The 68,898-nt window shown below is 50.9% G+C and overlaps 4 protein-coding genes across 5 annotated transcripts; 3 read left to right on the forward strand and 1 right to left on the reverse strand.

Annotated features, from left to right (window-relative positions):
* The first annotated feature begins 8,969 nt into the window (after positions 1–8,969).
* Positions 8,970–9,974, forward strand: IER3 (immediate early response 3). Its single transcript, XM_070419472.1, has 2 exons — positions 8,970–9,271; positions 9,358–9,974. Exons 1-2 carry the CDS (start codon positions 9,047–9,049, stop codon positions 9,601–9,603), a joined length of 471 nt encoding a protein of 156 aa, XP_070275573.1. The 5' UTR covers positions 8,970–9,046; the 3' UTR covers positions 9,604–9,974.
* Positions 9,975–10,203: 229 nt separating this feature from the next.
* On the forward strand, positions 10,204–19,639 carry FLOT1 (flotillin 1). Its single transcript, XM_070418998.1, has 13 exons — positions 10,204–10,266; positions 10,497–10,552; positions 10,756–10,831; positions 10,904–10,994; positions 11,123–11,266; positions 11,373–11,492; positions 11,576–11,671; positions 11,881–12,033; positions 16,960–17,141; positions 17,319–17,364; positions 17,450–17,587; positions 17,991–18,155; positions 19,342–19,639. Exons 2-13 carry the CDS (start codon positions 10,510–10,512, stop codon positions 19,369–19,371), a joined length of 1,284 nt encoding a protein of 427 aa, XP_070275099.1. The 5' UTR covers positions 10,204–10,266; positions 10,497–10,509; the 3' UTR covers positions 19,372–19,639.
* A 2,960-nt stretch (positions 19,640–22,599) lies between these two features.
* Positions 22,600–26,105, reverse strand: TUBB (tubulin beta class I). The gene is made up of 4 exons (XM_070418995.1): positions 25,890–26,105; positions 24,491–24,599; positions 24,115–24,225; positions 22,600–23,823 (listed from the first exon to the last, which is right to left on the reverse strand). Exons 1-4 carry the CDS (start codon positions 25,944–25,946, stop codon positions 22,766–22,768), a joined length of 1,335 nt encoding a protein of 444 aa, XP_070275096.1. The 5' UTR covers positions 25,947–26,105; the 3' UTR covers positions 22,600–22,765.
* A 2,283-nt stretch (positions 26,106–28,388) lies between these two features.
* MDC1 (mediator of DNA damage checkpoint 1) lies at positions 28,389–42,126 on the forward strand. Of its 2 annotated transcripts, XM_070418997.1 has the most exons (16): positions 28,389–28,708; positions 30,324–30,462; positions 31,379–31,759; positions 31,842–31,917; positions 32,212–33,659; positions 35,036–35,101; positions 35,252–35,344; positions 35,792–36,013; positions 36,673–36,716; positions 37,136–38,060; positions 38,184–39,025; positions 39,105–39,224; positions 39,349–39,531; positions 39,690–39,815; positions 39,925–40,035; positions 41,427–42,126. In XM_070418997.1, exons 1-16 carry the CDS (start codon positions 28,670–28,672, stop codon positions 41,592–41,594), a joined length of 4,983 nt encoding a protein of 1,660 aa, XP_070275098.1. In that variant the 5' UTR covers positions 28,389–28,669; the 3' UTR covers positions 41,595–42,126. The 2 variants fall into 2 exon arrangements, with proteins under 2 accessions (XP_070275098.1, XP_070275097.1); XM_070418996.1 differs by having other exon boundaries at positions 28,390–28,708; positions 37,136–39,025.
* Positions 42,127–68,898: the final 26,772 nt, after the last annotated feature.

Below are 68,898 nucleotides of genomic sequence, written 5' to 3' on the forward strand. Positions count from 1 at the left end.
CAATGCCCCATCTTGGGGAGGAGGAGGTTGAGGGGGGCGGGAAACAAGGGGTCGGCAGAGAGGGGGGCCGAGAGAGAGGGGGTCGGGAGAGAGGGGGTTGGGAGAGAGGGGGGCCGAGAGAGAGGGGGGCGGGAGAGAGGGGGGCGGGAGAGAGGGGGTCAGGAGAGAGGGGGCCGGGAGAGAGGGGGACCGGGAGAGAGGGGGGCAGGAGAGAGGGGGGCGGGAGAGAGGGGGCCGGGAGAGAGGGGGGCCGGGAGAGAGGGGGTCGGAGAGAGGGGGTTGGGAGAGAGGGGGGCCGAGAGAGAGGGGGGCCGAGAGAGAGGGGGTCGGGAGAGAGGGGGTTGGGAGAGAGGGGGGCCGAGAGAGAGGGGGGCGGGAGAGAGGGGGTTGGGAGAGAGGGGGTCGGGAGAGAGGGGGGGGACCGGGAGAGAGGGGGGCCGAGAGAGAGGGGGTCAGGAGAGAGGGGGGTCAGGAGAGAGGGGGGCCAGGAGAGAGGCGGGACGGGAGAGAGGGGGGTGGGAGAGAGGGGGGGACCGGGAGAGAGGGGGGCCGAGAGAGAGGGGGGCGGGAGAGAGGCCAGGAAGCTGCCCAGTTGGGAGGCCAGTGCAGGCCCCGCTCAGAGCTCGGAGGCACTGAGGGGCCAAGTCCGGTTTCAACAGGACGGCGCTGGGGAAGGCCTGCTGCGAGGCCTGCTCTGCAGCCCAGTGTCAGCTCAGTCTCAGCCAGGGTCCCGTCCCTGGGGGGCCAGGCTGCCCAGTCCCTCGGGACCCTCTGTCTCTTTCCTGAACTGGGGAACCCCGGCTTCCAAACAGCCCCTTCCTTCAGGCTCTGGGTTAGCACCACTGGCCTTCAGAGATGCGGGGTTCGGTGCCAGGGCCGGGGCCGCCCTAGGAGCAACCCCTTCTGTGCTGCATGGGGTTTCCAACGGGAAACCACTGGCCAGCATCTAGGGAGGGAGTGTGTCATGAAAGCGCCGGGGCCCTGAGCCGCATGCCAGACCGGAGGCCCAGACACCCAGGAGCATGAGGCCATGGAAAGCAGCGAGGGAGCGCCAGCTGCCCGCCCAGCTTCCTCTTTCATGAGCTCATGGTCAAAGCCAGGCTGGCGGAGGGGCCGGCGAGCGAGCGCGAGTGAGCTTGTTTTTTCCTAACTTGTTCTGAGTCACACAGGGCATCTTCCTTCCCAGAAAACCACGGCAGGTCACCCCCTGGCAGCTGGTCAAACCCCGTCCTACCATGGGATCCCCACTCAGCAGCGGGAGCCCCCGCCAGCTCCCACAGGCCTCCGGGGGCGGGGGGGGGGGGGCGGGGGGGGCTGGGCCCTGGCAGCTGCTGTGGAAGCAGGGAGGGAGGCACGTCTGATGTTGAGCACCGTGGAGAGGCGGCAGCACCCTGGCTCGCATGGGCCCCTTAGGGAGCCTCTAGCCCAGGCCTTGCTTTACGGACCAGCTCTCCCAGGAGGCACGGGGCGTTGGGAACGGTGCGACCAAAAGGGAAACACTCCATTTGTTGTACTTCCCCCCAGGATTAGACTCTGACTCAGTCACTCCCCAGTGCTGACATTGGAGCGATCTTCAGGGTATGCCGGCTGCTTCCTGCGGACGACTGAGCCTCCATGTCTAGCCTCCGGCAGCCTCGGGGCCGCCTGCGCTGAGACGCTCAGTTCGAGGCACCAAACGGAGGAGCACACGGGCAGGACGTATGGACGGAAGGACGGACAGTCCTGCTCTCACGGAGTTGGGGACAGGCCAGAGGGAGGAGCCAGTGTCGGCACAAAACAGGATGCTGGGTCCTCTTCCCAGCTGCCAACTCTCAGCAGCCCCCAGGGAATCGGGGCTGAGTTGGGCCGAGCTGCATCCGGGCAGGGGCGGTTCTGTGACCTTGGGACATGTGCTCTGTGACCTTGCCCTGGCGCCCCAAGGCACTCCTGCCATTCTCTGCGTCAGGAAACTCCCATAGCCTGATCCGGCTCCCCTGAGGCTAAAGCAAGCCTTTAGGGGGTCATTTATTAACTCGCTGCCAGGAACTCACCAGCCCACCGCCTCCTGAACGGTCCTGGCCAGCAGGTGTGCGTGCGAGGGCCCGGCGGGTGTTTAAAAGCCAGGCGTGGCCTGAACGAGAACCAAGAATGCAGGAGAGTCCCTGCTTCTGAGAGAAAGAAAACCGCAAATCGGCCGAGACGGAGGAGGCAGGGCCGAGAGAGGAGAGCCCCAAGCAGGGGCTGGCTGCAGCTCGTGCACATCAGCTCCCAAGCAGCCCTCTTGCCAGGATCACGGCCACGGCCACCGCAGAGGAAGCCCCAAGGTGCCGAGAAGCAGTGCCTTCCCACCCTTCACCCTCACGACGACCTTCAGGCCAAGCTGCACACTTTTCTGTGGAGGAAACGCCCGCAGAGAGTGAACTGGCTGGTGCCATCGCGAGCTAATGAGCAGCAGGGCTAGAATTCAAACCCAGTTCCCTCTGCCTCCCAGAGGCCATGTGCTCCTTCTGCTACCCCGTGTCTCCTTTCTACCGTGTTAACGTAAAAAAAACCATTGAAACCTGTAAAGAAATTTTTGTGAGTTTATTTGAGCCAAACTGTCGCCATATGCCGGGAAGCAGAACCTCAAGGAATTGAGATAGTGCTCCGGAGAATGGCAGGGTTACATCCGTATTTATACATGAAATTCATTGGTGACAGATTTAAGGAGGTGGATTAAGTGAAGCGGGGAAACCTCTGCGATAGGATAAAAGTAAAATGATGGACACACACTTAGGTGGGTGCAGGAACAATTAACATGATAATGAAGGAATTTGTGGCATCTGTCCTGGGCCCAGCACACCTGGCTGTGCCCCAGGGGCTCCAGATACAGGGAAATCACAAGTTACCCAGACATTTCAAGGGCATGTTATCATAGATGCAAAAAGACAGACAGGCTCAATTATGGTAAAAGTTGACCTTATCAGTGAAGATATCGGCTTAGGACGTAACTGCCCACCATCACTGCTTTTAGTTAAGGTTTAATTTCAGACCATCCTTTGTGGTTTCTTTAGGTCTCCGAGTCTGCAAAACTGCCATGCAGGCCTCTCCTGAGCTTGTCAGGTCAGCATGTGGCCCCTTTCGTCCATAACCGCAAACCCGCCTCCATCACAAACAGGCTCCCAGCCACCACGCCCGCCGCCAGCGTCAGCTGGGTGCGGTCAGTGTTCACTAGTGACCTCAGGACCCTGCTCCATCCCGAGTCCCTGCTTCCCTCTCTCAGAAGCTCTAGCTTCCAAAGACCAGCCTCCCCTACCCCAGGCCTCTGCCCATCCCCCCCCTCCGTCCCACCCCGCTTCCCACCCCCCCACCCCACCCACCCCCCACCCCCCACCCCACCCCCCCCACCCACCCCCCACCCCCCCCCCCCCCCCCCCACCCCCCCCCCCCCCGAGCTGGCAGCCAGCAGGCACAGTGCCCTTATGTCAGGGACTTGGGAGGGCGAGGGCCAGGGTTTGCTTCCCTTGCCTGCACGGTTCTTCCCAGTCACATATCACCCCGAGCCTCGGTTGAGCACCCCACAACCTCATCTTTGAAAAGGAAGCGTGGAGGTTTCTGAAGGGACACGGCTGTGCAAACAGCCGCCCTTGGGGGGAGCTCCTGGGAGGAGGAGAGGGTGATGGTGAGAGCCCAGTGCTGGAGCCACCACAGGGGAATGCTGACGAGAGGCAGGCGTGGGCCTGGCGCTGCCGCGACCCCATTCCAGGGGACACACAGCAGCCAGAAGCATAGGAGCAGGAAAGGACCTGTGGTGGCGAGTGTGAGGAAAGCCAACAGGCTGAGCAGCAGTTGAGTGGGAGGTCGAGGGAACAGGTCAGAGCAGGGACTGGAGGACACGGTGGCCCTGGGAGCAGGAGGAACAGGACGCTGGCCAGGCCAGGGCCCCGGGGCTGCTTTCCCAGGTTAGGGCGGGGAGAACCGGTTCAGCTGCTGGTCTCGGCCCCTGGCCCTTTCCAGCCTTAACTCAGCCCTCAGCTCTCAGCCTCACCTCCGAACCCTCTCGTTGGCTTAATGATTCACTCCCCACCTTTCCCTAGCTTCCCTCGTGGAGGGGTGCAGGGCGGGGGTGGGGGGAGCAGAGCCCTGAGTCTCTGAGGGTAGCGGGACTGGGGAGGACATTGGTTAAGAGGGAATGGGGTTCTTCGCTTCTTCTCTTTGTTCCATTCTGGTCTTAAAGGTCTGTCTGTGCCAGAAGGACAAGGACAATAACTAGGTCCAGCTGGTTCCAGACGTGGGAGGCAGCGGCTAGAAAAGAGCCTGACATCCTCCCTTCACATCCCCGCCCGCCCCCCCCCCCCGCCCCCCTGGCTAGTGGCCTGGAGAAACTTTCCATCATAAACAAGGGTGCACTCCTGATCTGGAATGACACCCCCCTCTCTGCCACCCCCAGTTTACATCTGTGAGCATGTGGGCCGGTCCACACGTCGGTAGCCATGCATGGAGCTGGGTGTGAGGCGGTGGGCAGGCTGCCTGGAATGAGGGTTTAGGGGGTGTGCAGGCTCACTGTGCTTGGGTACATGTCAAGATGATGGCAGGGGGACGGCAGGTGTGGGGAAGGCTGTGTCTTTACAGAGGTGTCCCGCGTGTTCAGACAGGAGTAGTGGGCATAAAGCGTGTCACTATAGCCCCAGGAAGCCACTGTGTGCACAGCCATGGTGCATCGGTTCCTGGCCCAGCTGTGCGGCTGTCCCCTCGTTTGTATCCCACACACAGTCCTGGTTGAGAAATGCCCTCAGGTGTTCCTGGTTTGGTGTCAGTGTAAGAATTATCCCAGCTTGTGGGAAGCCACCCATGTGGGAAGTTACCCATTGTCTTCACTAGCAGAGAGGTGTGGACAAGGATCCCGGAAGGCTGGTGACCCTTGAGCTCTGGCAATGGTCAGGGCTGTGCACCCACTGTTAGTCCAGACCAGTGATGGCGAACCTTTTGAGCTCGGCGTGTCAGCATTTTGAAAAACCCTAACTTAACTCTGGTGCTGTGTCACATATAGAATTTTTTTGATATTTGCAACCATAGTAAAACAAAGACTTATATTTATGATACTTATTTTATATATTTAAATGCCATTTAACAAAGAAAAATCAACCAAAAAAATGAGTTCGCCATCACTGGTCCAGACAACGGTAGCTGAAGCAACTTCCCCGTTTACTATTATGTAAATCCTTGCTGATGGGCCAGTCTGCCTGTTCCTGGAAATTGCCTGCCTAAGGGCCATGGGTGGATCCCAAACCAATAAAAGGTTGGCGAGGCCTGAGCACCCGTGGAGGTCCTTCCCCTTGAGTTGGACTTGCCAGCCTGGCCCCCCAGTGCCGGGAGCCGGTCCATCCTTGCTGCTTGACACAGTCGCTGCAGGAAAGAAACATCTGCTCAGCATATGTTTCAAGGGACCTGGCGTATATGGCATACTGTTCTTAATATGTTTGCTCCCCTTAGCGCTAGGTGTTTTAACCAAGGTCACCTCTCCGAGAAAGGTTGTTTCCCCAGGTAGGGATTTTCCCCTGAAGTTAGGGAGGGGATAAAACCCCTGAACTAAGTGCCAGGTGGGTAATCACTTTAACTACAAACAATCACGCTTAAGCTACATAATCTTTACTCCCTGGAATGGAGATAAGAAACGCCCTAACCTTTGCAATAGAAATTGACAGGATTAAAATCGACTGGTATAAATACAGATGTAACAAGACAATAATCATCAGATCCCAACCAGAACTTTGGCTGGAGATCCTGGCTAGAGGTCCTGGCTAGGCTGCTGATCAACTGAAGGCTGTCTCCGTGTCATTCCTTCTTCGCCGACTCCATCCACACCTTTGGGGACCCCTGGACCTGCTGGGGATGGACCCCAGCACCCCAGTATTTCTAAATTATTATTTCTTGTCTTGTCTCTTTCATTTGCGTGCAGCCCTCTTCCAGGTCCTGAACCCTGAACCACGCGGACGTGGGGGAAACTTTACACACCAGCTTTCCTAAAAATGCTATCAATTTTGTATATGGAGCTTGAAGGAAGGTATCCATGTCTCAAAAGCTTGGGGTGGCCCAGCCAGTGTGCGCATTTACAGTTCTGCATTTTCATGTTTCATTTATGAAGATTATTGAGCAACTACTATGTGCAAGGCACTGGGGTGCTGGGTTCTACGGCAGAAGCAAAGACATGTGTGACACGTGTCCAATGGGAGGGCCAGGCGTGTGCTCCCCAGTGTTAACGTAAAAAACCATTGAAACCTGTAAAGAATTTTTGTGAGTTTATTTGAGCCTAACTGTTGACATATGCCGGGAAGCAGAACCTCAAGGAATTGAGATAGTGCTCCGGAGAATGGCAGGGTTACATCCGTATTTATACATGAAATTCATTGGTGACAGATTTAAGGAGGTGGGATTAAGTGAAGCGGGGAAACCTCTGCGATAGGATAAAAAGTAAAATGATGGACACACACTTAGGTGGGTGCAGGAACAATTAACATGATAATGAAGGAATTTGTGGCATCTGTCCTGGGCCCAGCACACCTGGCTGTGCCCCAGGGGCTCCAGATACAGGGAAATCACAAGTTACCCAGACATTTCAAGGGCATGTTATCATAGATGCAAAAAGACAGATAGGCTCAGTTTACGGTAAAGTTGACCTTATCAGTGAAGATATCGGCTTAGGACGTAACTGCCCACCATAACTGCTTTTAGTTAAGGTTTAATTTCAGACCATCCTTTGTGGTTTCTTTAGGTCTCCGAGTCTGCAAAACTGCCATGCAGGCCTCTCCTGAGCTTGTCAGGTCAGCACGTGGCCCCTTTCGTCCACACCGGGCACCAGCACCCTGGGATCCGCCGGAAAGACCTGAGCCCATGCACCTCAGCTCCCTGGGGTCAGCTCTGCTCCCTTCCTTCTTTGCTGGCAGCACCCCCACTGTCCGTGCTCCCTGACACCAGTGAGACCATCTGCCTGTTAATGTCCCTTGCAGCCACCCCTCCTCTTGGTCCCTCTGCCATGGCCCCTTTCAAGTCCTTGTTACCCGCTCTCTGCACCCCTTCACCAGCTCCTGCCCCTGCCTCAGTGTCTCCCCATTGAGGGCCTGCTCCTCACCCGCTCCGTTCCCAGCCTGAACTGTCCTCCTGTTCTATCACCCCTGCCTCACAAGCACCACAGGTGGCCACACCCAGGTTCCTGGCGACTAAGCTGTCCCTCTGCCCAGCTCCTTCCCAGCCCTGAGACTCCCACTACTCCTTTTCGGGACTTCTTCCGGGATTGCTTTCTTTGCGGTTCCCCAAACACATCCTGTACTCTTCCAGCTCAGGGCTGACTCCATTCTCGTCCTCACAGCCCTCTTCCACCCACGGTTCCAGGCCACCTCACCTGCCACTCTCCAGGAGGCCTCGCCTGACTGATGCCTGGACACCAGCTTTTTGGGGCCCCCTTACACTGTCTTCCATATTCTCAGGAGCCTCGGAGTGCTGGCCAGGTCACAGCAGCGCCCGCTGCCCCAGGCTTACCTCCCTCTGCAGCAGGCGCCCTGACACCAGCTCAGCACTCTCAGTGGCACCTTTAACAGGGTGCCTGGCACCGTCAGTGCCCAGAGGTATTTGCTCTTGCCCATGAGCAGCTGTCTCTAAGGCAGTTATGAGAACATGCTGATTCGTCATGAGGTACCACATTACCACAAGCTTTGCATGATGCCTCGCAGTTTACAATGTTCACGTGAATTTTGTCATTAGATTCACACAAGGGGCAAATCTGGGAGCCGGCTAACCGCCCAGTTTTGCATTCGGTGATCCCTGCCCCAGCGTTGTGTGAACACCCAGCAGGTAGGTGCCGGCTGTCCCTGTGCTCTGCACAGCATGTGTGTGTGTGATGTGCATGTCGAAGGGCCTGGCTGGCGTGTGGTGGCCCCGCTGACGCCATGGAGACGCAGGGTACTCGGGGCTCTGCCTCTGCTTAACCGCCTGAGCGCCAGGCAGGGGCCGTCCCAGGGCGGCCTTTCCTCCGAGAGACTTGCCTGCTTGGTGAGGGCGCATCTGACAACCCAGGGCCTGCTCTCCCCGCCCCCCCCCCCCCCCCACACACACACACACACACTCCTCAGGAGGCACAGGACCCAGGCCCTCCCACCTGTGAGTCTCAGGCGTCCTGGGCCCTTTCTGTACGAACGAAATTCAATGTGTTCTCCCTGTTAACGTCTTACGTCCATTTAGTGAGCAGAGCGCCAGGAACCCAGAAGGAACGAAGGGGAAATGTTTCCACCCCCAACTGGCGTGCGTGTGTCCCGCGCTCCGCCGCAGGGCGGGGTCTGTGTGTGCTGAGCGCTTTTCTTCCTGCGCTTTGCTATTTCTGTAAGGACCTCCGTTTGGCGTGTTTTCTATGTGTAGCTAAGGGCTGTGAGTGCACCTGTGTGCTGGGTCCCTGACTTCGCTGGGTGTGGCCAGACCTCCTCACTGTGTCCTGCTGCCTCCCGGGGGGGACTGCGGCCGGGCCTCCTCTTGACACTGCCCACAGGCATCCTCAGCACCACGTCCAGACTCGTGCCTGAGTGCAGGATCCCACCCCCACACGCACAGCTCACACTCACAGCTCACACAACACACAGCTCACATACGCACAGCTCACATATGCACAGCTCACACATGCACAGCTCACACACTCACAGCACACATGCACAGCTCACACACTCACAGCACACACATGCACAGCTCACACAACGCACAGCTCACACATGCACAGCTCACACACTCACAGCACACATATGCACAGCTCACACATGCACAGCTCACATGCACAGCTCACACATGCACAGCTCACATGCACAGCTCACACACTCACAGCACACACACTCACAGCATACACACAGCTCACACTCACAGCTTACACACCGGCGCAGCTGTGTCACAGGCCAAGTCTCCACCCCCTCCCTTTGCTGAACTGCTGGAATTTCCGCGCGGGCCTCGAGGGGGCGGAGTGAGGGGGCGGAGTGAGGGCCGCCCGGCGGGGCCGTACTTAACTCGCCCGGGAGGCCGGGGCCCCACTCATCTTTCCCACCGCTCAGCTGCCATGTGTCGCTCCCGCTGCTCCCTCCCCACCATGACCGTCCTGCGGGCCCCGACCCCGGCGCCCTCCGCCAGCCCGGGCCCGCGGCGGGGCTCTGGGCCCGAGGTCTTCACCTTCGACCCTCTCCCGGAGCCGGCGGCGGCCCCCGCCTCGCGCCCCAGCGCCTCGCGCCCCTGCGCCTCCCGCGGGCACAGAAAGCGCAGCCGGAGGGTCCTCTACCCCCGAGTGGTGAGTGTCGCCCAAGGGGGGGCCGGGGTGGCGGGCACGGCCGCCGTCGGGCCCGGCTGACCTGTTCCCTCGCCGTCTCCGCGCAGGTCCGGCGCCAGCTGCCCGCCGAGGACGCCAGCCCCGCCAGGAGGCTCCTCTTCCTCCTGCTCGCCGTGGTCTTCTGCCAGGTCCTGACGGCGGAAGAAGGGGTGCCGGAGCCCCGGACCGCGGAGGACGCCCCCGAGCCCGCCCCCGCGCCCCCCGCGCGCGAGCCCCGGAATGTGACGGCGGAGCCCGCGGACCGCGCTCTGGACCTCCGCGCCTTCCTGCCGCGCCCCCCGGCCGCCCTCTGACCGCCGCCGGCCGGACGCGCGGACACGCCGGCGGGTGGGAGGGCGCCAACGCCTCCTGCTGCAGCTCCTATTTATTTATGTGTGTGTATTTATCTGTCCCCCGGCGACCGGGGTGTCTGTAATATTTATTTAACTTATGCGAGGGCGCGGGGCGTGCCCGCGGCCGCCCCTCCCGGCCCCTGGGCGCTGGAAGCGCTGGGACCGGGCCGGGGCCAGGGCCCCCCGTCCTCCAGCACCGAGCCCGGCGGCCGGGGGCAGCGAGGCTCGGCCCGGTCTCCCGAGGCGGCCCGGGCTGGCTGCGGGCGGGGTGGCGGCGGGCCCCGGCAGCGGTATGTTCTGTGAACACAAATAAACCGGTTATTGTGGCGGCATCCGAGTGAGTCTCTGACTGCGGCGAGTCCCCTCCGGGCGCAGGGACCCCGGGACCCGGCGCCCACGTCCGCGGCTCGGTCTGCGGCTCCCGGCCCGCGGCACCCCCGTGACCAGGCCGCGTCACGCGCCGGGGCGGGGCGGGGGCTGCCGGGCAGCGGGGCGGGGCGCGGGGGCTGCCGGGAACGGGGCGGGCGGGGCGGGGCGGGGCTGCGGCGGCCCCGGGTGCGGGCGCGGAGGCGCGGGCTGCGCTTGCAGGAAGGTGGTGCGCGGCGGCCGTGGCTCGGCTCCCAGGTCCGGGGGGTGAGCGGGCGGGGGCCCGGGGGGCGGCGGGAGGTCGGATCCCGGAGAACCGCCGTCGCCGCGGGCGGAGGCGGGTGGGCGGGCGTCGCTGGAGTCTGCGGGGGGGGGGGGGGGGGGGGGGCGGGGGGGGCCGCAGCCGGCCCCGGGTGCGAGGGGACTGGGCGGAGGTGGTGGGAAACAGCCGCTCCGGCCTCCGCGACGCCTTCTCTGCTCCCCGCCAGCTCCCTCGGAGCCATGTTCTTCACCTGCGGCCCCAACGAGGCCATGGTGGTCTCTGGTAAGCGCCGCGCCCGGCCCCGGCCCCGGGAGCCTGGCCCCGCCCTCCCCTCCCGCCAGCGCCCCTGCGCCCGGGCTCCGGCCCCCCCACCTCGCTCCCATCCCCCCCTCCCTGCCCCCCCCCCCGCCCCCCCCCCCGCCAGCTCCCTAGTCCCCGCATCCCCGCATCCCAGCGCGACGCCCGCCCCTGCCCCCGCCTTGCAGGTTTCTGCCGGAGCCCTCCGGTCATGGTGGCCGGCGGCCGCGTCTTCGTGCTGCCCTGCATCCAGCAGATCCAGAGGTGGGTAGGGCGAGCCCGAGGGCCGTCTCCGCTCTCCTCCTTTTCTCACTGCCGCCTTCTCTTTCCCTCTAGGATCTCTCTCAACACATTGACCCTCAATGTCAAGAGTGAGAAGGTTTACACGCGCCATGGGGTCCCCATCTCCGTCACCGGCATCGCCCAGGTGCGGCTTTCAGAGCTCTCCCGGGGTCCTCGCCCCCGCCCCCTCTGTAGTCGCGTCTTCTCCAAGCCCTTGGCTCATCCTCTCTGCTCCGGACGCACCTCACCCTCCCACCCCTCCTCTGCCTGCAGGTGAAAATCCAGGGGCAGAACAAAGAGATGCTGGCGGCCGCCTGCCAGATGTTCCTGGGGAAGACGGAGGCTGAGATCGCCCACATCGCCCTGGAGACGCTGGAGGGCCACCAGAGGGCCATCATGGCCCACATGACTGTGGAGGTGGGCCTGCCGGCCGGGGGCGGGGGGCCGGGGCTGAGCCAGCTGTGGGAGCCGGAGCCAGAGGACCCAGAGCTTAAGTTCCTCCTCCCACCGTCCTTCGTCCTAGGAAATCTATAAGGACCGGCAGAAGTTCTCAGAGCAGGTTTTCAAAGTGGCCTCCTCAGACCTGGTGAACATGGGCATCAGTGTGGTCAGCTACACCCTGAAGGACATTCATGACGACCAGGTAATCCTGCACAGGTGCCCTCTCTGCCCCTGCTCCTCTCTTACACCCTCTTCAGGACTCCAGTTTCCGCATCTCTCCCGCAGGACTACTTGCACTCCTTGGGGAAGGCTCGGACCGCTCAAGTCCAAAAAGATGCTCGGATTGGAGAAGCGGAGGCCAAGCGAGATGCTGGGATCCGGGTGAGAGAGAGAGGTGGGGGGTGGTCTGTGGTCCCCATGGCACTTGAGCACTTGGGGGGAGTGCACAATGGGGGCTGATGGAACTGGGCTGGAGAGGAAATAGATGAGGCCAGGGCTGGGGCCGAGGCAGGGGAGCTGGTAGGAAGCAGGCCCTCCCCCGGGGCCTGCCCACCCTGCTCTGACGCCACACCTGGTCTCTGTGTGGACAGGAGGCCAAAGCCAAGCAGGAGAAAGTGTCTGCTCAGTACCTGAGCGAGATCGAGATGGCCAAGGCCCAGAGGGACTATGAGCTGAAGAAGGCCACCTATGACATCGAGGTCAACACGCGCCGCGCGCAGGCTGACCTGGCCTACCAGCTTCAGGTCAGAGCCCGCCACGGCCGCCCCGCACCACTTCTCTCCGGCTCCCTCTCTCATATTCTGACTCCGACCCCATTTCTGACCCAACTCTTCCATATGAGGGAAATTTAAAAGACCTACACATTTCAGCTAAAAAGCAAAGAAAAGGTCAAGAGGTATATGATCTGCAGGGCTGGTCATGTGTTTAGAGCAGGTTGTGCCCTGTGCAATGGCACCTGGTTGGGGGGTGAACCAGAGCTGAGGTCCAGCCCACGCCCCTCACCAGGCGGTGCATTCTGCACCCCCCAGAGGAAGAGGCGCCGTTTCTCATTTGCACAGGGCAGCCCTGGTGACCAAAGGGTGTGAGGAAGGAAGCCCCGAAGTGGGGCTGTGCCCTTGCCGAGGGAGGCCGGCCGCCCCGGGCATTGCAGATTCTGTACGGAGAGTGCCTGCTCGCGAAGGGTATTGGTAACTCCAGAGTCAGCCCCCTCAGCGCCTTTGCGTTTGCTGCAGACATGCAGGGAGAGGCAGCCACCGAGGGCCTGGCGCACAGCTCCCAGTTGAGGTTGAGCAAGATGTTCTGCTTCTTGAAATGCTTAGACTACAAGCAGTGTTGTCTCCATAGAGTATTTACCTCAGTATATTCACCGCCACAGTCTTCACCTTCCTGTGTTCTTTGTTGGTGATTTCACCGTGTACACGGCCCGGAGCACAGTGCTGAGGTGCTGTCCAGTTTTCCTACGTGTGGGGAGGTGGTGCCGTGAATATGCATTTCCTCCTTCGTTCAGGCACTTGTGTCGTTGGCTGAAAGTTCGTTGGTAATGAACCAACATTTATTACATAAGATGGATTTAAACCAGGGTGGGGAGCCTTTTTTCTGCCAAGGGCCATCCGGATATTTATAACATCATTCGTGGGCCTTACAAAATTATCAACTTAAAAACTAGCCTGCTGTATTTGGCCAGACATTTATTTTTTTGGTTAATACCCCAGGATATTTTTCCATTGAGATATATGTATATATATATATATATATATTTTAGAGCAAGTACAAAGGAGGGGGGGAGAGAGAGAGAAACATCGATGTGAGAGAGCCACATCAATTGGTACCTCCCACACTCACCCCCACCAGGATTGGGGCCGGGAACCTGCAACACAGGTACATGCCCTTGATCAGGAATTGAACCCACAACCCTTTGGTTCGCAGGCCAGTGCTCTAACCACTGGGAAACTCCGGCCGGGGCAATGGTCAATCATTTAATAACTCACCCCAATGCCCTGGCAGGGCCAGGATGTTCCCGCCCCTGCTTTAAACAAACACATAAAACAAGGCTCTACATTGGCCTGTTGATAAAAATGTGGTGGCCAGAGGCTCATGCCACCTAACCCCACATTTCCCCTGGGAACAAAGTAAGTATTTTGTTCTACTTTATACAGCAGAACTACCGTGAAGAACGAGAGTCCACTGAACTTTGAGTAGCCTTTACGCAAAGGATAATGTTAGGAAGTTCGTTTTTGCCAAGCGTTGGTACAGGCTAAAAGCATAGTAAGTGCAAACATCTTTGGTTGCGGGGATAAGTCGCTGGCTTGTGCGTTGCTGCTTGAAGTGTGGTCTGCCTACCAGCAGCAGCAGCAGCCCTGGAGTGTTTGTTGAAAATACAAAGTCTCAGGCTCCAGCCCAGACCGAATCAGAGTCTGCATTTTAACAAAAATCCCTGGGTTGACTCATGCATGCATTGAAGTGTGAGAAGCAGTAACATAAAGGAAACCGCTAGCATGGGTAGGACTATGGGTAAGGTCCCCAATCTATCCATGGCTCTTTCTGTCCGCAGTTGAACGGATTGGCTGGTTTGGGCTCTGTTTAACGTGAGTGAGTTCCTCATTTTGTGCCAGGCTTTGTGCTCGGTAATCTTGAAATGATGACTCAGTCAACAAATACCTATGAAGTGCCTACTATGTGCCAGACATTGTTTTAGAGGCGAGGATAAACGTGTGAGTGAGACAGAAGAGATTCCTGCTTACAGAGCATGCCAACGCGCGGCGCAGGGCTTCAAGGCACCAGGCTTTGACAGCAGTGGGGTTACTATATGAGGTCGGGTGCTCAGAAGAATGCTGTATTTGAAATAAAACCTGAAGATGCGAAAGAACCTGCAATGTAGAGAGTCGTGGGCCAAGAGTATTCTAAACCGGTGATGCTCACACAGAGCCTTTGTGCTGATGGACATGGTCTGCATTTTGCAGTGATGCTGAGCACTTGAAATGCAGTGGGTGAAATTGTGACTGAGGAACTGCATTTTGAGTTTTAGTGACTATTAATTTAAATTTAAATAGCCGTATGTGGCTAGTGGCCAGGCAGGGGACCAGCAGGTGGAAAGGCCTGAGGTGGGAAAGAACTTGGCATGTCCCAGGAGCAGAAAGGGGGCTTCTGATTGGTGTGGCTCGCGTGCTGCGGGAGAGGAGGCCAGGCTAGGTCACGGAGCGCTCGGGGAGCCATGGCGGACACTTCGAAGAGACTCAAAGCGCCAGAGAGGTGCTGTGGTTCAGTTTATGTTTGTATAAGGGTCAGACTGGCTGCTGTGTGGGGAATCGATTGTCAGAAGAAAGGCAGAAGGGAGACTAGTTGGAAGCTTTTTCATTGTCAGAAGAAAGGCAGAAGGGAGACTAGTTGGAAGCTTTTTCATTGTCAGAAGAAAGGCAGAAGGAGACTAGTTGGAAGCTTTTTCAAAGATGATGGATTGAATACATGCAGCTAAAACCTCATTACAACCACATAGAGTGATTTTGAGAGAGAAGAAAGGGAGGAATGGCCACCGTAGCATCGCTTTGGAAGCTGGAAAGCATGGTCGTTAACTGAGCAGGGCTGACAGGCGCCGTGTCTGAGGCTCAGGAGCTGGTGCAGCCGTGGCCTGAAGACTGTCAGAATCAGTAAAAAGAGGGGAAGAGCCACTTCTCCGACTCCCTTGCTGACTCCCTGCCTGTGGGTCCCTTCCCTGGTCTCTCTGCCCAGCAGACATCTGGGGGGTTGTCTGGTGAGAGTAAACCAGAGGGTGTGACGTGGGGCAGCCGGACACGGGCGAGGGGCCCTCGGCAGCAGGGCCGTGAACAGACTATGCACCTGTCTCGGGCCACGTGCTGGCCCCTTCTCGCCCCGGGTCACTCGGCTCCCAGAGCTCCGTCTTCCAAAGAATAGATGAGAAGAGTGCCCTGGGAACATGGCCGCCCCCAGGGAGAGACTTAACGATCCCGGAGCCCGGGGTTTCCCGGCTGGTGACCTGCCCCTGCCGGCCACCCAGAGTGAAGTTCTGTCCACAGGCTCCGCCCACAACCCGGAGCTGCTCCCAGTGCGGTCAGCCTCTGGCTGTGAGCAGACAGCCAAGGGCACCTGTCTGAGTGGGAGACAGCAAGGCCAAGAGGAGGCGACGGCTATGCAGGGAAAAGAAAGCTTTTGAAAAAATAAATGTGCTCGGTGAGATAAAAGAAGGATCCACATCTAGGAAGTCAGGAGATAGAACAGAGAACAAGAAACAGCTCTTAGAAATTAATAAACCCCAATAAATTCAATAAAGGGGGGAGTAATAAAATGGCATAAATTTCCAAATCACGTTGGAAGAGAAATTCTAATAAAACTCCCCAGAAAAATAGAAAGAACAGATGGGTGGAGGAGCGGCCAGGCCAGCAGCTCCAACAGACAAAGAAAGGGGGAGGAAATAACCAAGTGAAGAATTTACAAAATGTTGATGTTTTGAGGGGTGTGAGTTTCGAAATTGAAACAACCCACCAAGTGCCCAACACAATTAGTGAAAAGCATCTATATTGAAACACATCACTGAAATTTCAGATCCCTGAGAACAAGAAACGATCCAGAAGCTTCCAGAGAACTTTTCTCAAAGGGTCAGGCATCAAAATGACTAGATTTCTTAAGAAGTTAGAAGGCCATGGAGCAATGCCTTCAAAACTCTGATGAGAATGATTTCAACATAGTAACTGTACTCAGCCTCACTAATTGAAGTAGCAGGGCAGAGTAAGTCTGAGAAGACGGCCTAGAAAACCTACCGCCCACAGACTCGTCCAAGGAAGCGGCTGGAGGTGGAGTCCTCCAGAAGGTGGCCTTACGCTGCCCGGGAGCAGCAAGTCCAGTTTGGAAAAGGCTTGACATTTTCAGGTGGGGCCAGTCCAGGCAGGGACACCCCAGCCACGATGGTGATGGGGCTGGAGCACCGAGACGGAAGGACGTGCGCTCCTTCCCTGCACCTCCTCGCTGACATCCGGCAAGGGCGCCCTGCTCCCTGGGTGCCGGGAGGAAGAGCCGAAATCCGCCTAAATAAGAGGCACCTGTGTGCAGGTTCCTGCGCATGCTTGCCGAGTGCCCCTGGAAGGGTACGCAGGACGCTGGGCACTGGTGGCTTTCAGGGAGGGAGCCAGGTCGTTTGCAGAAATATTGGAAGCCTGACTTCTCACCGTGTGCTTTTCTCTCTTGATTTTGTACCAGATGCAAAAATAAAAGTGAAAAGGCGCCCACGCACAGCCCCTGGAAGGGAAGCAGGAGCCTGTTGCAGGAGTGGGCGCAGTGGGTGGCTTGCACTAAGGTGGAGAGAGCCAGACGGGGTGGCCCTCATGCCACCAGGTGCTCACACTAGAGGGAGAGATGGTGGGAAACGAGTCCATGGGAGCTCCTGGAGGGACTGCGGCCGGCCGGCCGGCCTGCCTGCCTGCGGAGGCCACTGGGTCCCCGCCCTGTCCAGCTCGGACAGGCTGCCTGGGAGTCCTGGTCCTGGGTGCGCGCTCTGAGGAGGATCGGGCCGTGCATGCGTGGGTCTGTATAAGAAACGGACTCCCCGGGGCCGGCGGAACTGTCCTGGGACCACTCCACCTACCCCACCCGGAGCCCTGCCCTGGCCTCCCTGGTCCTGGGCACTTGCCTTTCACCCTGACGCCGAGCATCCCTCCCAGGTGGCCAAAACCAAGCAGCAGATCGAGGAGCAGCGGGTGCAGGTGCAGGTGGTGGAGCGGGCCCAGCAGGTGGCAGTGCAGGAGCAGGAGATTGCCCGCCGGGAGAAGGAGCTGGAGGCCCGCGTGCGGAAGCCGGCGGAAGCCGAGCGCTACCGGCTGGAGCGCCTAGCAGAAGCTGAGAAGTAAATGCCCTTCCCCCGCCCGTCCCGCCCCTTCCCACCGGGCGCCCCCAGATAAAGAGCCGAGGTCTTCACCACCTGGACTCCTCCTGTGGAGCTCAGGTGGTAGGAGCCTCCACCCCGCTCGGGCCTCCCCCCTGCAGCCAGGGCCTCAGCTCCTCTGCACCCCTGTTTGCCCAGGTCCCAGCAGATCATGCAGGCGGAGGCCGAAGCAGAGTCTGTGAGGGTGAGTTTGGAGGTGTTGCTGCGGAGCTGGGGTTTCTCACCCTCACCAGCTCCCTTCACATCACAGTGTCCTGTGCCCTCCCCAGATGCGGGGGGAGGCCGAGGCCTTCGCCATTGGGGCCCGGGCCCGGGCTGAGGCCGAACAGATGGCCAAGAAGGCAGAAGCGTTCCAGCTGTACCAGGAGGCTGCTCAGCTGGACATGCTGCTGGAGAAGCTGCCCCAGGTCAGGCCATGTGCCAGGTGTCACCAGAGCCAGGCTAGGGGACCATGAGTTAGGGAGGGGAGTTATAAGCCAATGACCAAAGTGAAAAAGGATGATCTGTAAGACGGGTCTTAAAAAACCCAGGGTAGCCCTGGCCAGTGTGGCTCAGTGGCAAGAGCATGCACCCGAGGGTCGTGGGTTCAATTCCCGGTCAAGAGCAGGTACCTGGGTTGCAGGTTTGACCCCCGGCTATCAGGACACGTGTGGGAGGCCATCAGTCGCGATGTTTCTCTCTCCCCCCTCCCTTCCACTCTCTAAAAATCAATGGAAGAATGTCCTCAGATGAGGATTCACAAAGCCCCAGGGGAAAGCCTTTCAGGAGGGTGCGATCGGTCACAGCACCGAGTGGACGTCTCGCCCGCAGGTGGCAGAGGAGATCAGTGGTCCCTTGACCTCGACCAAAAAGATCACACTGGTGTCGAGTGGGAGTGGGGCCGTGGGGGCGGCCAAAGTGACGGGGGAAGTACTGGACATCCTGAGCCGCCTGCCGGAGAGCGTGGAGAGACTCACGGGCGTCAGCATCTCCCAGGTGAGGCTCCCGCCCTGCCGCGCGCGCGCTGCACGTGAACATGTATTAGCTGCTCTCTGTGCCAGTGCTCAGCTTCGACATGAATTTTTTTTATAAAAGAATGTTTTAATGGAACTACCCCTGAGGTACGTGGTGTTTTACAAAGCAGAGAAGCTGAACGCCAACGTGTCAGCAACGTGGCCCACATCATGCAGCTGGGGAGCCAGCTTCCCGCCCAGCCCCTGTCCAGCCCCTGTCCAGCACAGGAGCTGGGAGTCTGCTGACAGTTAATTCCAAGGCATATCACTGCTTTTCTCGGCCTGTTGACTCACTTGGAGGTTATGGTAGAGGTCAGAGAGCGGCTCTGAAACCTGCTGGGGTGCAAATCCTAGTGTGTGCCGTGATCGGAGACGTTCTCAACTTCTGTACGTGTCTCCTCACAGCTTAATAACAGCAACTACCTGTTGAATTGTTACAGGGATTAAATGTGTAATACACAGTCCAGTCCTCGGGTTACGTCGGACTCGACGTATGTCGTTTCGTGGTTATGTTGCCATCTCCCATTTATTTATTTAAAAAAAGTTCCATCATTTCGACGTATGTACATATGTGCTTTATGTTTTTTATTATTTATTTAGCACAAGTAAAGGTCAGGAATTGTTATCTTTTAATTTTTTTTTACTGTTTCATTCATTACTGCTGTGTCTGTGCTCCATGTGAGTGAGGTAGGTGCTTACATGGGTGGGTTCCGACTGACGGCGAAAAGTCGCACCGTAGGAACGGATCTCCGACGTCACCCGAGGACCTACTGTATTTGCAAAGTGTTTACAGCACTGCCTGGTACATAGTAGGTGCCATATACGAGTGTGTTAAACAGAGAAGTTCATGTATAAGGAAAAGCATCGGACCACTTCCGGGGGTGCCTCGGAGCCTCCTGGAGGCCCGCAGCGGAGGGTTGGGTCTTCGAGCCACGCTCTGGCCCCTCCCACACCCGTTCAGTAAGTCTCTGCGGGGCGAGGGGGTGAGGTAGCTGCCGGAAAGCTAGCAGACCCCTCACTGTGCCATCTGCCTGGAACTCATGCAAATGATATTGGATGTAAACTGTAATTGGGGAAAAAGAAAAAACTAGAAAAATTCTGGGTGTGCATTCCTCCAAATGGAGCGTGAGGGAAGTTCCCGTGTCACCCGCTGTTGTCTTTTTTACCAGGTGAACCACAAGCCTTTGCGAACTGCCTGAGCCCTCAACCTTCGCCGATGCCTCGCCTTGTGGTTCAAGCTGCCTGAACGACCCCATGCTGCATGCATGTCAGCTGGCCTCCCAGAGCACGTCCTTGGGCAGTGGGATTCCACCGCTCACCTCTCCTTGCCAAATAGCCGTGCCTTGCCCCCTGCCCGGGCCCACACCACCAAGACTGCCAGTCCGCCAAGGGTTCCGTGCCAGCTGTCCGATCATCCCCCTCCACCCAGCTTGTTTAGTTTCCTAATTAAACGACACTGAGCCTGTGGCCCAAAATTGTTTTCTGATCAAGACTGAGGGATAGCTGCAGGTTCTCAACTTGCCGGATAAATTGCTGCTAAGCCTTCACACTTGTGAACAGTGAAGGTAAAACAGAACTCACTTGAAGTGAATGTTAGAACACAGCTTGCTTCCTTCCAGTCAGCTTTTTAGAATGGGAGAGTTACTTGTACACTGAGGGGTTGTGGAATTAACTCCCCCCAAAAATCTTGGTTTAGTCCAGTGGTGTTAGAAGAAGGGGGGGGTGTCGGTCGGTCGATGGGAGACACGGCGCAGGCGGGCCACGGGACACTCAGCGCAGGCGAGGCGCACGCGATTCATGCACGAGTTGAGTGAGCCAGTTAGTCAGCAGTCTCATGTGCAGTGGTTAGTGCTAGTCGCGTCTGCAAATCGCGCACGGGTGACAAAAGTACCTACTCGAAGCATAAAGTTACCTGTATTTTTTCAACCAGCTGCAAATCCTATAGGGATTTTTGTCATCAATTTAAGAATTGTAATTATTTTGTGTTGGTGGCTTTATTATAAAATGAAACATTTTTTTAGATGTATACAAGACGAGTGTGGATGGGAGAGTTGGAAGGGGTCAACCTCAGCGAACGTACCTCAATCAGATTGAGGATGTTTTTTAGCAAAGGCCAGCTTAGTAGTACCCTAAGTTAATAACAGTGTACCTACCTATATAGTTTAAGTTTAAAAAATTTGGCTCTCAAAAGAAATTTCAATCATACTGTTGATATTTGGCTCCGTTGACTAATGAGTTTGCCAACCACTGCTTTAGTCAGAAAGCATGTTGATATGGAAGGAATGTAAAAATTGCATTAGTCCCTAGAATTACTGAAAATTGGCCAAGGGAAATGGACTTAAATTTCCAGGTAACTTTGAGACTTATTTTGTGCAACTTAAAAGTATGAGATAGTGCGCAGCCAGAGTGGCTCGGCTGGTTCCGTGTCACCTCGTGCACCCCGAGGTCGCCGCGTGCACCCCCAGGCACAGCCCAGGACGGCACGCAGGAGCCGGTCCATGTTCCACTCTCACAAGGATGTTTCTCCCTCTCCCTGCCTTTCTCTCTAGGAATCAATAAAAAAATCTCCAACAAAAGAACATAATAGAGCAGCAGTGTTTAGAATAGGCCCGTGGGTGGCGTCCATGCTCGTCACCTTCACCTTAGGTTGTCTGAGAAAACCCACGTGGTTGCATACAACCCGAGGAATCCTGGGTGCTGTGCACGGAGGATGGGCAGCAGTGGCCTAACTCAGTGGTCGGCAAACCGCGGCTCTCGAGCCACATGCGGCTCTTTGGCCCCTTGAGTGTGGCTCTTCCACAAAATACCACGTGCGGGCGTGCACATACAGTGCGATTGAAACTTCGTGACCCATGCGCAGAAGGCGGTTTTGGGCCTGGGCGAGTCTATTTTGAAGAAGTATTGTTGATATTTGGCTCTGTTGACTAATGAGTTTGCCGACCACTGTTCTAACTCATTCATGCTTCTTCTGGAGCAGCTGAGACTGCTGGGATCCAACCTGGTTTGGGTTCAGTCCATTTCAATTCCTACATGTTGCCGGAGTATGTGCACTTATGCCCACTCTAGTTAAGACTGCTGGGGGGGGGGGGGGGGGGGGTTGGGTACCAGAGGTGAAGACCTGAGGGTCAGTTAAAGATTTTCTCACCCATTCGCGGAGAACAGAATACATGTGTAAGTGAACCAGTCAGCTAAATGAGCACACGTCTTGCAAATATTTTTTCAATTCCCATGTATTTTTGGCTTTGGGGGCAATGTCATTTTTTTCAATATGAAAAAATAGTTCAACGCAACAGAAATTTTAAGTGTGGATAGGACAAAACCAAAGGTGTGTATGTGGGGGAGGGGGTGGGCAGTAACAAAAGAAATGTCACCAAAAGACAAGAGGTGTCCTGTCCCCTCGGGGAATGACTCCAACATCTAGGCGACAGTGTACCTTTCATACACGGACTGATACTCCTTTGGGTAAGAAACGGTGATGGAGAGGACCTTTCAGGAGGCTTAGGGGCAGAGGGGTCCTGGTTCTCCCTGGAACCCCTTCTCCATGCAGAGGAAGGAAGGGATTCCATGTGAGGTGGAGGTAAAGTGGAAGAGGGAAGGATCCTACTGGATGGAGTGGGGCAGACCCTGCCAAGGAAACAGCTCATGACTGAAAATGGAGATACTGTTAATGCCTCCCCCAAAGCTAAAGGTGGAGCAGGAGCACATACCTGGAAACTAGGACTCAAACAACCTGAATCCCATTCTCCAAAACGGGGTGAACGCCACCCACTCTTCATAGGAACCTCAGCTGGCTGGTTGGCGTGGTTCTTTCCCATGGCTGCCTGCGGGCTTGGGGGTGTTTTCAGTACAGGTCTGAGTGGGACCTGGATGACATCCAGCTTTCTTGGATAATTATGCTGAAAACAGGAAAATAGTAACTGGGCCCTGGCTGGTGTGGCTCGGCTGGTTGGGCATCATCCCATGCATGGAAGGGTTGCTGGTTTGATTTGAGGTCAAGAGCACAAGCTCAATCCCTGATAGGGGGTATGCAGGAGTCAGCTGATCCATGTTATGTCCTCACATCAATGTTTCTCACTTTCTCTAAAAAACCATTTTTAAAATCTATATATATAAAAGCCTAAGCCACTGTTACAACGGGTCAACCAAACGCTATGACGCACACTGACCACCAGCAGGCAGACGCTGCTGCCCCCTGATGGTCAGTGCAGTCCCACAGTCACCCTCCCACGGTCCCTTCTCACACCCACACCCCGACCGGCCAGGCCTAGGGACCCCTCCTGTGTGTATGTATGTATATATATATATATATATATATATATATATAAAATTTAACTGGATAGGAGGAAATAGGCACCAGAAGGAAATAAAAGTTACCCAGCAGAATGCCAGAAATACAGATTTCCCGGTGTGGAACAAGAGAGGAGACATTCAAGAAACAATGAATATTTATTGAGCCCTATTATGTGCCAGGCATTGTTCTAGAACACCCCTAAAAGAAAGAAAAAAAGGCAAAAATGCAAATTCTGAGGGAGACGAAAGGGGCAGCTGAGGAAAAAGGCTGAGGGAGCGGAGAAGCGGAGTGCAGGCGCGGCCTCAGGCCTCCTCTTCGGCCTCCTCACCAAAATCCTCCTCCTCCTCGGCCGTGGCGTCCTGGTACTGCTGGTACTCGGACACCAGGTCGTTCATGTTGCTCTCGGCCTCCGTGAACTCCATCTCGTCCATGCCCTCGCCCGTGTACCAGTGCAGGAAGGCCTTGCGCCGGAACATGGCGGTGAACTGCTCCGAGATGCGCTTGAACAGCTCCTGGATGGCCGTGCTGTTGCCGATGAAGGTGACCGCCATCTTCAGCCCCCGGGGCGGGATGTCACAGACAGCTGTCTTGACGTTGTTGGGGATCCATTCCACAAAGTAGCTGCTATTCTTGTTCTGCACATTGAGCATCTGCTCGTCCACCTCCTTCATGGACATCCGCCCACGGAAGACAGCAGCCACGGTGAGGTAGCGGCCGTGGCGGGGGTCGCAGGCAGCCATCATGTTCTTGGCATCAAATACCTGCTGGGTGAGTTCGGGTACAGTGAGGGCGCGGTACTGCTGGCTGCCCCGGCTGGTGAGGGGGGCGAAGCCGGGCATGAAGAAGTGGAGGCGGGGGAAGGGCACCATGTTGACGGCCAGCTTGCGCAGGTCAGCGTTGAGCTGGCCAGGGAAGCGGAGGCAGGTGGTGACCCCGCTCATGGTGGCCGAGACAAGGTGGTTCAGGTCCCCATAGGTGGGCGTGGTCAGCTTGAGGGTGCGGAAGCAGATGTCGTAGAGGGCCTCGTTGTCGATGCAGTAGGTCTCATCCGTGTTCTCTACCAACTGATGGACCGAGAGGGTGGCGTTGTAGGGCTCCACCACCGTGTCGGACACTTTGGGCGAGGGCACCACGCTGAAGGTGTTCATGATGCGGTCGGGGTATTCTTCACGGATCTTGCTGATGAGCAAGGTGCCCATCCCAGAGCCTGTGCCCCCGCCCAGCGAGTGGGTCAGCTGGAAGCCCTGCAGGCAGTCGCAGCTCTCAGCCTCCTTCCGCACCACGTCCAGGACCGAGTCGACCAGCTCAGCCCCCTCTGTATAGTGGCCCTTGGCCCAGTTGTTCCCGGCCCCAGACTGACCTGGAATGGGGCCAGGAGGCAAGCTTGATTAGTAAAGTGCAGTACATGCACATCACATCTTCACCTCGAACCTCTTGGGATAATGCCTCTGGGACTATTTTTTCTCCCTCACCTGTGACATATGTCCCTAGTAGTTTACCAAGTGCGGCAGCCACCCCCACCCTCCATCAGCTCTCAGAACATGGCCCTATAAAAGCTCTCCAGCACAATAATCATTTCCTAACTCTTCCTGCCCTCTTGCACCCAAATAAATGGAATATGATGCCATCTGCATGTATCTGTATAACTTACCAAAAACAAAGTTGTCTGGTCTGAAGATCTGGCCAAAAGGACCAGAGCGAACAGAGTCCATGGTACCTGGTTCTAGATCCACCAAGATAGCACGAGGGACATATTTCCCACCTGCAGGGAAGAAAAGTAGAGGAATGAACATTGGCAGAAGGTAGATAAATTGGGGCTGGATGACAGCCAGGGACCCAAACGTGTGATTCCAGGGGCTGCTACCAAGTGCAGCAGAGTCTTTGATCCCCATGGTGAGAAATTACACAGAGGAAGGTTTACAAAGGAAAAGGATAGATTCATTCGAAGGAGTTAAGGGTTCCCTAGGAATGGAAAGAGACGCCAGGAGGAGGAGATGGCGCCTGATCTTCCCGGCTCCTCCCCTCACCTGTGGCTTCATTGTAATACACGGAGATGCGGTCCAGCTGCAGGTCGCTGTCCCCATGGTAGGTGCCGGTGGGGTCGATGCCATGTTCATCACTGATCACCTCCCAGAACTGTCAGGAAAGAACGGTGAACCCTCAATTATGCCCCTGCTTCCACCACTTTAATTCCAAACACACTGTGCAGGCATCCCCTCCATCTGCCTGCGCGCCCCTCCCTCTGACACCTCCACCCACGGGAAAGCCGCCTTGCGATGTGAAATGATGTCCAGCTGGGGGGGCCGGCGATCGCAGACACAGATGGGGTGGACGCAGGTGGCTAACCTAACTAGGTAAGCTCACCCCTCGCCCCCACGCAGGGCATGCAAGCCGCGCACAGAGGGCCAGAGAAACCAGCTGCCGCAGCGACCGACCCCCGCCCTCCGCCCGGCGGTGCGCACGCCAAGCTGCTGACAAAGGGAGGCGTCGCGCGTGGGCGGGGCCGAGGCGCGAATTCAGCGCGCGAGGGGCGGGGCCTGCCCTGAGCTAGCGCCCCCCCTGGCGGCCCGCGGGGCACAGCGCCCGCCCCTGAGCCCAGCCCTTTTGCTACAATGTAGCGGCCGATAGCGGCCGCACTTTCTCCCCCGCTACACTGTAGCCGCGCGCAAAAGGAAAGAAAGAAATACCCCCTTGGCCTCGGAATTGTATCCCTTGGCTAACTTCCCCTCCTCTTGCTTTAAAGGAGGATTGTCTTGCTTTCTCCCACAATTTAGTCCTGAGGGGACCCTTTAAAGAAAAGGAAGCCCTCCTTTTCACCTTATCTGTTCAAGCCCTAAAAGGGTCTCTAAGCGGAAATAAAGGAAGCAAAATGAATCCAGCTCATATTAGCCTTCCATCCACGAAAAACTACGGGCCTGCCCCGCGGGAATCAGGGGCGCGCCGAGACCCCTGGTCTTTCGTGGAGGTAACGCGTCCCCAGCTTGGGAACCGGGGTCTGCAGGTGTCCCCCCATCCTCGCCCCTTTCACCTCGGGCTTGGCCTGCGAAACCCCGCCAAGGGGGATGCACATGGAGGAACCTCGCCTCGCTTTGTCTCGGCCAGTTTCCGCATCTCCTTCCCTCCCCGACCCTCGGACCGTTAGGGGATTCCCTTTAAGTAAAACCTTACAGAACCTCGGTCTTCCAGTCCCTCAAACCTCAAGGGTGCTTTTGATAGCTTCCCCAAAATGATTCTGAAAAAAAAAAAATTCCCCTTTTTCCAAAAGAAAATTCTACTGCAAATGTGTATTATACATATAAAATTTCCTTTTGGCAAAGGTTGGCTAAGGCTGGAGACGGCAAACAGCCCACAACCACTCTGCATAGTTTATCTGGATTCTTTTCTTCTCAAAAAGAAATAGAGTAAAAAGAGGTTTAAAATCCTTACCTTGGCACCAATCTGGTTGCCACACTGACCCGCCTGGATGTGCACGATTTCCCTCATGGTTCAAATTTTAAAATTTTGCCCGCTTCAAAAGTGTGTATGGGGCAAGAAAATCTCTAATCTTTTCTCCGCTGCTCAAGGCGGTAGGATGGGACGTGGCCGGAGGCTGGAGCAGCGAGTCCGCACGCCGCGGCTGGCAGGCTGCGAGAGGCAGAAAGGCGAGCGCGGGGCGCGGGCGAAGCAGCGAGGGCGGGGCGCGTGCGCCGGCGGGGGCGGGAGCTGCCGCGCCGCGCTCCGAGACAAAGCCTCCGCGAGGCGGGCCCTGATTAGTCGACGCTGGTCAGGCAGCCGCCGTCCATTGGCCTCTGCTCGGGCGAACGAGCGCAGTCCTCTCTGGGAGTTGTAGTCCTCCATTGTTGTCCGCACTGCAAAAAGGAAGGGGCGGATGGGTGGATACTGGTTTGGGGTGTTTGGGATTTGGGGCGTTTTATGAAAATGACCTTGCCAAGATGACTTTCCTCTAGGTCTGAGTTTTTTTAATGCAAAAAGGGAGTCGTTTTCGGGGCTGCAGGAATTAGGAACCACAGGGTGCTGGCGTTGGAAGGTGGGGTGGCCACGCCCTGAAAGCTCCCCGCTGCGGTAGCTCTGGGGAAGACGGGGCTGCTGAGCTCAGCGAAAGCGGGAGCACCGGCCCTCGGCTCTGCTGTCTAACAACTGGCCCTTTGGTGACCCGAGACATGAACACTAAGCCGCTGCTCCCCCAGATACCTCAAGAAGGAGAGGACTATTTCCTTGGGAGTTTCTAACGATAACATTTAGAAAGAGAAACAAAATTGCAGCAAGGGCTTTACAGGATAGAGATGCAATTGTCTGGAGGGTATGTTCAAAGAATAAACGAATGGTTGAGAAAAGCTCATATCCGGGTCTTGGAAGCCAGAAGTCTCCGTCCATGTAGGACATCTGGGCCTTAGAGCAGCGTTGGAGACTCCGTGGTTTTGTCAAACACAGAGCCATGGGGTGAGCTGCCTGCCAGAATTTCATTCTTTCCAGCCTGCCTTTCCACACTTTGAAGTCCGTGGTTTTTCAGTTCGCGGTTTTCAAGAGCCTCAGGATATAAATTTCAAAATGGGGAGAGGGTATTCACGGGAGAAAATTGGATGGGTTCAAATCAAAGTGCCACGCTTTTTCTCCCGGATTAACTCACTTGGTAGATTCTGAGCTAGATTCTGAGTGTCCCCCAGGCCAGGAGCGAGGGACACAAAAATGATTATGAATTAGCCCCTGGCTTCCAGGACCTTGCAATCGGGTGAAAAGTGGACAAAGAATAGGGTGTAGTAAGCACTATAATAGAGGACACGTGATATCAAGGTCATCATTGTTACTTCTTGGAGTCAATACACATCTCTCAGTCATAAATAAAAGAACATCCAATTGTGTAAGAAGACCCCTTTACCCATTTAAAATAGAATGATTTGGGGCATAATCACAATGAAAGTGGTTCTTTTGTGATAGTGGAGTTTAGAATTTAGAATCAAAGGACTGGTTTCAATTAGTCCCTACCTTATACGAGCTGTAGAAACCTAGCCACGTCATTGAACGTAGCAGAGCTTCAATTTCTCTGTAAAATCTACTTCTATTTGATAGTTGTGGTCAGAATGAAGTGAGATAGCGAATGAAAAAGGACGTTCTACATTATACACATGTCAAATTTTACTATCCTCTTCTTGCTTGTCTTAGTATGGGATAATGAAATAAATTGTTTTATCCTTTCTTCATTCCTTGAAATACCTCGGTCAGCCTTGAGAGGTTAGCAAAAAGGGTTCCCTCTGTTGGCCTAGGGATCTTTGCTTTAGGTGAACGATCTAAAATATCCATCAGGGCTATATTCTCAGGGAGAAAATGACATGACTTCCACACAAGCAAATCAAAAGGAAATGAACTTCCATTGCAGTGAGGAGTCCTCAAGCGCCACGCCTGCGGGCTGCTCTCCAAACTGCAGCCTCCGGCCACGACAGCAACTCAGTTCCATTTCCCTGAGTCAGCAACCACCAGGTCTGGGAGGCCTTGGCAGGAGCCGCTCTAGGCGCCGCCCGCAGCGAGACTCTGTGGTCGTGGTTCGGGTGTCTGCGCGGGAATGGGCGGCGGGCGGGGACGCGGCCGGGGTGGCTCCTGGACCTGCCCAATCGAGGTGCGCGCTTCCGAACGCGCGCGGCGGTCTCGCCTCTCTCAGCGGGTTTCCGGCCCCAGGAGAGCCGCCCCTGAGAGCGGTAGGGGCGGGGTGGGGGCGGGGCCTCCGCCTGGGCTGCGTCAATCGGCTCGCAGCGGGCTGTGAAAGACAGCGACTGGAACCAATCAGCGGACCGGCTCGGCTCGGCGGGAGCGCTCGCGCCATCGCGTCACGGCCGTTACTGGTGGCGCGCGCGGGTCTCACCGCGGGTGAGTTCTGGGGGCCGAGCCCGCCCTTGCCGGGTGCCATCTTGTTTCTCCGGGGGCGGGAGGGGCGTGCTTTGGTGCGACTGGGCGGAGGATCCTTCGAAGTTGCTGGTGGGGTTGTAATACTCATCCTGGCCCGACGCCCGGCCCCGAGCTGGGGGTGCGGGTGCAGGGAGACGGGCCCGGAGGGCGGCCGGTGGGTGGGTGGGAGCCCGCCCGTCCCTGTCTGCGGCTTCTCCCTAGGGTGGCATCTCTCTCAGTGAAGTCCGCCCCGGCTCCTCTCACTGTTCTTCCGCCGCTAGACTTGGCGCTGTGACGCCAGGAGGGCAGGGTTACTCGCTGTTCGGTTCATGACCGTATCTAGTAGCTCGAACGGCGCCAGGTGCGCGGTAAGTCCTGGTGAGCGAAGAGGATGGACCCCGGAGGGAGAGACAGTCCCGCGGGCCCCGGCCCCGGGCGAAGGCAGTGGCCGCCCGCTGCGAGGACCGGGAGCGCAGTGACCAGAAGTCCGCGCGCCCTGCGCGCAGCGGGCGGGCGGCCGGCGGCGGTGCTGAGGCGGCGGCCTTGCGCTGGGTCGGAGGGGCCGGGCCGGGCCGGGCGGGCCGGAAAGCGCGGGGCGAGGCGCGCAGGCGGGCAGTGCTCGGGGACTGGGAGCCGCGCGGGGCGTGGACACAGGCTTAGGTCACCGTGGCTCTCGCCAAGGAGTTTACGTGCCATTTTACCCTGTGGACATGGAAAGCCATTAGAGAATATTAAACAGGAGAGACATCCGGGGGATCTTGGGCAAGTTCCTTACCCATCTGTGTTTAGCTTCTTTCTTTTTCAGACAGAGTGGGGGGAGGAGGAGAGAGAGAGAGAGACACGTCGATTGGTTGCTTCCCGCTCTGCGGCCCCACCCCCACCCCCCGCCGGGATCAAACCAGGGAGCCTTAAATTGATTTGAGGGAGAAACATCGATTTGTTGTTCCGCGTATTTGTGCATCATGGGTTGATTCTTGTATGTGCCCTGGCCAGGGATCGAACTCAAAACCTTGGCCTATCAGGATGATGCTCCAGCCAACAGCCGCCCGCCAGGGCTGTGTTGCATTTCTTTATCAAATAGGACATGATAATAAAACTTAACAGGATTCAGACGGCTAAATGAGTCCGTTTAGTCTCAGCACCAAGCACGGGCGTTGCAGCCAGACACACACTTAGTCCTTTGCACCACTTCTGTGTTATCCTGAGCAAATCTCTTAATACTTTCAGCCTTGGTTTCCTAAAGGCCTGCCTCGTGTGGTTGCTGTGCCTGACACACAACACAGTGCCCAACATGTAGGTGATGCTTGGCAAAAGTTAACTCCCTTTGAGACGGTGTTTTCAAACTAAGTTGCCACTCAGTAGTGGATATTGAAGTCAATTTAGTGGATTGCAAATCGCATTTAAAAACAAAAACAAAAAAACAACGAAAACTATTACATATAGCAAGGCTGAGCATTGTTTCTCAAAACAGCTGTCTATATAAATGTGTCCATAAATATGTGTACACATATTCTCTAAGCTAGGATTTTTTTACTTTACAATATTGTAAAAGTGGTATACATAATATATTACATTAGATATTCAACCCTCTATTATACAATAGGCTCTGTATTAGATGATTTTGCTCAACTATAAGCTAATGTAAGTGTTCCTAGCATATTTAAGGTAGGCCAGGCTATGCTATGGTGTATTAAATGCATTTCCATCTTACAATATTTTCAATTTATGAGGGATTTATTGGGATGTAACTATGTTGTAAGTTGAGGAATATTTACTTGTGAACTTGGGGCCTTATGATATTTATTTCTTATTCCATGTTCTGGTCAGAAATATTTTTTCAGTGCTTTAGAAGGATAATAACAGAATGCTTGGCATAAAGAGAAGCATCAAACTGAATAAATATCCAGGTTTACCCCTAGTTGTGAGTCTCCTCGCTGAGACTGTGTGAACAGTGATAGAGATGATAATGTGTTTCCTTCCTAGGTCATGGAGGACACTCAGGCTGTTAACTGGGAGGCTGAAGAAGAGGAGGAGACAGAGAGACCCGGTGACTCCTTGGGGTGTAGCCTGGAGCCCCTAGGGCGACTGCATGTCTTCAGTAGTGCCCACGGACCAGAAAAAGGTTAGGGGATAGTGATGCTGAAGCACTAGCGTAGGGTCTTTCTTCTGTGGGGAGGGAGTTGGAGGGTTCTAAGAAACTTACGTATATATTTTGTTAATCTTCACCTGAAAATATTTTTTCCATTGATTTTTAGTAATTTTTTAAAAACATGTTTTTATTGACTTCAGAGAGAGAGGAAAGGAGAGGGAGAGAGAGAAACATCAATTACAAGAGAGAATCATCGAACAGCTGCCTCCTGCATGCCCCCTTCTGTGGATCAAGCCTGAAACCCAGGCATGTGCCATGCTGGGAATGGAACCGTGACCTCCTGGTTCATGGGTTGATGCTCAACCTCTGAACACACCAGCCAGGCTCCATTAATTTTCAGAGAGGAGAGAAGGAAAGAGAAACATTCATGCGAGAGAGAGAGAACATCAGTTTGTTCCCTTTCGCATGTGCCCTGACTGGGGCCTGGGATCAAACCTGCAACCCAGGTACATGCCCTTCACGGAATCAAACCCACAACCTTTTGTGCATAGGCCAGCACTCTAACCACTGAGAAACACCAGCCAGGGCAAAACTTGTTTTCAAGGAGATCTGAAAAAATGTTTTACTGGGAATGGAGAAGAGGGGGCTAATTGACTTGTTCCAGGCAAGAGCTCTGGACTCGCGGTGGTTTTACTGTACACTTAAAAAGGGTTACAGTGCTATGTTTTATGTTTATTTTATCACAATAGAAAAAATCCAGTATGGATGGGTGGAGTGTTGCCTATGAATAATGTATTGTATATAATCTTCAATACTTAGATGTCCTAGGGCCTTTTATTTTTCTATTGCGTGTGAGGACCTTGAATGAGTAGTTAGGTACTTAACCAGAAATTTTCCCAGTAGCAAGCCAGGAATGTGGCCTGGTACCTATCTACCCTCTAATTTTTAGATTTCCCACTCTACCTCGGGAAAAACGTGGTCGGCCGAATGCCTGATTGCTCTGTGGCCCTGCCCTTTCCATCCATCTCCAAGCAACATGCAGTGATTGAAATCTTGGCCTGGGACAAGGCACCTGTCCTCTGGGATTGTGGGAGCCTCAATGGTACTCAAATCCTGAGGCCTCCTAAGTTCCTGAGCCCTGGGGTGAGTCATCGTCTGAGGGACCAGGAGTTGGTTGTCTTTGCTGACTTGCCCTGCCAGTACCATCGCCTGGATGTCTCCCTGCCCTTTGTCTCCCGGGGCCCCCTAACTGTAGAGGAGACACCCAGGGTACAAGGAGGAACACAACCCTGGGGGATCCTATTGGCTGAGGACTCAGAAGAGGAAGTAGGTAAGTGTATGTATTTGGGAGGGTGGGCAAGGAGACGGGGATGGTGAATGTAAAACTGTCAACTTCTTTCTACTCTTGGCAGATCCTCTTTCTGAAAGGTATGTGGTGAATGAACCAAGGACCATGTCCTCCCTTTTGGCAACAGTCGTTCCAGAGAGGTGAGTGTTGAGGGCCAGACACCTGAGTCTTCAGAAAGAGAAGGAACCTTGGGACTGAAGAATCCATCTGTAAGACAGAGAATCATCATGGAAATGAGGGTGGGGAGCTACACATACTCTTTCATTAACTGAATTTTCATTGAGCACCTTTGATGTTCCAAGTGGAGAACTAATTGCTGGAGATAGAAAAACAAATACTACTTTGTCTCTGCTCTCCAGGAGCTCACACTTGAGTCAGGAATCCCTTCCTGGGAAATGATTCTATAAACTCTTTCTCTTCTCTTCCCTTTATAGTGATGAAGAGGGGCCTTCTTCTGCCCCAGATGGCCCTGGGCCACCTTCTGCCTTCAACTTCGACAGTGACACAGATGAGGAAGAAAGTCAGCAACCAGCAGCAGGGTGGGCCTCCTCAGCTGCTACAAGAGATGCTACTGCAGAGACAGAGCAGCCTGAGGCTGTCAGAACTGAAATCCAGGTTGAAAAGGATCCGTCTTTGGGGCAGGAAAGGAACAGTGACATAAGAGTCAAGAGAGATGCAAGCAATGGGGTGATTCTGGAGAGGAGCCAGCCCCCTGGGGAGGACAGTGAGACAGATGTGGAGGATGAGAGCAGCCCTCCAGGAAAGCCAGCTGAGGGTCATCTCGAAAGGGCCCAGCCTTCTGGCTTCATAGACAGTGATACTGATGTGGAAGAAGAGGGGATTCCCACGACCCCCGCTGTGGTGCCCATGAAAAGAAGGCAGATCTTCCATGGAGTTAATGCAGAGAGTCCTGGGGGACCCGACCTGGCACATCTTCACGAAAGCCCGGCTGGCAGTGAGACAGATGTGGAGGAGGCTGAGGCCCCACTCACGGTCCCTCTGGAGCGAAGCCAAGCCTCCATGCTGAGCAACAGCAATGTAGATGATGAGGAAGGAGTGTCAGCAGCACTCACTTTGGTGCATCTGAAGGAGAGCCGAGCCACTGCCTGGAACAGAGATACAGATGTGGAAGAGGACAGAGCCCAACCTCCGGCTTTTCTTGAGCAAAGCCAAACCTCTACTGGGAGAGACAGTGACACAGACATGGAGGTGGAGGGGTTCCCAGTGGAAAAGAGAGGATATGTCCCCAAGAGTCACACAGACAAAGCTCAGCCAGAAAAGAGCCCGCCTCCTTTCGGGGACAGTGACAGAGAAGTGGAAGAAGAGAAGAGCTCACCCGGAGTCCTGGAGAGAAGCCAGGCCTCTGCCACAGTGGGCATCAACACACACGTGGAAGAGGAAGTCTCCCCGGGGCCAGCTGTTACACTCCCCGAGAAGCATGAGGTGCCTGTGGCAGGCACAAATCCAACAAATGTGGAAGCAGAAGGGGGCCCAGCAAAGCTGCCTGCCGTGTGCCGAGAGGAAGCCCGGCCTCCTCCAGGTGGGTACTGTGGAACAGATGCTGCGGAGGGTGCATCCTCCACAGTGGCAGGTGTAAGAAAGAGCCAGCTTCCAGCAGAAGGGGATGCTGGGACAGAGTGGGTTGTTCCTGTTCTTCAGCCAGAGAGAGCTCTTGAGGCGGCAGCCCAGGGTGGGTCACCTTTAGCACAAGTAGAACAGGACCATCTCCTTGTCTCACAGGAGAACCTAACAGATCTCTTGGTAGACACAGGTACTGCAGGGGAACCCACCCAGGCACAGAGAAAGGGAGCCCAGCCCCCCAGAGAAAGTGGGGGAGAACCACATGTGGACATGACCAAGAACTGTGGACACAGCCATGATGGTAAGTGCTGGCCTGCTCTCCTTCCTTGATCTCTGAGATAAAGAAAGCTTACAGGGAGACTTAATCCATTCAAGCTGCTGCAACAGAATACCAGAGGAGATGGCTTGTAAACAGGAAACATTCCTCACAGTTCTAAAGGCTGGAAAGTCTAAGATCAAGGCACCGGCAGATTCAGTGTGTGGTGAGGGCCTGCTTCCTGTTCATAGGTGGCCCACTTCTCACCATATCCTTAACTGGCAGAAGGGCACTAATCTCATTCATGGGGGCTCCACCCTGAGGACCTAATCACTTCCCAAGGCCCCTGCCTTCTAGTACTATCTCATGGGGATATTAGAAATAAGAATGTGGGGTGGACTCTTCCCAAAAGGGGCCAAATGTGGCCCCTGAAAATGGTTCACTATTCACTTGACCCAGAAAACCCCACAAAATCATGCAAATCAAGAGGTTCAAATCTTCGTGTTCACTTTAAGAACACTCGTGAAACTGCCCAGGCCATCAAGGGTATGCATGTCTAAAAAGTCACCAAGTATCTGAGGATGTCACTTTACAGGAGCAATAGGTGTCATTCCATCATTACAATACCTACCTGGGCTGCTAGGTATGCCCAGGCCAAACAGTGGGGCTGGACACAGAGTCGGTGGCCCAAAAAGAGTGCTGATTTTTGCTGCACACGCGTAAAATGCAGAGAGCTTAACTTAAGGGTTTAGCTGTAGACTCTCTGGTCACTGAGCACATCCAAGTGAACAAAGTCCCCAAGATGTGGCATAGAATTTGCAAGCGCTCATGGCGGATTACCCCCCACATGAGATCTCCATGCCATCTGGAGGTGACAGTACAGAAAAGGACCAGATGGTTCCTAAACCAGAAGAAGAGGTTGCACAGAAGAAAAATGTGTCCCAGAAGAAAGGAAACAAAAACGTAAGACCCGGGAGTAAATTTAGCATAAAATAAGTACCAATGAAAGTTTTGGTGTGTTTTTTTTTAAAGAATGTGTGGTCCTAGCCGCTTTGGCTCAGTGGCTAGAGTGTCAGCCTGTGGACTGAAGGGTCCTCAGTTCAGTTCCAATCAAGGGCATGCACCTAAGTTGTAGGCTCAATCTCTGGCCCTGGTTAGGGCTTGTGTGGGAGGCAACCAATCAATGTGTCTGTCTCACTTCGATGTTCCTTTCTGTCTCTCCCCCTCCCTTCCACTCTCTCTAAAAATCAATGGAAAAATATCCTTGGGTGAGGATTAGCAAAAAAAAGAAAGAATAATGTTGGGTGGGACACAGACATTCAGTCTTGCGTAGGGATTTGAGTTGGGGAGAGAATTGTAGAGAAAAAGTAAGACATTATGGGTCAGATGTGATTTTTTATTCTGTATTTCTCCACCACCAGATTCTGAAGATCTAGACCAACAAGCTACCCAGTGCTTTGTGGAGAGAGAGAACCAGAGCCCGGAAGGTGAGGGCATTTGTGTCATGGGGATGCTGTACACAGCAGGAGCAGGGAGATTACACTGGTGGTCCTTGAAGGGTGTGAGGCTGGCCTAGGCAGGGCAGGAGACTGAGAATGGCCTGGAGTTCTGTGCTGAGGCCACCTTTTCCTGTGCAGCAGTCCCGAGCATGGAGGATGAGCCCACCCAGGCCTTCCTGTTTACTCCACCCCAAGAGCCTGGCCCTTCCCATTGCAGCTTCCAGGCCTCAGGTATAAGAAACTCCCCTCCTCTGTGCCCCTAACTTTGCCTCCTGTTTTCTCTCTATACATGTTTCTTTCATATTACTTTATTTTTTTGCTGATGTTTCTCCATCTCACTAAGGGAAGAAAGTCATATTTAGTTAGACCCATAGAGCAACTTGTCTAGCATAACTTTTACACTTGATCTTAGCCAAAAGACCAAGAAGTGTTCTGTAGCATAGTTTTTAAGAGGCTGCTGTGAGAGCTTTTATATGAAGTATGGTCTTACTTTTTGAAACAAGCATTAAAAGTTACAACTATCCTCCTTACTCGTAGCTTTTTATAAATAGCCCATATAGATTTATTGTTGATGAATTTACCTTAATTCTTTCTCAACCTGTTACCTTCTCTCTCTCTTTCTCCCTTCCTCCCTCTCTCTCTCTCTCTCTCTCTCTCTCTCTGACTCTCTACTTCCAGGTGCCCTGGATGAGCCTTGGGAAGTCTTGGCTACACAGCCATTCTGTCTAAGAGAATCTGAGGCCTCTGAGACCCAGCCCATTGCTACCCACCTGGAGGCCCATGGAGCTTGCCCCTTGTCACCCAGGCTAACACCTCAAGACCAACATCTGGAAAACCCATTTCACGCAGAGCCATTGGGGATTCAAGGCAGAGGGTTGCAGACTTCGGAGAAAGGCATGGGTACGCCAAGAGAAGCAGCAAAGAGGGTGACCCAGAGAGAGAACCATTCGAGAGGGAAACTAAAAAACTGCCACCTGCAGGGTCAACAGAAGATGTGATGGGAGAGGAAGAATTAACCAGGGTGATGAAGGACAGGGAACAAAAGCAGGTGTTAGCTAGAGACACTCGGAGACAAGAGTCCAATAAAACTGGAAGGTGCAAGTATGGAAAGGGATATAGAGAGTCTGAAGGTAGAAATTGAGACACCCAAGGAACTACAAGAGGTGGTAAAGCAGTCTTTTGCAAGAGAAGTATTTAAGAAGGAAGCAGGGAAACTAGCACCAGAGAAAGATTGTGAGCCAGGCAGGTTAGAAGTCAACATATCCAAAGTAATACTGGAAGGAGGCGCACAGAGAGGGGGTCAGAGAGGGAGCCAGGACCAGAAAGGGCAGCCCTCCGGTCCAACACTGGACCCTGAAGGAGGGGCAGGGGACCTTGTGGACTATCATTAGCCCTGATAGCGTCTAGGAGCCAGCCAGGTGGAGGAAGGTAAGTCCCAGGAGGCAGCAGAGAGGTGAGTGAAGGCAGAGGGGAAGACCCACCCCGGTGTTAAAGCCTTATAACCCCTAAGTAACTGCCTGCTTGGACCTCAGCCACACTTGTCTTTACTTTCTGTCTAGGACCCCTGAATTGCAAGATGTCCCCGGCTGAGAAGGCTTCTAGGGTGAGAGCTGCTTTCTCTACTTCCCTTCCACTGCCCCTTACCAGACCTTGCTTTCACCTGCTCTGCCCCATCTTCTCCACTCTCGTCATTTCCACCACTCTCAGTTGGCTTCTAGCCCTTTACATTGGCACCTGTTGTTTTCCATCTGTCTGTTCCCAGCTCTGTTTCCCTCTCCCTGACTCAGAAAGAACATCCCTTTCTTCATGGCGCTTCCCTCTTTTCCCAACCACCCATCGTCCATATATTGACAGCACTATCCTGGCCTTATGGGGAGAGGTCTGTGGGAAGAAGTCCCAGTCTAATGGAAGATGGTCAGAGACAGAAAGAGAAATGCCAGTGAGCGTACTTCCACTGTAACAAGTATTGAGAACGGTGTCCAGTCCCCTCTCCCTCCCTCACGTGCTTCTATTTCTCCCCAGGGTGATCCAGGATCCCTAGATGTTTGTCTGCCTCCAGCAGTCCCTGAAGCCTCAGCCCCAGTCCAAAACTCCCTCATCCCTCAGAGCCAAAAACATCTTGCTTCTCAGCCCCTCTTTGCTCCATCTCTACCTTTAGAGTCGCCCATTCCCAGCTCCAGGCAAAATGGGAGTCAGGAAGCTCTGGAGAATCTCTTGTCCTCAGAGCTGGACCTTCTTCATGCAAAATCCAAATGCAAGCCCCAGGGGTGCTCCAGGATGACACCCTCTCCAGCTTCTATAGCCCCTGAGCTCCACCCTGCCACCTCCAGAGAGCAGCCTGTCCCCCCTGAGCCCGCATCTCGGGCCACGCGGGGCAGGACACACAGGGCCTCTGTCAGGACCCCTGAACCGACTGTCCCCACAGACCAGCCTGTCCCCCCTGAGCCCACATCTCGGGCCACGCGGGGCAGGACACATAGGGCCTCTGTCAGGGCCCCTGAACCGACTGTCCCCACAGACCAGCCTGTACCCCCTGAGCCCACATCTCGGGCCACGCGGGGCAGGACACATAGGGCCTCTGTCAGGGCCCCTGAACCGACTGTCCCCACAGACCAGCCTGTACCCCCTGAGCCCACATCTCGGGCCACGCAGGGCAGGACACATAGGACCTCTGTCAGGACCCCTGAAACAACTGTCCCCACAGCCCCTGACCTTGAACCTCTGACCTCTACAGACCAGCCTGTCACCCCTGAACCCACATCTCGGGGCAGGACACATAGGGCCTCTGTCAGGACCCCTGAACCAACTGTCCCCACAGCCCCTGACCTTGAACCTCTGACCTCTACAGACCAGCCTGTCCCCGCTGAGCCCACATCTCGGGCCACACGGGGCAGGACACACAGGGCCTCTGTCAGGACCCCTGAACCGACTGTCCCCACAGACCAGCCTGTCCCCCCTGAGCCCACATCTCGGGCCACGCGGGGCAGGACACATAGGGCCTCTGTCAAGACCCCTGAACCGACTGTCCCCACAGCCCCTGACCTTGAACCTCTGACCTCTACAGACCAGCCTGTCACCCCTGAGCCCACATCTCGGGGCAGGACACATAGGGCCTCTGTCAGGACCCCTGAACCGACTGTCCCCACAGCCCCTGACCTTGAACCTCTGACCTCTACAGACCAGCCTGTCCCCCCTGAGCCCACATCTCGGGCCACGCGGGGCAGGACACATAGGGCCTCTGTCAGGACCCCTGAACCGACTGTCCCCACAGACCAGCCTGTCCCCCCTGAGCCCACATCTCGGGCCACGCGGGGCAGGACACATAGGGCCTCTGTCAGGACCCCTGAGCCAACTGTTCCCACAGCCCCTGACCTTGAACCTCCGACCCCTACAGACCAGCCTGTCACCCCCAAGGCCATAGCTCAGGGTGGTCGGAGCAGGACACTGAGGTCTACAAGAAGTGCTGTGCCAGTTCCTACCACCCCTGAATCCCAGTCTCCTTTCCCCACAGACCAGCCTATTCCCCCTGAGCCCATCCCTCAAGCCAATTGTAGCAGGAGGCCAAGGGTCGCTAGGCAGCCCCTCGCAGCTCCCATTGTCTATGAACCCAGCTCTGCACCCCTGGAACCTAACGCCTGGTCCTCAAGGAGCCAAAGGCGAGGAGCAGTGAGAGCAACCAAGTCCCTTAGGACCATTCCTGAGCCTGCCTTTGCCCAGCTTCCTGGGGCGCCCACTCATGCTCTCCAGATCCAAAAGGTAGAGGCAACAGGTGGATATGAGTTCAGCCCAGGGTCCCCGCCTAAGGCCTTTCAAAACCACAAGAAGCCTTCAGATACTGTGGATTCACCCCCACTTCCAAAACGGCTGCGAAGAGAAGTCCCTCAGAAGACAGTGGTCCTCAAGGAAGAAGAGGTGAGGAGAAGGCTGGGGCTGCGAGCTGGGAAGGGGCTGGGGGCTCAGAAGTTCCCACCAGGATCCTTCTCAATTCCAGGATGTGGTGATGCCAGGACCAGGCAAGAGAAAGAGAGACCAGGCTGAGGAAGAGCCCAAAGGAATGCCAGTCCGCAGCCTCCGACGGACTAAACCTAGCCATGAGTCCGCAGCCCCCAAAGTAGGACAGAAGGATCCTGGGGCTTCATGGGAGCAGATGTGGGGATGGGCGGGGACTGGGGCCTTGGGAGATAGGCACTGGTGCAAGGCTTGCTGTGACCAACGTAGGCCCATCCCCTCCACAGGTGCTCTTCACAGGAGTGGTGGATGCCCGTGGAGAGCAGGCAGTGCTGGCCCTGGGGGGAAGTCTGGCCAGCTCAGTGGCAGAGGCGTCCCACCTGGTGACTGATCGAATCTGCCGGACAGTCAAGTTCCTGTGTGCCCTAGGGCGGGGGATCCCTATCCTCTCCCTGGACTGGCTGTACCAGGTGAGAGGCCAGGAGACGGTGGCAGACCAATAGAGGAAGTGGCGGGAGGAAGAGGGGTGCAGGAAGACCAGGGTGAATGAGCGGAAGCCTTCATTCAAAAACACTTTGTGAGCCCCCTGTAAATGCTAGGCTTTGATACTGACTGCTGCCACCCTTAGTCCCGCAAGGCCGGTTGCTTCTTGCCCCCGGATGACTATGTGGTGACTGATCCTGAGCAGGAAAAGAACTTTGGCTTCAGCCTCCGTGACTCCCTGAGCCGTGCTCGTGAGCGAAGGCTGCTAGAGGTGAGGGACTGTCTTCCTCCGCATGCTCTAGCCCTCTCTCCAGAAGTTTCCCAGCAGCGCATGGCTTCAATGCAGCTCTCCACTGGCTCCACCATTTCCTTCCTCCTAGGGCTATGAGATTCATGTGACCCCTGGAGTCCAGCCACCCCCACCTCAGATGGGAGAGATCATCAGCTGCTGTGGAGGCACTGTCCTACCCAGCATGCCCCGCTCCTACAAGGTATAGGGGAGTGTGTTCTTTATCTGGGGAGTTGCAGATGGGAACACTGTAGTGAGAGGGCTGGGGGAAGACCTATGGTACAGAAAGGGATAGGAGCCCAGCCAGTGTAGCCCAGTGGTTGAGCATCGACCTATAAACCAGGAGGTCAGGGTTCAATTCCCGGTCAGGGCACATTCCCAGGTTGCAGGCTCAATCCCCAGTGTGGGGCATGCAGGAGGCAGCCAGTCAGTGATTCTCATCATTGATGTTTCTATCTCTTTTTCCCTCTCCCTTCAATAATATTTTTTTTTAAAAAGGGAGAGGGAGCCCTAACTGGTTTGGCTCAGTGAATAGACGTTGGCCTGCGGGCTGAAAGGCCCCAGGTTCAATTCCGGTCAAGGGCATTTACCTTGGTTGCGGGCACATCCCCAGTAGGAGGTGTGCAGGAGGCAGCTGATCGATGTTTCTAACTCTCTATCCCTCTCCCTTCCTCTCTGTAACAGACCAATAAAATATATTTTTTTTAAAAAAGGGAGAGGGAGATAGGAATGGCAGAGGAGTTCTGCTGATACCTGCTGGATTTTGTTTTAATTTGCATTTTATTTTTTTAAATATGTTTTTGTTGATTTTTTTCTTTTTTAATTTTGTATAATTTCCTGGATTAGTGCAATAGCTTATTTTTTTAGAGCGAACCATCGATTGGCTGCCTCCTGCACACCCCACATTGGGGATTGAGCCAGCAACCCGGGCATGTGCCCTGACCGAGAATTGAATAGGTCAATGATCAATCACTGAGCCACATCGGTCTGGCCTTTTTTCTATTCCTCACCCGGAGGATATTTGGATATTTTTTCCATTGAGTGGAAGGAAGGAAGAAAGGAAGGGTGGGGGTCGGGGGAGTGGAGAGAGAGAGAGAGAGAAACATTGATGACACATCAATTGGTTGCCTCCCGAATGAACCCCAACCAGGACCAGGGATTGAACCACAACCAATGTATGTACCCTTGACTGGGAATCAAACCCGAGACCCTTTGGTCCTTGGGCCAACGCTCAACCAAACTGGCCAGGGCCCACCCCACCTTTTTATGCCATTGACTTTCTGCAGAAACTAGGTCAGTTGTCCTTTAGAATGTTCCTCAGGCTGGATTCTTCTGTTTGCTCCCTGGTTGTACCACTTACCTTATTCTCTATCTTCTATTATTTCATGTAAACGATAATCAGTTTTAAAAGCTTGAATAAATTCAGTTTCCACATTTCTGGCAAGAGCACGTCACAGACAACGTAGTGTACTTTATGTGGCATCGTATCCAGAGCTCCTGTCTTAGTGATGCCTGGACTGATGAGTGGGTCCTAAACCTACTTCTAGGGTTCTTTTCCCCCTGACTTTCTGCCTCTACTGTGTGTCCTCCCAGCCTCAGAGAGTTGTGATCACGTGCTCCCAGGACACCCCTCGATGCACCACGCCTTTTCGGGTTGGGCTGCCCATCCTCTCCCCGGAGTTCCTGCTGACAGGAGTGCTGAAGCAGGAAGCCAAGCCAGAGGCCTTTGTTCTCTCCACTTTGGAAATGGCATCCCCCTGAAAACCCCTCCCCAGTACCCTTTTTCTTCCCAGATCAATAAGCAGAAAACATTGGGGAGAAGAACTTAGGGCTTTAGGAAGGATTGGGGTGCACTGATCTGATTTGTCTTGAAACATGGGTGGGGCTGAAAAGGCTTATAGGAAAACAAAGATAGGGGGGTTGGGAGCCACAGATACCTTAGGTGTGCTCATCTTTGGGTGGACTGAGGTACCTACTGCTCGGTGCCCTGCCTCCCATTCGGAAGCCATCTCCCTTTTCTTTGTTACTGGAATTCTTACTTATCCTCCAAAACATAGTAGAAACAATTTCAGTGCCAGAAACTTGAAGGGATGCTTGGAGTGAGTAAGTTTGAGGGTGGTTATGGAATGCTACGAAAAGATTTACCTCTCTCCTGGCCCCATCTTATTAGAAGATCCTTTAGCTTGGACGTTGAGCAAGTCTCCGCACTTTTTCAGGCCTGCTTTTCCAGTATGTATCAAATTAGAGCTTAGGCTTAAACTTGATGATAAATAAATATTCACTCTGTGCCTTATGGTGTAGTGCAGTTTTTGTTTTTGTTTTTTATCCTCACCCAAGGATATGTTTTTCTATTGGTTTGAGAGAGAGAGTGAAAACATCCATGTGAGAAAGAAACATTGATCAGTACGTCCCAACCGAGGGGCGGGGGAGGGGGTTGAACCCACAGCCTTTTGGTGTTCAGGATGACACTCCAACCAACTCTGCCATCTGGCCAGGGCAGTGTAGTTGTTATTTTTTAATATGCCATTCCTTAAATTTAAGTTTAAAAGGTTGATTACAAGGATATGGAGAAATTGGAACCCTTATACATTGTTGGCAGGAAAATAGAATGGTTCAGCCGTTGTGGTAAACAGTTTGATGGTTTCTCAAAACGTTAAATATATAATTGCCAAATGACCCAACAATTCCACTTGTAGGTATATATCTGAATTAAAATAGATGTTCACAAATACTTGTACACAAATGTTCATATAAACTCTTTTCATAAGAGCCAAAAGATAAAAACAAATGTTCCAAATTGTGGCATACCCATACAATGGATTATTACTCAGCCACGAAAAGAATTGAAATACTGATTTATACCACAGGGCTTTGAGGATGAACCTTCAAAGCATGTCACGTGAAAGAAGCCAGACACAAAAGGTCACATGGTCTGATTTCACTTACAAAATACCCAGAATAGATAAATCCGTGGAGATAAGGAGTAGATTGGTGGTGCTCGGCCAGCATGGCTCGGTGGTTGAGCATCGACCTATGAACCAGGAGGTCCCGGTTCAATTCTCGGTGAGGGCACATGCCCAGATTGCAGGTTCAATCCCCAGTGTGGGGTGTATAGGAGGCAGCTGATCAATGATTCTCTTCATTGATGTTTCTATCTCTCCCTCTCCCTTCCTCTCTGAAATCAATAAAAATATGTGTGTTTTTTAAAGTAGATTGGTGGTTGCAGGGGCTGGAGGGAAGGGAGATGGAGAGTGATTGCTCGCGGGCAGAGGTTTATGTGGTAAGCAGGTAAGCATGCTTTGGAATTAGACAATTGGTGGTTGCACGTTGTGAGTGTACTAAATGCCACTGGGTTGTTCTCTTTAAAATGGTTAATTTTAGGTGCATTTCACTTGAATAAAAAAATTTTTGTTGATTAGTTTTGTGCATTTCTCTGCAGGTAAGTTATACCTAAGTTTGGAAAACTTTGGTATAGTAGAAATAGCATAAGCTTTGCTGAGCACTGCTGGCTTTTAAGTATACCTAATCTCTTAATGTAATATGTTAAGCACGGCTGTATTAGGTGTGGCACATGTAAGATCCAAATAAATGTTAGTCCCATTGCACAACTCAAAGCCTCACTGTGTGAAACTCTGTTCTCAGGGTTCAGGGGATTCCTCTCTATAGCCCCATTAGCATTCCCACTTCATTAAGTGCCTCCATTTAAAATTGTAGAGAATCTTAAACTTCAGTGAATCCTAAGCTTGTAGCACATTGTGTAATGTGTCTCTGTCAGTCAGGGTCCTGGCGGGAAACCATAGCACAGTCAAATAGGGATAATTTGGGGAGCGTTGAACAAAGTGAAAATTACAAAGAATTAGGTGGAGATGAGAGAAATGACAAAGAATAAAGCAGCGCCCCAGTGCCCACAGGTCTGTGATGACCCCTCCAAGCCCAAAGGAAGAAAGGAGGGAGCAGTTCTAGGGAGAGCGCTCCCTGGGTAAACATGGAGGTGCATTGATGTCGTCCATTCAGGGCACTTCCTGAAGCAGAAAGGGCGGAGAGTGAGTCTGGAAGGAAAACAAGATGTCTGGTACGGTACACCTCAGTTCTCCAACTTACTTTGTTTTGGAAGGTTGTTCGAGAAGCAATTTGTTTGAAAACCAAATCATTTTTTCCCATTAGAGATAATGTAAATTAAATTAATCTGTTCCAGACCCCCAAATGATTCCCTCTTATAACCTTTCTTATATATAGTACATGTCTAACATAGTGTTTAATCTATAAATAAACACTTTAAAAACAAAAAGGACCCTATCCAGTTTGGCTCAAGGGATGAAGTGTCAGCCTGTGGACTGAAGGGTCCCGGTTTTGATTCCGGTCAAGGGCACATGCCCTGGTTGTGGGATCAATCCCCAGTAGGGAGGCGTGCAGGAGGCAGCCAATCAATGATTCTCTCTTTTGATGTTTCACTCTCCCTCCCTCTGAAATCAATAAAAATATATTTTAAAAAATAAAAAGGGAGGAGACCAAGATGGCGGCGTAGGTAAACACCGGAGACCGCTGCCGCAAACAACCATTTCAAAAATACAACTAAAAGACTGAACGGACATCACCCAGAACCACAGGAAGGCTGGCTGAAGAGAGACTCTACAACTAGAAGGAAAGAGAACAGCAAATCGAGGCTCAGAGGCGGCGCAGTGTGGAAAATACAAAGGTACCGAGGTGCGCGCGCAAAGCGGGCTGGTGGCTGAGGGCACGGTTGTCGTTTTCTGTCGGGAGTGAATCTCAGACTCTGGGCTCCAGATCCGGGCGAGTCTCTAGGGACCCAGACTCAAATGGGAGAAGCGGGATTATCCAGCATCAGTTGGAACCTGAGGGCAGCTTTCTCTCCGAAGTTTGCAGCGGCTGCCGGGGTTCTGAGAAGCAGAGCCTCTGGGAACGGGACTGAGCGTGGCCATAACTGCTCCCTCCGCCCGCCCTGTTGAGCCCACCCCGCCCAAACCCTGCGCACAGCCATTTGCCGATCGCCTCAGGCAAAGGCTGGATTAGCGCCTCCCCAGAAGGCAGACGTTTTCCACACAGCTGATTCCTATAGCCAGTCGGCCTGGTGGTCAAACCCCTCTAGTGTTAACTACAACAATTAAGGCTTGGCTAGAACAAGACTGCGCACAGAGACCACAAGGGGGTGCACCAAGAAAGCATAAAAGATGCGGAGACAAAAAAACATGACAGAAATGGAGGATATGGAGCTAAGAATCGCAATTTTGAGGGCTTGCCATAAATTTGTGCAGAGCCTCACGAAAACTAATGAGACCCTCGATGCTACGATAAAGAAATTAGAAAGTAAGCATACACGGACTGAAATAAAGAATATTATACCCAATAGCAGACCAGAGGAGCACAAGAATCAAACCAAAGATTCGACAAAAAACACCCAATTGGAAAAGCAAAATGAAAAAAGAATCCGAAAGTGTGAAGATAGTGTAAGGAGCCTCTGGGACAGCTTTAAGCGGTCTAATATCAGAATTATTGGAGTGCCAGAAGATGAGAGACAGCAAGATATTGAAAACCTATTTCAAGAAATAATGGCAGAAAACTTCCCCCATCTGGAGAAAGAAATGGACTTACAGGTCCAAGAAGCGCAGAGAACCACAAACAAAAGGAATCCAAAGAGGACCACACCAAGACACATCATCATTAAAATGCCAAGAGCAAAAGACAAAGAGAAAATCTTAAAAGCAGCAAGAGAAAGATAGTCAGTTACCTACAAGGGAGTACCCATACAACTGTCAGCTGATTTCTCAACAGAAACTTTGCAGGCCAGAAGGGAATGGCAAGAAATATTCAAAGTGATGAATACCAAGAACCTACAACCAAGATTACTTTATCCAGCAAAGCTATCATTCAGAATTGAAGGTCAGATAAAAAGCTTCACAGATAAGGAAAAGCTAAAGGAGTTCATCACCGCCAAACCAGTATTATATGAAATGCTGAAAGGTATCCTTTAAGAAGAGGAAGAAGAAGAAAAAGGTAAAGATACAAATTATGAACAACAAACATGCATCTATCAACAAATGAATCTAAGAATCAAGTGAATAAATAACCTGATGTACAGAATGAACTGGTGATTATAATAGAATCAGGGACATAGAAAGGGAATAGACTGACTATTCTTGGGGGGAAAAGGGGTGTGGGAGATGCGGGAAGTGACTGGACAAAAATCATGCACCTATGGATGAACACAGTGGGTGGGGAGTGAGGGTGGAGGGTGGGGTGGGAGCTGGAAGGAGGGGAGTTATGGGGGGAAAAAAGAGGAACAAATGTAATAATCTGAACAATAAAGATTTAATAAAAAATAAAAATAAAAAAGTAAAAAGGAAGCCTGGCAGGTATGGCTCAGTGGTTGTGCATCAACCTATGAACCAGGAGGTCACAGTTCAATTCTTGGTCAAGGTACATGACTGGGTTGTGGGCTTGATCCCAAGTGGGGCATGCAGGAGGCAGCCGATCAGTGATTCTGTCTCATCATTGATGTTTCTATTTCTCCCTCTCCCTCTGAAATCAATAAAGATATGTTTAAATATATATTAAAAAAGGAAAGGAAGTGTAGAGTAAAAAATGAAAATTTAGGTCCACACTAGAACTTACCTTGAATGCTGAGAGCTACTGATGACTGAATATGGAGGAGGGTGTTCTTGTTTGGAAGAGGAGTTCCCTTCCATAAACACGTCAGGGAGCTATTCTTCTGGGGTTCTTTCTCTTTCGTCTCTTTGCTCCACTAGAACTTGCTTCAGGCTCACTGGGCCTCTGTCTCACTAAAAACCTACCCAATGATTGTTTTTGCCTGCGTTTTAACATTTGCCTGAAGTGAAACACTGCATTGTCATTGAACAAGTTTATTGCTCGGTGTGCTACTTCTTTGTCAGGGTGATATTTCTCAATGAAACTTTGCATTTCTCCCCATTTCCCAAGCATTCCCTTGATAAGTGAAGTAGGAATATCCTCCCTTCCCTCCTCTGAAGAGTGCTCCTCAGCTGCTGGCTGTTGCTGCTCCCTCTGAAGGTCTTGGAGCTCCTCAGTGGTCAGCTCAGTGTTGTGGTCCTCCACCAACTCCTCCACATCATCATCATCCACCTCCAAGCCCATGGACTTGCCCAGAGACACAATGTCCTCCACAACAGACACAGGCTTGTCCTCACAGCCCTCACAGGCTCTGTCAGCAACAGACTCGGGCCACAGTTTCTTCCAGGCCAACTGCAGGGTCCTGGAACACACTCCCCCCCACGCTTCATCTATGAGCCTCAAGCAAGTGAGGATATTAAAATGTTCCTTCCAGAACTCCCGGAGGGTTAAATTAGTTTCAGAGGTCACCTCAAAACACCTCTGGAACAGTGCTTTGGTGTAGAGTTTCTTAAAGTTAGAAATGACCTGCTGGCCCATGGGCTGGATGAGCGGAGTTATGTTAGGTGGCAAGAACCTCACAGTGATGAAGCTGTGCTCCTCCATCAGCTCGGCCTCCAAGCCCGGGGGGTGGGCAGGAGCCTTGTCCATGACGAGAAGTGCCCTGAGTGGCAACTGTTTTTCCCAGAGGTATTTCTTCACACTTGGGGCAAACACTTCATGAATCCACTCAATAAAAAATTGCCTGGTTACCCAAGCTTTGCTGTTAGCCCTCCACATCACATTCCGCTTGTTTGGTTTTCTGTGCCTTTTTTTTTTTTTTTTTTTTTTGAGAATTAAGTTGTGTTATTCCTTTGTAAGAAATTTACCAAGAATAGTTTGAACAGTGTCTGCTACCTTCTCATATAACGCACAGCAGGGAGTGAGCCATCTCTATGCCTTTGCAGATTCCATACTCCTAAGTTTCCATCCGTTTCCTACATTTTATCCTTTCACTTTCACTGTCATGAAAGACCTCCAAGAATTCCTTTAATGTGAAATGTTTTCCTGGCATCATTTTCCCTGGGACATCTTCAGCGTTTTCATCATGGCCACATCCTCATTTATGTCTATAATTTCATCTTACAAACCTCTCGCTGCAGATCTAGAATCTCTTGAATGACAGCAGTATCAATATTCCACAGTCAGCCATTTCGCCTACAACTCCATTGACATTCTATTCATTTATTTTTATACCTCTCTTAAATTTTTATTGTTGAAAGTATTACATATATCTCCCTTTTTCCCCCATTGACCCCGCCCCACCCCAGGCCTCCAGCACTCTATTGTCTGTGCCCATGGGTTATGCATATATGCATACAAGGTCTTTGGTTGATTACCTCCCACCCACCCACCCTCTCCCACCCTCCCTCTGAGATTCCACACTCTGTTCCATGTTCCCATGTCTCTAGATCCACTCCGTTCATCAGTTTATGTTGTTCATTAGATTCCACATATGAGTGAGATCATGTGGTACTTGTCTTTCTCTGACTGACTTATTTCACTTAGCGTGATACTCTCCAGGTCCCTCCATGCTGTCTCAAAGGGTAAGAGATCCTTCTTTTACAGCAGCATAGTGTTCTATGGTGTAAATGTACCACAGCTTTTTAACCCACTCACCTACTGATGGGCACTTGGGCTGTTTCCAGATCTTAGTTACTGTAAATTGTGCTGCTATGAACATAGGGGTGCATATATTCTTTATGATTGGTGTTTCTGATTTCTTAGGATATATTCCTAGAAGTGGGGTCACTGGGTCAGATGGCAGTTCCATATTTAATTTTTTGAGGAAACTCCATACTGTTTTCCATAATGGCTGTACCAGTCTGCATTCCCACTAGCAGTGCACGAGGGTTCCCTTTCTCCACATCCTCGCCAGCACTTGTCATTTGTTGATTTGTTGATGATAGCCATTCTGACAGGTGTGAGGTGGTACCTCAGTGTCATTTTAATTTGCATCTCTGATGATCAGTGACTGCGCATTTTTCATATGTTTCTTGACCATCTGTATGTCTACTTTGGAGAAGTGTCTATTTAGGTCCTTTGCCCATTTTTTTTATTAAATCTTTATTGTTCAGATTATTAGTTGTTCCTCTTTTTTCCCCCCATAGCTCCCCTGCACCCGGTTCCCACCCCACCCTCTGCCCCCCCCACAGTCCTCATCCATAGGTGTACGATTTTTATCCAGTCTCTTCCCGCACCCCCACACCCCTTTCCCCCGAGAATCGTCAGTCCACTCCCTTTCTATGCCCCTGATTCTATTATATTCACCAGTTTATTCTGTTCATCAGATTATTTATTCACTTGATTTTTAGATTCACTTGTTGATAGATATGTATTTGTTGTTCATAATTTTTATCTTTACCTTTTTCTTCTTCTTCCTCTTCTTAAAGAATACCTTTCAGCATTTCATATAATACTGGTTTGGTGGTGATGAACTCCTTTAGCTTTTTCTTATCTATGAAGCTCTTTATCTGACCTTCAATTCTGAATGATAGCTTTGCTGAATAAAGTAATCTTGGTTGTAGGTTCTTGGTATTCATCACTTGGAATATTTCTTGCCACTCCCTTCTGGCCTGTATGGTTTCTGTTGAGAAATCAGCTGACAGTGGTATGGGTACTCCCTTGTAGGTAACTGACTGTCTTTCTCTTGCTGCTTTTAAGATTCTCTCTTTGTCTTTTGCCCTTGGCATTTTAATTATGATGTGTCTTGGTGTGGTCCTCTTTGGATTCCTTTTGTTTGGGGTTCTCTGCACTTCCTGGACTTGTAAGTCTATTTCTTTCGCCAGGTAGGGGAAGTTTTCTGTCATTATTTCTTCCAATAGGTTTTCAATATCTTGCTCTCTCTCTTCTTCTGGCACCCCTATAATTCAGATGTTGGTATGCTTGAAGTTGTCCCAGAGGCTCCTTACACTATCTTCATATTTTTGGATTCTTTTTTCCTTTTGCTTTTGCGGTTGGGTGATTTTTGCTTCTTCGTATTTCAAATCTTTGACTTGATTCTTGTGATCCTCTAATCTGCTGTTGGATCTCTGTATATTATTCTTTATTTCAGTCAGTGTATGCTTAATTTCTAATTGGTCCTTTTTTATATCCTCAAGGGTCTCACTAGATTTATCAAGGGTCTCACTAAATGTATCGGCAGTTTCTAGAAAATTCTTGAAAAGCCTTATAACAGTGGTTTTGAACTCTATATCCAGCAGTTTGCTTTCCTCCATTTCTATCATTTGTGACCTGTTTCTTTGTCTCCGCATTTTTTATGCTTCCCTGTGTTGGTAAAGTGGCTTTGTGTGCTAGGTGTCCTATAGGGCCCAGTGGCTCAGCCTCCCCAATTACCTGAGGTAGACACTCTTGGTGCACCCCTTTGTGGGCTTTGTGCACAGTCTTGTTGTAGATAAGCCTTGATTGTTGTAGATATCACTGGGAGGAATTGACCTCCAGGCCAATTGGCTGTGAGGACCAGCTGTGTCTACACTGGGAGAACTTCTGTGCTGGAGGCACCCTTATGAAGCAAGACTTGCTTCAGTGGGGCTTTGGTGTTCACTGAGTCTGCCCCCTGAGTGTGTCCCTTATGGGGAATTGTAATTGGATGGTCCCACTATGACCACTGGGTACACTGGCTCTTGGATCTAAGGAGGTGCCAATTCAGCCTCTGCCTGAGGCTACCCAGGAGGAGCTATGAAGAGATCTGCAGATTCCCCTTCCTTGTTTGGGGTTTGGAGGTGCCCAGATGAGGCCCAGCTCTGAAGCAATGCAAGCTGCTGTGGGGCCTTGGGCCTTCTCTTGGAAGTTCTGGGTCTCTCTGACCCAGCTGCAGTTTGTTAGATAATTTTCAGATTGCAAAGGGCCAGGGCATTCATATGCAAAAGCCTCTGTGCACAGCGTGGGTGGGGCAGGGTCTCAGGGAATCAACAGGGTGGAGCAAACAGCTATGGCTGCTCCTCAGTCCTACCCTAAGAGGCCCCGGGTCTCAGTGTCCCGGTAATCACTGCAAGCATTTCTGAGAGAAAGCCGCCCTCAAGTTCTGAGTTCTGCCCGCTGCCAGACAGTCCAGTTTCTCCCCGTATGAGTCTGGGTCCCCAGAGACTCACCCGGAACTGGAGTTCAGAGCAGTCGGGGGCTCGTGACTCCCTCCCGATTCAAAAAGACAGCAGCGTCCTCAGTTGCCAGCCCTTCCCGTGTGCGCCTCCGTACCTCTGCACTTTACTTCCATACCTCCTCTGAGTCTTAGTGTGCTCCTCTCCTTCCTTCCAGTTGTAGAATTTCCACTCAGCCAGCCTTCCTGTGGTTCTGGATGATGTCCATTTTGTCTTTTAGTTGTATTCCTGAATTTGTTGTGGGAGGCAGCAATTTCCAGTGTCTACCTATGCCACCATCTTGGTTTTTCCCTCCTACCCTATGTCTTTTTATTGGAGCATTTAATCCATTTACATTTAAGGTTATTATTTTTTAAAGATAAATATCGTTATCAATTTCAGAGAAGAATGGAGAGAGAGAGAGAGAGAGAGAGAGAGAGAGAGAGAGAGAGAAACATAATGATGAGAGAGAGTCATCAATCGGTTGCCTCCTCCATGCCCCACATTGGGGATTGGGCCCAAAACCCGGGCATGTGTCCCAACCAGGAATCGAACCATGACCTCCTGGTTCATAAGTCAACACTCAACCACTGAACCACGCTGGCTGGGTTCAGGTTATTTTTGATAGGTACTTATTTATTGCCATTTTAATTCTGTATGCCTATGTTTCTCTTTCTGTCTTCTCATTACAGCAGTCCCTTTAGCATTTCTTGCAGTGCTTGTTTGGTGGTGATAAACTCATTTAGCCTTCTTTTTGTCTGGAAGCTCTTCATTTCACCATCTATTTTGAATGATAGCCTTGCTGGATATAATAATTTTGACTTCAGATCCTTGCTTTCCATTACCTTGAGTACTTCATGCCAATCCCTTTGGCCTGTAGCGTTTCTGGTGAGAAATCACATGACAGCCTGATGGAAGCTCCTTTGTAGGTAACAATTTGCTTTTCTCTTGCTGCCTTTAACATTCCCTCTTTGTCTTACTTTTTGTCATTTTAATTATGATGTGTCTGGGTGTGGGCCTGTTTGGGTTCTTCTTGCTTGGGACTCCCTGTGCCTCCTGAATTTGTGACTTTTTCCTTCCCCAGGTCATGAAGTTTTCTGCCATTATTTTTTTAAACATGTTCTCTATCCCTTTCTCCCTCTGCCTCTTCTGGCACACCTACTATGTGAATATTGTTATGTTCCATGTTGTCCCACAGCTCCCTTAAGGTGTCCTTCTGTTTTTATAATTTTTTTTCTTTTTGGTTCTCTGATTGAGTGATTTTTTTTACCCTGTCTTCTGATTCTCTGATCCGACCCTCAGCTTCCCCTAATCTGCTGTGTATTCCTTCCAATGTGTTCTTTATTTGTGCTATCACATTCTTTATTTCTGTTTTCATAGTTACTATATCTTTCTAATGCTGTTGAGCATCTTTACCTTCATTATTCTGAACTCTATATCAGATAAATTTCTTATCTCCATCCCATTTATCACTTCTTCTGGAGACTTCTCTTGTTCTTTCCTTTGGGGATTTTTCTTTGTCTCATCCTTTTGGCTGACTGTTTGGGTTTGTGAATAGTCACAAACTATTTGGGTTTGTATTATCTAGATTTGCTATGCCTCTCAATCTCTAGTGCAGGGCAGTGTCAAATGTTGTTTCTGCCTAATTACATTAGGTAAAGACTCAAAGCCTCCAGAGACTGCCTGTGCCTGCAGACTGATAGGATTCAGTCTTGAGTAGCCCTCAGGCAATCGTCCACAGATTTGGGGAGAATGTTTCCAACTGGGTGGGGCAATTTCTTCTGCCTGGAGGCTAATTGTTATTCTCAATCTCTTAGTGTGCCTCAGAAAATCGACACCATGGGGCAAGGTATTTTCCAATAGGGTGGGTCAACTGTCTTCCCCCAGGCAAAACCACCGGGATAGCAAAAGTCTGCATGATAAGGAAGACCTCTGCAGCGTGAGGCTTTTGACTCAGCACAGGAAACCAAGGTGTCTGCGTTCTGAGCTCTAACCCCAGAACCCCCAACCCTGGCTTCTGTTCACACAGCTCCAGTCCACTCTGCCCTCCCTCTGCTAGAGCACAATGTGAATGGCTACACACAAAAATTTGTGCATTGGCCCTTTAAGAGCGTGCCTGCATTACCAGCCATCTCTCCCTGGCAAACAGCAATTCTGTTGCTTTTCACAGCCAGATGTTATGTGTGTACCTTTCTCAGTTTTGGTGCTCCTTGCTCAGGGGTTCATTTTGAGGATTAGACCTCAGAGTTCTCAGTGGCAACCCCCCACAGCTGAGATATTTCTCCAGAACTTCAGCTAGGTCTGTGGGAGCCCTCTAGCCCTTTCGTGTCTCCCCATTCCTACCAGTCTCTGTGCAGTCTCCACTTTCTGTCCTTGGTCATCAGGTCTTCAGTTGATTATTCAGGATTTTTGTTTGTATTTTAGTTGTCATTCCAGTTTGGTTTTGGGAACATGTCTGTGTAGCATCCACTTACTCTGCCACCAGTTTTTATCACTAACCTCAACTTGTTTTTCATGACATTATTTTTCTTGAAATCTGTGGGTTTTCAGAATGGTTAGCCAGTGATAGCATTTCAGAGGCAATGATATGCAAAAAATCAAAGAGAACCCTTACAAACATCTGAGCCCTGCTAGATCTTGTACTCCTCATTCTACAAAACTGAGAAATAATGTATTGCTTAAGTCACCCAGCTTATTGTACTTTGTTACAGCATCCCTGAGCAGGAAAAAAAATGGCTTACAAGGTAATATACTTAACAGAAAGTAAACTGCAAAAAATACCTTCACAGTAAACATAAAATTGACATTAAGTGAGATAATCTGCCGGAAGCCGGTCCATCCTTGCTGCTTGACACAGTCGCTGCAAGGAAGAAACATCTGCACAGCATATGTTTCAAGGGACCTGGCGTATATGGCATACTGTTCTTAATATGTTTGCTCCCCTGCCCTAACCGGTTTGGCTCAGTGGATAGAGCATCGGCCTGTGGACTCAAGGGTCCCAGGTTCAATTCCAGTCAAGGGCATGTACCTTGGTTGCAAGCACATCCCCAGTGGGGAGTGTGCAGGAGGCAGCTGATCAATGTTTCTCTCTCATCGATGTTTCTAACTCTCTAGCCCTCTCCTTTCCTCTCTGTAAAAAATCAATAAAATATATTTTTAAAAAAATATGTTTGCTCCCCTACTTAGCACTGTGTATTTTAACCAAGGTCACCTCTCTGAGAAAGGTTGTTTCCCCAGGTGGGGATTTTCCCCTGGAGTTAGGGATTAACAGGACTAAGGAAGTGAATAAATCAATAAAAACCCTTAACTAAGTGCCAGGCGAGTAGTTAATAACTTTAACTACAAACAATCACGCTTAAGCTACATAATCTTTACTTAGGATAATCTCCTTCAGTTACTTCCTTGTAGATTAACAGAACAATAGAGCAGTGACCTTGGAATGGAGATAACAAACGCCCTAACCTTTGGAATAGAATGGATAGGATTAAAATCAACTGGTATAAATACAGATGTAACAGGAGAATAAAGAGAGAACCTGGCTGGAGAACCTGGCTAGGGAACCTGGCTGGAGAACCTGGCTAGGCTGCTGATCAACTGAACGCTGTCTCCGTGTCATTCCTTCTTCGCCGACTCCGTCCACACCTTTGGGAACCCCTGGACCTGCTAGGGCTGGACCCCAACAATACTCTTAGGAAGCTAGAAATAGAGGGAAACTTAATTTGATAAATATATGTATTTTTTTAAAACCCTGACAGCCTGGCCGGGTGGTTCAGTGGTTGAGCATTGACCTATGAACCAGGTCAAGCATGGTTCGAATCCCAGTCAGGATATATTCCCAGGTTGCAGGCTTGATCCCCAGTGTGGGGCATGCAGGAAGCAGTTGACCAATGATTCTGTCTCTGATGTCAAATAGTTTATTACCTATTTTCTTCCAGGAGTTTTATAGTTTCATGTCTTACATTTAAGTGTTTAATTCATTTGGAGTCTATTTTTGTATAAGATGTAAGAAAAAATATGGGGAGAACCAAGATGGCGGCGTAAGGTATAGACCTGTGTGTGCTGCCTCCCACAACAACATTGAAACTACCAACTATAAGACAAACAGCTATCATCCAGAACCATGGGAAAGCTGGCCCAGTGGAAGTTCTACAACTGGAAGGAAAGAAAGAAGCGCATTGAGACTGAGTAGGATATGCAGAGGCGCCAAGAACAGAGGTGGAATCGCGTGCCAGGCGGGCTGCAACTGGATGCGCGGTTTTTTTCCATCGGAAGGGGTTACAAACTCTCGAATCCACTGAGCTTGTTTGGGGCGGGATCCTGAGGTCCCAGACCCCTACGGGGAGAGGTGGGATGACCTTGCAGCGAGTCAGAAAGCGAGGGTGGCTCTCTCGTGGAGATGCTCGCCGGCACTCGGGGACACGGAGTCGCAGAGAGGCGAGGAGCCGCAGAAACGCCATTGCTGTTTGCTCCGCCCTGGTGACTCCCTGAGGCCCCGCCCTACTCAATTTACATCCCCGCCCAAGCTGTGCCAGAGGCACAAAAGGAACCACCGGCGCTTTTGCAGCATAACCCAACAAACTGCAGATTTCAACTCCTCGCATCCATAAGGGACACACTCAAGAAGCAGACTCAGGTTCAGAGGAAGCCGGAGCCAGACCCGGCTGGGCCGGCGACATGGAACCGCTGTACCAGCAAACGCACAGGCAGGTCCACCAGATCCAGTCTCACATGGGACACCAGAAGATGGCAGACAAGCAGTCTGTGCACTTAGTAGAAAACGGAACCCAAGCAAGCATACCAGATATTCAGCCAGCTAGAAAGCCTGGAGATTTTATCCAGCAAGGAGCCTCCCAACAAAAGACAGAATGCCAAACTTTGTATTGACCAGTTAAAGTATGATGTCCAGCACCTGCAGACGGCTCTCAGAAACTTCCAGCAGGAGAGACAGCGAGAGGAGCTTCTGATTTGCACCTTCACCCCCAACGTGGGATGTGGCGCCCCCTGCAAGGCTGCGACGGCTCCTGTGAGGCTGAGACGGCCCCTGTGAAGCTGAGACGGCCCCTGTGAGGCTGCAACGGCCCCTGGGAAGCCGGCAGAACTGTGCAAGCCGCCCAGATGGCTTCGTCCACGGCCCGCGAACCAGCGCACAGCCCCAAGCACAACTATCACTCAAAGGGCGAGAGGGGTGAGAACAGCTGTAGTGTTGCTTTCTCCTCACTTTTGGTAACGAAATCCTCATTTTATTTTATTTTATTTTATTTTTTTTTCATTCTCATCAAAATCTTTAGTACCTTTTTTATTTTTTATTTTTTAAATTAAATCTTTATTGTTCATATTACATTTGTTCCTCTTCCCCCCCCCCATAACTCCCCTCCTCTCAGTTCCCGCCCACCCCCCGCCCTCACTCCCCACCCACTGTCCTCATCCATAGGTGCACGATTTTTGTCCAGTCTCTTCCCGCATCTCCACTCCCCTTTCCCCCCCAAGAATAGTCAGTCCATTCCCTTTCTATGTCCCTGATTCATTATAATCACCAGTTCATTCTGTTCATCAGATTATTTATTCACTTGATTCTTAGATTCACTTGTTGATAGATGCATGTTTGTTGTTCATAATTTGTATCTTTACCTTTTTCTTCTTCCTCTTCTTAAAGGATACCGTTCAGCATTTCGTATAATACTGGTTTAGTGGTGATGAACTCCTTTAGCTTTTCCTTATCTGTGAAGCTCTTTATCTGACCTTCAATTCTGAATGATAGCTTTGCTGGATAAAGTAATCTTGGTTGTAGGTTCTTGCTATTCAGCACTTTGAATATTTCTTGCCATTCCCTTCTGGCCTGCAAAGTTTCTGTGAGAAATCAGCTGACAGTCGTATGGGTACTCCCTTGTAGGTAATTGAGTCTCTTTCTCTTGCTGCTTTTAAGATTCTCTCTTTGTCTTTTGCTCTTGGCATTTTAATGATGATGTGTCTCGGTGTGGTCCTCTTTGGATTCCTTTTGTTTGGGGTTCTCTGCGCTTCTTGGACCTGTAAGTTCATTTCTTTCACCAGGTGGGGGAAGTTTTCTGCCATTATTTCTTCAAATAGGTTTTCAATATCTTGCTGTCTCTCATCTTCTGGCACCCCTATAATTCTGATGTTTGTATGCGTGAAGCTGTCCCAGAGGCTCCTTACACTATCTTCGTATTTTCAGATTCTTTTTTCATTTTGCTTTTCCAGTTGGGTGATTTTTGCTTCTTCACATTTCAAATCTTTGATTTGATTCTTGCGCTCCTCTGGTCTGCTATTGGGTGTCTGTATAATATTCTTTATTTCAGTCCGTGTATGCTTAATTTCTAGTTGGTTCTTTATCACAGCATCGAGGGTCTCATTAGATTTCGTGAGGCTCTCATCAAGTTTATTGGCAGCTTCTAGCACATTATTGCAAGCCCTCAAAAGTGCGTTTTTTAGCTCTATATCCTCCATTTCTGTCATGTTTTTTTGTCTCCGCATTTTTTATGCTTTCTTGGTGCACCCCCTTGTGGTCTTTGTGCGCAGTCTTGTTCTAGTTAAGCCTTGATTGTTGTAGTTAATACCAGAGGGATTTGACCACCAGGCCGACTGGCTGTGAGAATCACCTGTATCTGCAGTGGGAAAACTTCTGTCCTCTGGAGAGGTGCTAATCTAGCCTTTGCCTGAGGCTATCCGGCAAATGGCTCTGCGTAGGGCTTGGGCGGGGCGGGTCCCACGGGATCAACAGGGCAAGTGGAGGGAGTGGTTATGGCTGCTCTCAGACCGTTCCCAGAGGCTCTGCTTCTCAGAACCCCAGCAACCACTGCAAACCTCGGAGAGAAAGCTGCCCTCATGTTCCAACTGATGCCAGACAATCCCGCCTCTCCCGTTTGAGTCTGAGTCCCTAGAGACTCACCCGGATCTGAAGCTCAGAGTCTGAGACTCCCTCCTGATTGAAAACGACAACCGCGCCCTCAGCTACCAGCCCGCTTTGCGTGCGCACCTCCGCACCTTTGTATTTTCCACACTGCCGCCTCCTCTGAGCCTCGGTTTACTGTTGTCTTTCCTTCTAGTTGAAGAGTCTCTCCTCAGCCATCCTTCCTGTGGTTCTGGGTGATGTCCATTGCGTCTTTTAGTTGTATTTTTGAAGTGGTTGTTTGCGGCAGCAATCTCCGGTGTTTACCTATGCCGCCATCTTGGTCTCTCTCGAAATCCTCATTTTAAACATAAGAGGACACATTATTTTAAAAAGCCGTTACGTGTCTCCATACCCTTTCTGAGTAGAGTGTGAACAAGTCGTGAGAGACCTTTCCGAACACAGGGACAAGTCGTGGATGGAAATAGCTACATTTTCCATTTGTATGACCTTTGACCTGGCAACAAAAAGTGTACACCTATGGATGAGGACAGTGGGGGGGTAAGAGCAGAGGGTAGGGTGGAAACTGGGTGGAGGGGAGCTATGGGGGGGGAAAGGGGAACAACTGTAATAATCTGAACAATAAAGATTTATTTAAAAAAAGAAAAAGAAAAAATATGACCAAAAAATGGGCAGAGGACATGAAGAGACATTTCTCCAAAGGAGATATACAGATAGCCAATAGTCATATAAAAAGGTGTTCATCCCTAGCCAGTTTGGCTCAGTGGATAGAGCATCAGTCCACAGACTGAAGGGTCCCGGCTTTGATTCCAGTCAAGGGCATGTACCTTGGTTGCAAGCTCAATCCTGGCCCTGGTCCAGGTGTGTGGAAGGCAACCAATTGTTGTCTCTCTCACACATTGATATTTCTCTCTGTGTGTCTCTCCCCCTCTCTTCCACTCTCTCTCTTTGAAAAATCAATGGAAAAATATCCTTGGGTGAGGATTAACAACAAAAAAGACCTTCAGCCCTAGTGTGTCTCAGTTCGTTGGAGCATTGTTCTGTACACCAAGATGTAGTGGGATCAATTCCCAGTCAAGGCACATATACAGATTTCAGGTCTAATACCCAGTTGGGGCGCATATGGAAGGCAACCAATTGATGTTTCTCATATTGTTGTTTCTCTCTCTCTCTTTCTCTCTCTCTCTCTCAAATCAAATTATTTTTAATCCTCACCTGAGGATATTTTTTCCATTGATTTTTGAAGAAAGTGGAAAAGAGAGGGAGAGAAAGAAAAAGAAACACCGATGTGAGAGAGACACATGGATTGGTTGCCTCCCACATGCCCCTGAACAAGGCCCAGAGCATGCAACCAAGGTACATGCCCCTGACCAGAATCAAACCCGGGACCCTTCAGTCCACAGGCTGACGCTTTGTACACTGAGCCAAACTGGCTAGGGCTCAAATCAATTTTTAAAAAAGATTTTTTTAGAAAAAGGTGTTCAACATCCACTAATAATCAGGGAAATGCAATTCAAAATCATGAGATACCATCTTACACTAGCGAGAATGGCTATTATAAAAAAGTCAACAAAAGACAAGAGTTGAGATTAAAAATGGCAGTGGAGTAAGGGGAAGCTACACTGACATGCTCCCAGGACCAAACTAGTGCTGTGTGAGGAAAGTTCAGGGTTGGGGGCTCTGGGATTGGAGCTTGGTTTCCTGTGCTGAGTCATTCCCTCATGCTGCGGAGAACATATTTCTCTGATGGACCTTGGTTATCTGGTGTTTTGGCCTGTGGGAAAGGCAGTTGCCACACCCTGTTGGAAGAACTCTTGACCCATTTCGTGGTCCATAGCCTAAGGCAGTTGTCGCCAACCTTTTGGTGGTCTGCGGACCACCAGTTGGCAACTGCTGGCCTAAGGCCAATCAAGGCAGATAACAGGCAGATCTCTGGAGGCTTTGAGTCTTTGCCTGAGCTCATTCTGGGCCTGGGGATATAGAAAGTAGACTCTGGTGCACATCTTGGTCCGTTCTAAAGGTACCCAGCCCAAGCAGAGGGAGCTACAAGCTGTGGATTACTAATAGGTCCAAACAGCGTACTCAGGGCCAGTCACAAACAGCATTTGACATTGTCCTGCACTAGAAATTAGGGAGTTAAAGCAGATCTACCTAATACATAGACACAAACCTAAATAGGCAGCCAAAATGGGGAGACAAAAAAAAAACCCAAATAAAAAACAAGAGCATTCTCCAAAAGAAAAGCTAAATGAAAGGGAGATAAGAAATTCATCAGAATAGTGATGTCAAAGATGCTCAACATCATGAGAAAAGATATGGTAACTATGAACAGAAATAAAGAATGACATAGCACTAATAAAGAACACATTGGAAGGAATACACAGTAGATTAGGGGAAGCTGAGTATCAGATGAGTAAATTAGAAGACAGGATAGAAAAAAATCAATCGAGAAACAAAAGGAAAAATCAGTTAAAAACTAGGAGGACAGCATAAGGAATCTGGGACAACATGAAACAACAATATTCACATAATTGGAGTGCCAGAAGGAGAAGAAAAAGAGCAAAGAATACAGATTGTCTTTGAAGAAATAATGGCAGAGTCCTAGCGGGTTTGGATCAGTGGAGAGAGCATTGGCCTGTGGACCAAATGGTCCTGGGTTTGATTCTGATCAAAGGCACGTACCTTGGTTGCAGACTCCCCCCACGCCCCCCCACCCCCGTCAGGGCTCGTGCAGGAGGCAACCAATCATTGTGTTTCTTTTACATCGATGTTCCTCTCTGTCTTTCCCTTTCTCTCCCACTCTCCCTAAAAATCAATGGGTTAGGATTATCAACAACAACAACCTGAGTCAGGAAGCCATGCAGGCAGGGACCTCTAGCTGGAACACTGGTTGTGGGTCAGTATGTGCATGGTGCTGGCAGGACCCTCACCTGGGATGGTGATGAAAACTCTGGACAGGCTCCAGGTGCTCCAGGCTGGTACCCAGAGGGGTTTCTATTAAACCCACCTCCTGTGAACTGGACAAGGCACCTGGTGATGCCCAGAGTAGCCCTAATGCTTGGATGGGGAACCCTCCATTTTGAGTAGAGCTCCCTTAGTACCCCTTCTTTTGCTGGCTTAGGGAAGGGACCAAGAGATCGATGTGGAACTGTCCATATTAAGCTAAAGATGAATTTATACTGTTGTCTCCAGCCTGATCCATTACTATAACCTCTCCTTGACTGGGGTTCAAACCCACAACCTTGGTGTATTGGAATGACCATCTAACCAATTGAGCTACCTGGCCAGAGCCATCTGCCACTTACTAATTCATCACTCCATTCCATATGGTATATAGAGTGGATTCAGAATCATAAACTACCCCCAAGGGAAATAACTTTATAAAATAGAGTCCACTGTCTACATACAGTAAAAAATAAACAACAGAAAATTATTCAAACACATGGAATTTAAATAGCATATTATACAATAAATGGGTTACCAATAAGATCAAGAAAGAAATAAAAAACTTTCTGGAAACAAATGAAATTGAACACACAATAACCCGAAATCTCTGGGACACAGCAAAAGCAGTCCTGAGAGGGAAGTTCATGGCACTACAGGCCTACCTCAAACAATAAGAAAAATTAATAATAAGCAATTTAACCTTACAACTTAAGGAATTAGAAAGAGAACAACAAGTAAATTCCAGAGTAAGTAGAAGGTCGGAAATAATAAAGATTAGAGCGGAAATAAATGGCAAAGAGACTAAAAAAACAATACAAAAGATCAATGACACCAAGAGCTGGTTCTTTGAAAGGATAAATAAGATTGATGAACCATTAGCCAGACTCATCAAGAAAAAGAGAATCCAAATAAATAAAATTAGTAACAAAAGTGGCAAATTAACCACTGACAGCACAGAAATACAAAGGATTGTAAGAAAATACTATGAATAACTATATGCCAACAAGCTGGACAATGTGGATGAAATGGACAAATTCCTAGAAAAATGCAATCTCCCAAAACTGAATCAGGAAGAATCAGAAAACCTGAATAGGCCAATAACAACTGAGGAAATAGAAGGAGTAATAAAAAAAAAAAAAAAAAACTCCCAACAAACAAAATCCCCGGTCCAGACAGCTTCCCAGGGGAGTTTTACCAAACATTCAAAGAAGAACTACCACCGATCTTCCTCAAACTATTTCAAAACATCCAAGAGGAAGGAGCACTTCCAAGCTCTTTTTATGAGGCCAGCATTACCCTAATTCCAAAACAAGGTAAAGACACTACAAAGAAATAGAATCACAGGCCAATATCCCTGATGAACATGGATGCTAAAATCCTCAACAAAATATTAGCAAATCGGATCCAGCAATATAATAAAAAGACCATATGCCATGGCTAAGTGGGATTTTTTTTCCAGGGATGTGAGGCTGGTACAATATTCACAAATCAATAAAGGGGATACATCACATAAACAAATTGAAAGACAAAAATCACATGATCTTACCAATAGATGCAGAAAAAGCATTTAACAAAATCCAACACCCATTTTTAAAAATACATTTTTTATTAATTTTAGAGAGGAAAGGAGAGGGAGAGAGAAATAGAAACATCAGTGATGAGAGAGAATCATTGACCGGCTTCCTTCTACACGCCCCCTACTGTGGATCAAGCCCACAACCTGGGCATGTGCCCTGACAGAGAATTGAACCATGACCTCCTGGTTCATAGGTCGATGTTCAACCATTGGACCACACCAGCAGGGTACAACACCCATTTTTTTAAAAAATATATTTTATTGACCTTTACAGAGAGGAAGGGAGAGGGATAGAGAGTTAGAAACATCAATGAGAGAGAAACATCGATCAGCTGCCTCCTGCACACCTCCCACTGGGGATGTGCCAGCAACCAAGGCACATGCCCTTGACCGGAATCGAACCCGGGACCCCCCCAGTCTGCAGGCCGATAATCCATCCACTGAGCCAAACCGGTCAGGGCCAACACCCATTTTTGATAAAAATTCTCAGCAACATGGTAACAGAGGGAGCATATCTCAACATGATAAAGGCCATATATGACAAACCTACAGCCAACATCATATTCAATGGGCAAAAACTAAAACCATTTCCCCTAAGAACAAGAACAAGACAGGGATGTCCGCTTTCACCACTCTTATTCTACATAATACTGAAGTCCTAGCCACAGTGATCAGAAAAGAAGAAGTAAAAGGCATCCAAATTGGAAAGGAGGAAGTAAAACTCATTATTCACAGATAACATATTGTACATAAAAAACCCTAAAGACTCTACCAAATATCTACTCGATTTAATAAATGAATTTGGCAATGTAGCAGGATGCCAAATTAACACGCAGAATTCGATGGCATTTTTATACACCAATAATGAATTCCCAGGAAAAGAAACTAAACAAACTATCCCATTTAATACTGCAACAAAAAAATGTAGATACTTAGAAATAAACTTAACCAAGGAGGTAAAAGACTTGTACTTGGAAAACTACAGGACATCGAAAAAAGAGATAGAGGAAGATATAAACAAATAGAAGAATATACCATGTTGAATGGTAGAATTAACATCATTAAAATGTCCATACTACATAAAGCAATCCATAGATTCAATGCAATCTTATTAAAATACCAACAGCATATTTCACAGATCTAGAACAAATACTCTCAAAATTTATATGGAACCAAAAAAGACCCCGAATAGCCAGAGCTATCTTGAGAAAGAACAAAGTTGGAAGGGTCACAATAACAGATACCAAGTTACACTACAAAGCCACCATAATAAAAACTGCCTGGTACTGGCACAAAAACAGACATATAGACCAATGGAACATAATGAAGAATCCAGAAATTGACCCAAGCCACTATGCTCAATTAATATTTGACAAAGGAGGCAAGAGCATACAATGGAGTTAAGACAGTCTCTTCAATAAATGGTGTTGGGAAAATTGGACAGATACATGCAAAAAAATGAAACTAGACCACCAACTTATACCATACACAAGAATAAATGCAAAATGGATAAGACTTAAATGTAAGTCGGGAAACCATAAAAATCCTAGAAGAAACTATAGGCAGCAAAATCTCAGAAGTCTCTCAAAGCAATATGTTTATAGATACACCTTCCATGGTAAAGAAAACTAAGGAGAAAATACACAAATGGGACGACATCAAAATAAAAAGCTGCTGCACAGCAAAAGAAACCATCAACAAAATTAAAAGGGAGCCCACTATATGGCAATGATACATATGATAAAGGTTTAGTATCCAAAATATATAAGGAACTCATACAACTTAATAAAAGGAAGACAATCTAAATAAAAAATGGGCAAGGGACCTAGACAACCCTCCAAAGCAGACATACAGATGGCCAAGAGACATGTGAAAAAATGCTCAAAGTCACTGATCATCAGAGAGATGCAAATTAAACAACAATAAGGTATCACTTCATACCTGGCTGTGGGGGCCCTGTCCAGAGTACGTGGGATGATCAAGGCCACTGTAAGGGTGGGAATCCTCATCAAGGTGTTTAAGGCTAATTTGCTACCTGCCGGTGCAAAAGCAAGGATGCAATAATCTATGCACTGAGCAGGGGTGGCCTTCTATAACCCAAAAGACTGATGTCACTATTTTGGCCAGAAGCCTCTTTTGTCTAAGTTGGTATAAAGTGTGTTACTGACCAGCCAGTGCAGGGCTGCGTGATGGGGAAGATGAGTCACTGAGCATGCTGTCTCAAAGGGTAAGAGATCCTTCTTTTTTACTGCTGCATAGAATTCCATGGTATAAATGTACCACGGCTTTTTATCCATTCATCCTCTGATGGGCACTTGGGCTGTTTCCAGATCTTAGGTATTGTAAATTGTGCTGCTATGAACATTCTTTCTGATTGTGTTTTGGGACTCTTATGATATATTCCTAGAAAAAATATATGCAGTAATTCTCTCTCATCATTGATTTTTCTACCTCTCTCTCCCTTTGTCTCTGAAATGAATAAATATATGTTATATTTTTATTTAGTTCAGAGAGGAAGGGAGAGGGATAGAGAGACAGATACATCCATGATGAGAGAGAATCATTGATTGGCTGCCTCTTGCATGCCCCCCACTGGGAATTGAGCCCACAACCCAGGTATGTACCCTTGACTGGAATCAAACCTGGGGCCTTTCCAGTGCAGGCCAACACTCTATCCACTGAGCCGAACCAGCTAGGGCAATAAAAATATATATTTTTTAAAAGACAAGTATTGCTGAGGGTGTGGAGAAAAGGAGCCCTTATGTACTTTTGGTGGGACTGAAAATTGGTATAGCCACTATGGCAAGCAGTATAGAGATTATTCAAAAAACTAAAAATCAATCTACCATATGACCCAGCAATTCTACTTCAGGATATTTCTACAACGAAAACAAAAACACTAATTTGAAAAAATATATGCACCCCTATGTTCATCATATATATAGAAGAACAGATAAAGATGTGATACATATAGACAATAAAAGCCTATATAATAAAGAGGTAATATGCAAATTGACCATCACGTCCTCACAAATATGGCCGCCCCATGTGGCCATAAGATGGCATGGCCATGTTGTCACAAGATGGCCACCACAAGATGGCCGGCAGGGGAGGGCATTTGTGGACAATCAGGCCAGTAGGGGAGGGCAGTTGGGGTGTTGGGGGAACCAGGTCCGGCAGTTAGGCATCGATCAGGCTGGCAGGCAGAAGCAGTTAGGGGCAGGCAGGCAGGCAAGTGGTTGGGAGCCAGCAGTCCCAGATTGTGAGAGAGATGTCTGAGGGGTCCAAGATTGGAGAGGGTGCAGGCTGGACTGAGGGACCCCCCCCCCCCCGCAGTGCACGAATTTCATGCATCAGGCCTCTAGTATTACAATAAAAAGAATGAAATCTTGCCATAGCCGGTTTGGCTCAGTAGATAGAACATTGGCCTTCAGACTGAAGGGTCCCAGGTTCAATTCTGGTCAAGGGCACATGCCTGGGTTGTGGGCTCGATCCCTGTTGGGGTGGGGGGGCAGGCAGCAGATCAGTGACTTTCTCTCATCATTGATGCTTCTATCTCTCTCCCCCTCTCCTTCTCCCTTCCTCTATGAAATCATAAAAATATATTTTTAAATGAAATATTGCAATTTGTAACAACATGGATGGACCTAGAGGATGTTATGCTAAGTGAAATAAATCAGACAGAGAGAGACAAATGCCAAATGGTTTTTATATGTGGAATCTAAAAAAATACCAGCCCTGGCTGGTGTGCTCAGGTGGTTGGCCATTGTCCTGTGTACCAAAAGGTTGCCAGTTCGATTCCTGCTCAGGGCACATGTCCCAGTTGTTGGCTTGATAACACTCTCACAACCGTCTCTCTCTCTTTCTCTCTCTCTCTCTCTCTCTCTCTCTCTCTCTCTCTCCTCTCCTCTCCTCTCTCTGTGAAAATCAATAAAAAATATTTGGAAAAGATACTAAAAACATAAAAACAGCCCTAGCCTGCTTGGCTCAGCGGATAAAGTGTCAGCCCACAGATTGAAGGGTCCCAGGTTTGATTCCAGTCAAGAGCACATACCTGGGTTGCAGGCTCTATCCTTGGTCCTGGTCAGGGTGCATGCAGGAGGCAACCAATTGATGTGTCTCTCTCACATTGATGTTTCTCCCTCTGTGTCTCTTCCCCTCCCTTCCACTCTAAAAATCAATGGAAAAAATATCTTCCGGTGATGCCCTAGCTGGTTTGGCTCAGTGGATAGAGTGTTGGCCTGCGGACTGAAGGGTCCCGGGTTTGATTCTGGGCAAGGACACGTGCCCATGTTGCAGGTGCAATCCCCAGTAGGGGTTGTGCAGGAGGCAGCTGATCAATGATTCTCTTTCATCATTGATACTTCTTTCTCTCCCTCTCCCTTCCTCTCTGAAATCAATAAAAATATTTAAAAAATATATATATCCTCAGGTGGGGATTAACAACAACAACAAAACAGATGAACAAACAAAACAAAAACAGACTCAGAAACAGAGGTCAAATTGATGGTTGCTAGAAAGGAGGTGGTTGGGGAATAGGTGAAAAGGGTGAACGGGAACATAGTCAGCTAGAGGCCCAGTGCACAGATTCATGCACCGGTCGGGGCCCTCAGCATGGCCTGTGGGATCAGCTGAAACCTGCAGTCCAGCATCCCCTGAGGGATGTAGTGGTGTGAGAAGTGGCAGGCAGCCAGGGAGAAGCCCAAGCCCCAGCCAGGCGCTCCCATTCATCCCGGCCCTGCTGCGCCTGCTGCCACTCAGTAGGCTCCTGCCACTCCCCTGCAGTCTCTGCGCACCCGTCCTAGGGCGATACCATGCACCCATGACTGAGAAGCAGCCATGGGCTCACACCCTGTCTGTCCCAATGCGGATCCCAATCCTGGTCCTGGTCCGGATGAGGGAGGGGCATGCAGGGGGAGTGTTCACCAGAGAGGCTCGAGCCGCAGCTGCTTCACTCGCCAGCATGAGCCCTGTGTGTGGCGCCTATCGGTCAGCAGAGCAGCGCTCCCGTTGTGGGAGCGCACTAACCACCAGGGGGCAGCTCCTACTTTGAGCATCTGCCCCCTGGTGGTCAGTGCATGTCATAGCGACCGGTCAAATGATCAAATGGTCACTTAGGCTTTTATATATACACTGAGTGCCAGATTATTATGACCACCCCATCAGTACATCATTGGGCCACCTTTTGCCTTCAATACTGCGGTGGTTCTTCTTGGCATTGACTCTACGAGATGTTGAAAGGTGATGCGAGGAATCTGACACCATGCCTGATGAACAGCACTGTCCAGTTCTGTGAGATTTGATGGTTGTGGAACCAGCTGTCTGATGGCTCTTTTAACTTCGTCCCACACATGCTCAATTGGATTGAGATCTGGTGATTGTGGGGGCCACCTAAGCAAGGTAAAGTCTCCCTTATGTTTTTGAAACCACTCCTGCACAATACGAGCACCGTGGCATGGCACATTGTCTTGTTGGAAGAAGCCATCTCCATTGGGATACGCCATCAATATGATAGGATGAACTTGATCAGCAACAACACTTAGGTATGTTGTGCTATTCAGATGTTGTTCCACAAGAATTAAAGGGCCCAAATCATGCCAGGAAAACATGCCCCAAACCATAACACTAACCCCACCAGCTTGAAAGGTTGTACTCATGCATGTGGGGTGCATGCTTTCGTGCTGTTTCCGCCAAATTCTCACTCTGCCATCTGCATGATGCTACTGGAAACATGATTCACCGGACCACATGACTTTTTTTCCAATGCTCGACTGTTCAATCCTTGTGTTCCTGTGTGAATTGGAAACATTTTATCTTGGTAACTGCAGACAGAAAAGGTGTTCAAGCAGGCCTTTGTCTTCCATATCCCATACGATGCAGTGTATGGCTAATTTGCCTACAAATGTCAGGTAGTCATAATAATCTGGTCACTCAGTCTATAGACTAGAGGCCCGGTGCATGAAATTCTAGCACAGGTAGGGTCCCTAGGCCTGGCTGGAGATCAGGGCTGATTGGGGCCTTCTGGCTGCCGGCTGGGGCCTTCCTTCATTCTGCACTGCCCCCTAGTGGTCAGTGCACATCATAGTGAGCAATTGAACTCCCAGTCTCCCAGTCGAACTCCCGAGGGGACAATTTGCTATTAGGCTATTATATATATACTAGTGGCCTGGTGCAGGAGCCGCACTATCCATCACCCCAAAGAGGTAGGCCCCGCCCAACCATCTGGGGCTCCTGGATGGACTGCCCCAAAGAGGTAGGCCGGAGCCGGGGTTCCCGCCGCTGTCCACAGGGAGCCACGGGACCCCCAGGCCCCACAGTGCGGAGGCCTCCGCCAGGTCCCACCTCTGGGCCAGTTCACACAGAGGCCTGTGGAACCCCGGCACAGGCGTGCAGAGGCCTCCACTGGGCCCCATCCCCGTCCCCGATGCCGCAAGTCCCTGCCCATCTGCGCCTGCTGCGTACGCAGCCTCCTGCTGATCAGTCATTATGCATGAGGGCATCCTGACCATTTGCATATTCCCCTTTTATTAGTATAGATTATATATATACTAGAGGCCCAGTGCACAAAAATTTGTGCACTCGGGGTGCAGGGGGGGGGTCCCTCAGCCCGGCCTGTGCCCTCTCGCAGTCTGGGACACCTCAGGGGATGACCACCTGCTGGCTTAGATCCGCTACCCGGGG

The sequence above is a fragment of the Myotis yumanensis genome, unplaced genomic scaffold (assembly GCF_028538775.1).
Source record: "Myotis yumanensis isolate MYYU_CA2020_CCGP unplaced genomic scaffold, mMyoYum1.0.hap1 SCAF_6, whole genome shotgun sequence".
Lineage (NCBI taxonomy): Eukaryota > Metazoa > Chordata > Mammalia > Chiroptera > Vespertilionidae > Myotis > Myotis yumanensis.

What these genes read in the sequence shown, in the direction of transcription:
- IER3 (XM_070419472.1), top strand. Translation starts at nt 9,047, where the DNA reads ATGTGTCGCTCCCGCTGCTCCCTCCCCACCATGACCGTCCTGCGGGCC. An exon ending in GGGTCCTCTACCCCCGAGTG is followed by an intron (nt 9,272 to 9,357) that starts GTGAGTGTCGCC and finishes GTCTCCGCGCAG; the next exon opens with GTCCGGCGCCAGCTGCCCGC.
- FLOT1 (XM_070418998.1), top strand. Translation starts at nt 10,510, where the DNA reads ATGTTCTTCACCTGCGGCCCCAACGAGGCCATGGTGGTCTCTG. An exon ending in TGGCCCACATGACTGTGGAG is followed by an intron (nt 11,267 to 11,372) that starts GTGGGCCTGCCG and finishes CCTTCGTCCTAG; the next exon opens with GAAATCTATAAGGACCGGCA. An exon ending in AGCGAGATGCTGGGATCCGG is followed by an intron (nt 11,672 to 11,880) that starts GTGAGAGAGAGA and finishes CTGTGTGGACAG; the next exon opens with GAGGCCAAAGCCAAGCAGGA.
- TUBB (XM_070418995.1), bottom strand. Translation starts at nt 25,946, where the DNA reads ATGAGGGAAATCGTGCACATCCAGGCGGGTCAGTGTGGCAACCAGATT. An exon ending in GCAACCAGATTGGTGCCAAG is followed by an intron (nt 24,600 to 25,889) that starts GTAAGGATTTTA and finishes CTTTCCTGACAG; the next exon opens with TTCTGGGAGGTGATCAGTGA. An exon ending in ACCAGACAACTTTGTTTTTG is followed by an intron (nt 23,824 to 24,114) that starts GTAAGTTATACA and finishes GCCCCATTCCAG; the next exon opens with GTCAGTCTGGGGCCGGGAAC.
- MDC1 (XM_070418996.1), top strand. Translation starts at nt 28,670, where the DNA reads ATGACCGTATCTAGTAGCTCGAACGGCGCCAGGTGCGCG. An exon ending in AGAGAACCAGAGCCCGGAAG is followed by an intron (nt 35,102 to 35,251) that starts GTGAGGGCATTT and finishes TTTCCTGTGCAG; the next exon opens with CAGTCCCGAGCATGGAGGAT. An exon ending in CGGCTGAGAAGGCTTCTAGG is followed by an intron (nt 36,717 to 37,135) that starts GTGAGAGCTGCT and finishes ATTTCTCCCCAG; the next exon opens with GGTGATCCAGGATCCCTAGA.